We start from the raw sequence: 72,089 nt of genomic DNA on the forward strand, positions 1-72,089 counted from the left end.
ATTGGGTGTTCGGAATGTCCACAATTAACCAAAATGGAGATGTCCTAAGGACACTATACCTGTCCGCAGTGTTTGAAAGCAAGATAGAACTGTTCTTAGAACACTATCGGTGTCCGGAATGTCCATAATTAACAAAAATGGAGGTGTCCTAAGAACACTATACCCGTCCGTACTGTTCGTAAGCAAGATGGAACTGTTCTTAGAACACACATGGTTTCCAGAATGTTTGCAATTGACCCAAATAGAGGTGTTCTAAGGACACTATACCTGTCCGTGATGTCTGTAGAACATCTACACATATGCGCACCACACCCATAAATCGGACGAACATCGCACCTGTCTGTAACTGTCTGTCTCATGTGTGTCGCACTTTTAATTGGTTTGAGGACCTGGACACTGTCTGTAGAACAGACAGCATGCGGACGACCGTTCTTGTGCATTTGGTGTCCTGTGGACACCGGTTCCCTCCGCGTAGGTGTTCGCAACGTCATCATGTGACCGCACCCACGCTGAGCGTGTGTCCTGAATTGCGGACACTGTTCGGGACCGCAAACATTTTAAAAGTACTTTTTTGGACAATCCAAAGTATTTTACAGGAAATATTCACCATTGCACATGTCCCAGACAATGACCCTGCCTTTCTACATACTTTTGGAGCCTTTTGGGGTGTTCGGTCTGTCTGCGGACAGCGCGGCTGTCTGTGGAGCGCGCACCACACCCCTATAAAAGGCCACACCCCAGAGCTGATCTTCATTGTGCTTCTGGCTATTGCAGATTGAATTTTGCTGCCTTTGCTGCTCTTACTGAGATTTACTCATCAACCCTGATGGCATCCATAGCTGCTGTTGCAACATTTGCCTCAGCACTACCCCCACCCCTCCACCACCACCACCACCTCCCAAAGGCCCTGAAGAGGGGGAACAGGTGTGAGGATGTAGAGAAGGATGAAGAGGATGAAGAGGATGAGGTAGTGGAAGTCCCTACTACCAGCACTCGCCGTGAGTCTAGGGTGTGGTGGTTGTTTACCATTCATGGTGACGTACCAAAAGCATGTGCGAACAAGGTCACCTGCAATCAGTGCAAAATGGTACTGAGTCGTGGGAGGCCTGGTTCGTACAGCTTTGGTACAACGTCTATGAAGCGACACCTAAGGTCGTTCCACGGTGGGGCAATTCGCAAGGTTGTACAGGACACTCCTCTGGGAAAGTGCATCCCTCCAGCTGCCTCATAGGCCATTCACGATTCTGTTGACCCTTACCTTTCGAGGGTCACAATATTGTTTATGTACTGCGATGCAGTACTCTGCAGGGGGGAGAGTCTTCAGAGTGCTTTCGAGACTACGGTCAAGGAGCATGAGAAGGTCTGCCCACTACCTAAATAAGGCCCATCCTACATCTTCCTCTCTCCACATGCCCTTTGTTATCCCCGTGGTTGGTGTCCCTTCCTTGCCCTACTTTCCCCTCATCTCCTATTGTGTCATGTGTAAAAAAAACACAAAGAATATAAAACAATAAAAATAAAAAAGGCTCTTTTCAGAGCCGCCTTTCACAGTCTAAAAATAGAAGTGGTAAATAAATGGAGCAGGGCCCTGTGCATTTTGTAGAAGTCCGCGAACAGTTTGCGACATCTAAAATTTTGGGGTGATACCCTATCATAACCATTGCACTTTTCTCTGGGAAGAAGTGGTGGCTCTGAAATGAGCCTTTTGGTGGTGTTTTATTGTGTTTGAAAACTTGAAATGGTCAACCCCTAATGCAAAATGGATGGCTGTAATTCCAGAAAAGATTGTAATGCATTTTGTACATTTCTCAGAAAAATCTGATTACCAGCATAAGTAAGATGGACTATGTGCTACGAAACATAATATTTTCATTGTGAAAAGAGGACATGCCAGCATCTCTTATAAAGGCACAAACAGCCTTATTGACATTGTGCCTCGCTTTCTCCATTTGTGGACCAAATGAAAAAGAACGCAGCCACATTTGTCTCTGTGCAATACGAGAAAAATTTACTTGGGAATTTGGAAACATATCCACAACCTTCCCAACCTCAACATCTGATTGGGTGATCCCTACAGTCCCCTTTCCATGCTGGATTTGCAGGAAAACCCTGTATGTGGCATGCCCTGTCCGCAGACAGCCACGGTGTCCGCGGACCGCGTAACTATTACACAGCCCTTCTACCCTTTGCACTTCACTTTCTCTGCCATTCCCTCATTGGATACAGCTGGATCAGTCACACAGCCATCCACCAATCACATCCAAGGCCTCTACATCTAACTCCATCATCAGAGTTCAGCACTTCAAATGTACTGTTGATCACTCTGAGTACAAGTCTCATATCATTGGAAAGCGCCTACTACAAAAACTACTGTACAAGTCTCCAAGATTTCTACTTGCAGCTACATGCATATCCACATGCAAGAATACAAACTACAGGTATGCATATTTTCTGCACAGTGCATGAACAACTCTTATGAATGCATAGAAACAGAGTAACTGCCACTTAACCTGTATAACCTATAAAAAAACTTACTGTCATTTTTCCCATCTGCTATAATCAACTGTCACTTCCAAACCTGTCTGCTATCCATTTTTTTAAAAACTTTTTTACACAGACAGCTATCTAATAAATTATAATATTAAAAGATGGGAGAAATAACAGTACAATTGTAGAAAAACACTTAGTAGTGTATTATAAAATTACACACAGCCAGGATAAGATTATGCATCTTCATACACTCACACAGACATACAATAACATTGAAAAGCTCCCAGCTGAAATAACACCACTGCCTACAAATCACATTCTTCTGCTTTATTACCCATACTTTCACAAATGCATACATTCCATGCGTTTCTATATCGTTCCTGCCATTTACCTTATAAAAATTGCAAAATAAGTATATCATGTCTTCTATCTCCTAACATTCAATAACAGAGCCTTAAGAAACCATGTGAGTTTCATACACTTAGTATTCTACTCATTTGCAAAGCATGTTGGACTAACATATTGTAAGTAAAATATAAAGCCTGCACATAGTCAAAGGAAACTGCATTCACACACTATTTTCACTTATCAAACAAGAATACTACTACAATAACATAAAGAAAAATGTCTAAATTGACATCAGTACTATAAACGCACAAAATTACTAACTTCTTTCTTTTACAATTGTAGCAAAGACCACTCTCCTGAAAAGCACCAGCATCTGAAGTACAAACAACAACTCAGAAGAAACCTGCTCATTCCAAACATAAAAAGTAAGTACAATACTACCATAATATTCTTACTGTTACTCAAACTCACTGTGCAGTTGATTCATGGAATTTGTGGGCCAAAAAACAGAGATTTGTGCACCATTCTGCCCACAAATCCCCATTTGTTAAACAGGGATTAGCAGGCAGAATGGCACACAAATCCCCGTTTTCGACACACAAATGACATAACTCAGCCCATAGAATGTTAGTATCACAGAACAAAGAACTGTTTTAATTCTATACCATTAGATTTAGTATTAGTGCTTCTCCTCACTACTAGCTTACTTTGTACGGTCATCTGAACCCAAGTATAGTAACACAAAAATACAAGAATAGTTTTCCCAACTACTGGTAGGTCCCAATGCACAATCACACACCACCACATACATCCTTACCATCATACTCAGACACTCATGCACACAGCACACATACATTGCAGAACAGCCCAACCCATACCTTCTTTTTTTTCAACATACCGCAAAGAATACCTACCAAGAACCAAGTCCGTAGAAAGCAACGCAGAAGTACAGCAAATGAAAATAAAGTGTCCAAAATAAGCATCATCTCTAGTAGAATTTGTACAAAAAGTTCAAACAAAAGATCTAATAGAGTCATTAAGTGAAACGAAACAAGCTTCCAGTAGAAAAACTGTCCCTCCTCTTTCAAAATGTAAAACGAAACAGAAAGTAATTAACAAGAATTCAGCTACCACTACTGCTAACACTGCTCCTATAAATCTTGATGTAGTGGCAGGTAACCATACCAAAAAAGTATTTTAAAAAAAAAAATCACCACAGAGCCCTTCAAAATCTTATAAAAACAGGAGAGAAATCATGCACAACCCTTAAAACCTACCGTAGAAAATTAATTTTAGAAACTTTAATAGACATTGCAATCCTTCTCAAAAGGAAGTAATTTATTTTAGTGTTAAACAGAATTAAACCACTAAAAAAACGAACTACTAAATTACAAAAAGACTTCTCAATAAACGGAATGTCAACAAAAATAACTTCTTAAATATCTGTGGAGGTGAATGGAGTCACACGACAAGCACAGAACCATATTTCAATGAAGAAGCATACAAACAAAAGGAAACAAACATAATTGCCATACATAGCAGTGGAAGAGGCTATGAAAAACTTAATTATACCACTATGGAACAAGAAATGCTGCTAACAAAAATATCCCCAGAATATTCAGTAATATTCAGTATCACCTCTCCATTCAACTGAACCAGAACGTCCAGTATACAAATGGCCGTGCATGTCAATGTGTAACATTGACAAAAAATCTTTGAAATCTTTACGCCAGTTCCTCAATCAGTATGTGAAAGGCAAAGACAAAATCAAAATGAAACTACTACAAAATATGGATACCTGTCCAGTGCACAAATACACAGGTCTACAAGGAGATTCATTGGCCTGCATTTCAGGACATATTTGCAAAAGCACCTTCCATCATATCAAAATGATATCAACACATCATTCAACTAAAAGAAATCTAGTTTATAAACTGTACTATGCTAAAAGTCCTGCCTTAACACTAGCCAATTTAAATTTTCTACATGGTACAGCGAAAGACCTACTTGAAGAAATAGAGCATATCCAGAGTAAAATTTTTGGAAGTGAAAGACACTTACAAAATACAATACCTTTACAACAGACTAGCAACAATTGTACAGATGGCAACCTTCTACTACACACATACAAAAAAGAAATACTAAAATCTAAAAGTACATCCGTTGAAGAACCAAATCATGTGTGTGTGTGTTGCCACAGATATTTTTTATAAAAGTAATACAAAAACTGTAAACGAATTAGCTCTGTAACTTATAGCAGAAAACAAATATGAAATAACTGACCCCTTAATACTTTTCACTTACTGCACTACAAAACTTGACAACAACCAAACTTCTTCACGTGCTATCACAAATAACTTGGAATTGTTCCCACTACCAAAACCCTTGCAACAACTCAATTTATATGAGAGCATCATAATTCAAACAGTGCACCCATTTCAAGCAATAATACACCTTCAACCAAAAACAACAAAATTACCTCCCTCTGAATTAGTGAAAGACATTTGTGGCAAAGTAGTTTATTGGGAGTGCAACGTCCAATAGAGCAATCTTTCATTGTCTTAGTAAATGGCGTACCTACAAAAGACAAAATAAATTGGCAACAGCTCGTAGACTTACATAAAGTTAGACAAGCCTTGCAATATCTAAAATACAATAATGAATACTACAAAGAAATGAATATTGAAGAAAACTTGAAGGAAACCACTAAAATAATTAAAGAGCACCAGAAACTGGTCAATTTGAACTTCTAGATCCTGCTACACTATCCAATATTTTAGACCATTATTCAATTCATCCATTACACTCTAATGACACCACAGATGATACACTAGAAACGTACCAAATGCGGCAAACCAAAGGATCACCAATCATACGTATGGGAAAAAAGTATAGAAGCACATGCTTTTCCTCTACTCTTTCCTACTGGAAAAGGAGGAAGGTACGATGATAGACCCATTCAGATAACAGCATCAGAATACCACTCGTTACAAATGGATTCTGAAGATTCCAGATTTAGACAAAATGTGGAATACATATTCCACCTACTCTTTGAAAGTGAACTAGCAACTCTATGCTACGTAGTTGCACACACATTGAAATCAGGTACCCAATTTCAAAATATGTCAGCTATGCAATTACTACAAAAAGTGCAAGAAAAAGATGAGGTTCTACAATCAAGCATTACAAATCTGTTAGCAAACATGCCTGGTACTAAAGAGTATTGGTTCAGATGTCACGGAGATGTACATTGTATGATAAGAAACCTTGGCCGCCCACTTGGTTTTTTACATTAAGTTGTGCAGAATATGAATGGGAAGATTCACATGATTTCCTACGCATAGTAAACAAAAACAAAACAAACATAGATATACTAACACTTGGAGAACTTTGCTCTCTAGATCCTATTAATGTTTCAAGATATTTCCATCATGGCTTCATTGCTATGCTACACTTTATTTGTAATAAAACTGTTCCTCCCCTCGGAGAAGTGCAACACTTCTTTTGGAGAAAAGAATACCAAGCCAGAGAATCACCACTTATCCACATGCTTTTATGGATTAAAGATGCCCCTAAATTTTGGCAAGACGGTGACTCCACCGTTTTACAGTTTATCAAAAAAATGTCACTTGTGAAATTCCATCAGAAACAACAAATAGTGATCTTCATGCACAAATTGTACAATTTCAAAGACACAAATGTGGGAAATATCGTTGTTGCAAATACAAAAACAAAGGGAAATACTACACCAAATGCCGCTTTGGTTTCCCTCGACCAGTTACAAAAACAGGTGAAGTGAACAACTTAGTGTTAAAGGTAAATCACCTAAGAACACATATTACATAAAAAGAACAGAAGAATCCAAATATATCAATTATTACAATGCAATCATTGCCCTCTTATGGAATGCAAACATAGATGTGCAGTACATTGCAGACAATTCCACTTCAGTTGCATGGTATGTTACAGCCCACTCAACCAAAGCTGAAAAAACAGAGCTGCAAGACCTCTGGAAGGACCTATCATCGGACAAAACACTGTCTCAGAAAATGTACAGTTTAGGCATAAAAATGCTCTCCCACAGAGAATGTGGCTGCTATGAAGCTGCAGATCGTTTAACCGTTACTGCTTTATATGGAAAATCTGAAAATATAGCATGGCTAAGTCTTTGTCCTGCTAAATCTAGAAAAAGAGTTCTCAAATCATACAGTGACATAGAAACAATAGCCAAAAATGATCCCAACAGCCAAGACATTTTGATAAACAATTTACTAGACACATACTACCCAAACAGAAGTACCACTTTGGAAACCCAGTGTCTATACCACATAGCCCAAAACTTCAATTTCAAAAATAATATAAAACCTGATGAAAATAAAGGTAGATACAGAGTGACAAATTGTGAAGGCAGCTTAGGAAAACTTACCAAAAGAAGCTTAATTAATCACATGAAATTGTCATTAAAAACTCCTCAACATAAAGAACTATATTACATGTCCCTGCTACAACTTTTTAAACCATGGAGAAAAGAAGATAAGATACTAGGTATCTATGACTCTTATGAAGATGATTTCAAAGCAAATGAAAGCAGTATAACCAATGTAAACTTTACACAGTACAAAACCATGTTGCACAATGAACAGCAACACAAAGAAGAACTCCAGGCAAAAGTAGATAAGGACACTCCCGACAGTAGTCAACCTTCTGTAACAGGAAGCCAAGAACCACTGGGACAGCCACTGATAGCAAATGAGGCAGAATTAGCTATGACAGAAGTAGAAAACACCATGTGTCACTATGAAGAAGATACAGAAGACTTAACTGTACTGCAATCAAAACTAAACAAAGAGCAGCATACCATTTTTCAAGAATTAACCGAAGAAATTGCACATGGTGCACAACATGAAAATAAAGAATGTACCTGCCAAAATTACAAACCTATACTACTATATGTCAGTGTTGAAGCTGGTTCAGGCAAACAATTCGTAATCAAAATCATCAGCAAGTTCCTTCAACAATTGACAAACAACAAACTATCAGCTGTTGTAAATGCCCCCACTGGTTTAGCTGCCAAAACAAAAACAAATGAAAATGCAGCTAATAGATGAGGTGAGCATGGTCTCCAATCTAATGTTGGCTTTGATTCACCTCAGATCACAAGAAGTACTCAAAACAAATTACAAAGAGCTCTTTGGAGGAAAACACATTATTTTTTTCGGAGATCTTCTGCAATTGACACCAGTGAAAGGTGAACCTATTTTTAAAACCTTAGGACACAAACTCTGCCGTAAAACTGTTGGCAGCATAGGAAATGTTAACCTTTGGCAATATTTCCAATACAGAGAATTAACAGAAAAAATGTGCCAGTCTACAGACCTCACCTACGCCAACATTTTTAAAAGTATTCGAGTTGGTGTACTATTTCAGGAAGCACAAGCAATATTAAAAACCTGGCACATCCATGCACTTTATGGCCATAACTCATGTGCTACTGATGTCATGGAACAATTCGCACACAAAAATGTCACTTGTATGTCCTTGATGCCAACTCTTGCAGGTTGTTCCAAGTTCAATGAAACAATGTTGAAAAAAGAAATGCAACAAATAATTTAAATTTGCTCCACAGACAAACTGGATGCACATGGTACGATACTACCCATGTGTCAACAAGCCACACAAGACTAATTACCTTAGAAAACTATCTCCAACACAGCTGGTTTGGAGAAAATATTAAAATTACCTTTAAACTGTAGAGTAATGCTTAAACCTAACCTTGATGTGGAGCATGGACTAGTTAATGGAGCACTTGGTACAGTTGTTGGCTTTCAAACATACCCATGTGACAACAACATTCAGTTTGTCAATATTCTCTTTGACAAACTATCAGAAGTAAAAAGAATAGGACGCTCAACAGCTCGATTCCTTCTTTTCAAAGACATGTATGTACGCAGAGAGCAATTTTCTCTAACTCTAGCATACGCAGTCACCATTCACAAATTCAAATCACAAATCACAAGGTCTTACCCTAGATAAAGCATTGATAGATATTGGGAACACAGTCTTTAAAGAAGGCATGAGCTACGTAGCACTATCACTCTTACGTACACTTGACAGTCTATTTCTAATCAACTTTGATGCAAGTAAAGTAAATGCTGATATTCTTTGCATTTTAAGAATACAAAAGACTACATTCACTGTACACCCCCCATCTAAAAACCTATCTTGTTCCACAAAAAGAAAAACGTTGTAAAAGAAAATTACTTCAAACAGAAATGCAACATGACCTCACTACAAATCCTCCAAAAAGAATAAAAGAAGCTAATCCTTCATCAATTACTACAACCAAAGAGGAATCTAACTCAGGTACTTTTTCAAAGAAGCAACACACACTTAGAAGAAATGACTTGCACACAGAACTATTTGGTCCATTAAAAATTTCAAATGTATCTGGTGTAAATTGCTATGCAAATGTAGCAATAAATATTCTATTTCAATTGCCACCAATTATTGACAACATTTACTTACACAATACAGACCAATTGTGTTTGCAAATGTTAGTCCTTCATAGAAATGCAACCAACAATCCTGACAACACATATAGTGTTCATGGAATAAGACAGAAATTGGACTACTGTACTGGAATGTTGAAATTCACTATAAATTCACAAGAAGATCCACAGGAATTTATAATGTACTTACTACAAGTACTGGAAGACAAAAATATACCTATAAATGAAATCTTCCAGAATTCATGCATATGGACACACACATGCACTCTGTGCAACAATATGGCACAGGAACAAATCCCTAATGAACGTTTTGTGTATTTATCCATAACTACCTGTAAATCTGTTCCATTTCAGCAAGTTGTACAAAATGCAATCCATGGGAGATTATGTACTACCTGCAATTCAGATAATCGCTCTACCTTACAAATACAAACACATATTAATTGCAGATGGTACCAAAAACAACTGCAAGCTGACTGGATTCACACATGATCAAGTATCACTTGATAAGGAAACCTTCACAACAATAGGTATAATCTACCATGCAGGAGCCACAACCAATACAGGTCACTACAGTGCATGTATAAAAAAGAATTGTGGATGGTTTGAATGTAATGATAATACCATTACTCTAAAGCAAAGATTACCAGCAAATCTTCTAAATGCTTATTTAATATTCTTAAAACCAAAATTTAATAACAAATCTGTGCATAGACATCAATAGAACTTCAATTACACAACTATAAACAGTTAAAATACGCCAACAGGTATCTAACTGCCCCAGAATTCTGCAACAACCAAACAGATACATCAACACCACTGAATTATAAGAAGAAATAAACAGTTAGAATACGCCAACAGGTATCTAACTGCCCCAAGATTTTGCAACAAACAAACAGATAAATCAACACCACTAAATTATAAGAAGAAATAAACAGTTAGAATACACCAACCCCAAGAATATGCAACAACCCAACAGGTAAATTAGCAAGTTAATAATATAAATAAAAAACTATAATCAGTTACAATTTGACAACAGGTATCTAACAATCTGCAACAACCAAAAAGAGAACATTAGCCAGAAACAACAAGTAAACACTAAAAACAAAGAAAGAAATGCACTGTACCATAAAAAAGTTTTTTTTAATCCAACATGGATTTTTTTTTCCCACAGACCCAATGATTTAAGCAACAAACACAGAAACTGAGCAAATTGCACAGTACAATGGTTTGTAAAGTACTAAATATGAGGGTCTAAATAAAGCAGAAATGTCTATTATTCTATATAATAAGTCTTTATAAACTACATACACTAACATGATCTTCTCTTTTATCACAGAAATTGAAAAAGAATATCTGCTCCAGTTACCCTCGTCATGAAAAAAAATATATCCAATCACAAAAAATCAAACAATAAGTATATTATAATAAATACAACTCACAAATACTGCTCCATAATATAATACAACCATTGAAGCAAACATCTAACCATACACCACAATACAAAATGTTTACTTCCATGGATATGTTATACTTCAGTAGTTGTTACCAAACACTACAATCTTAATGACACGACGTAGCCAAAACTTCACATACAAACTATACAAACCAAATACAACACAAATATTTGATAGATGTTTGATTCTATGGGTGTGATATGCTGTGGTGGTTGTGGATCAGGGCCTAGATCCTTGGGTGTATGGCTTACGGCCTACAGCCTTAGGCCATGCACCCAAGACTCTAGGCCCTGTTCACAACCACCGCAGCAAATCACACCCATAGATCACACCCATAGAATGAAACATTTTAACTGTGCTATATGGTCTACTTATATAGAATTAAAGATGTTAACTGCTATATGGGCTACTTATACAGGATATTAATTACAATCAATGCTGTACTAACAACCCAAAACCAATATCATACTAAAGTAAAATATCCAGACGCACATTTTTCAATGTCCGCGGACAGCCGCGGTGACCGCGGACATGACAAACACATCAGGGGTGCCTGCCACCCAAACAAATACAGCATTTCACACATCTCTTACTCCCCGACCCTCCCCAAGAACTCTTACACACCAACTCACTTGCCAAAGTTGTATTTCTCCCCCGTTCACCGTCGCGCTGTCCACGGATGTCCACGGATCCAAGATGGCGAGCGCATCGAAACAATACGATGCACCTCACGCTTCATTCCAGCCAATCAGCAAACACGTTGTATGTCTGCAGACATGACGCAAGCCGATTAACCAATCAGTGCCCTGTCCACGGAGCAAACATGGAAATGTGTCCGCGGAGTGGACATGGATGTCACTATTTTTTTGTGACCTACTTTTTGGTCTTTTTAAAAAAAACTATTGGGCAGATTTTCACCAAATTTACAAAAGCATGCTTTCAAGACCAACCCGCTTCTCCTGTAGCAGATTTGGTGAAAATCCATCCAGCGGTTTGGGCTGTAGGTGTGAGCAAAGTTTTTTCCCCATTCAGTCTATGGGAAAAAATACATTTTGGGACCCGCCTATAACTTTGCCCCCCCCGACCAAACCTCACCAAACGTTGCAAATAAATTCAGGGTGGGTCATATACTTATTCTGCAAAGTCTGGTGTGGATTCGTCCAGGGGGAGCGAAGTTATAAGCTGCCCAAAAAGTGCTCTTCCTATGGGTTTAGCAACTCAACCATAACTAAACAGCCACTACCGTGGCAGTGTAATAACACCAGACAAAGCCTGTGTAGGGTAAAATGCATCGTGTTTTTCTGCTACCCTCTCTGTCCATATGAAAATGAAAATAAAGCACTATTTGTGAACTGCATCTACTAGATTGAATTTTGTTCATTTTTCATATAAAATCTTATCTGCCTGAGTGCAGCTATGCTTGACTGCTTTCAGTTTACTCTCTTCTCTTTTCAATATATATATTTATATATATATATATATATATATATATATATATATATATATATATATATATATATATATATATATATATATATATATATATATATATATATATATATATATTACCTGGCCACAGTAGTGGCCATGTACTTATGGTTAAGTTGCTGTTTCCATAGGAAGAGCACTTTTTGGGTGGCTTATAACTCGGTTCCCCCTGGAAGAATCCTTACCAATGTTTGCAAAGAAAGTATATGGGCCACTCTGAATTTCTTTCCAAATTTTGGTAAGGATTCGTCCAGGGGGCGCAAAGTTATAGGGGGGTCCCAAAACATCTTTTTTTTCCAATAGACTGAATGGGGAAAAAACTTTGCGCATGGCTACAGGCCAAACCACTGAACGGATTGTCATCAATTTTGCGGCAGGGGCTTGTTCCCCAAAGCTTGCTTTTGTAAATTTTGTACGTCAAGATGTTCCGCTTTCACCGATTGGTTCTGCCGCAGTGTCAAGTGCGTAGGATTCTTTTGATACGCCCGCCATGGTCATTTAGTTTTTGTGTTGTACGCCAAAAACCCTGCAAACAAACCCTTACGGAACACTGTGTCGAAAGGTAAGCATTACTTATATGTGACAGTAGAAAGTGAAACAGTGCTTTATTCTTGTTACCACTATCGTACAGTACAGTTAAACTTGGTAGGCAATGTACGACAAGTCCTTACTGCGTATGTGTAAGAAGCCACTACCAAAAGTACTGTGGTTAGACTAGCGTCCTATATTTTGGAATCTGAGGCAGCCACCTGCACGGTTTCGTAAACACAGCACGTCTGCACGTGGTCGGGAGTAACGGTTCTCATGATTGACTGCTGATATGTTGTTGCAAAATGAGAATGTATTTGCGTTCGGAGTGAAGGTCAGTTCATTTCATTTCATTTTTTCAGTAGGCGCTCAGTATGGTCACACATGTACCAAACCTCATAAGGGTCAATTGTTTTTCGACCTTGACGTACAGGGAAGAGAGACAGAAAGAATGTAGGGAGTCACAGTTTGTGAAACATTCCCTTTGATAAGTTATGCTTCAAAAAGGTTTGTGAAGCACATGAAATATCAGTTCCCAAGGACATCTTCTTGCAAACAACTACTGTGTGAATGCAAAGGCCGAAATGGAGGCGGTGCATATCATGTAAGCTTATTTTTCAGGCCTGTACACCAAACTGCCATTATTTACTTATTCTGCAACAAAAAAAAAATATATTACTAGTAATGAATTTGGAAGTTTGTGTGCCGTTGAAATTTCAGATTGCACATTACCGCCGTCTGTTCGATGTCACTACAATTTCCACTTTTACCTATGTAATTTATGTGGCATTGATATTTTTTACCTATTATGCAGATTGTACATTGTCACCGTTTGTAGGGAGTCAGTACATTTCCCCATATAACATCAATTGTTTATAGAAATGTTATGTGTTACACCTTACATTTCCGCAAAGGCTTCGTATTGATAGATCTTTTTTGTCATTTTCCCCTCAGCTACTTCCTTCCGTATTGCGAATGTCATGGATTGCAGCGTCCGAGTGACAGTTTCTTTAACCGTCAAGTGCAGCTATTCGTCACCGGTTGTATGTGCGTCATCATTGAATGGGATGACCGCATCGGACCTCTATGTCCGTACGCAGTTGTAGCAGTAAGAAGCAACATACCATCCTTTCTGGTGTCATAGTTCCCAGCCATTCATGTCACCTTGTAAATCACTGTGACAGGAATACGCCTACTGTGCCAACAACGCATAATTTCTGTGTGGTTAAACAACAATGTCACCATTGCCACTAACATTAGAAGTAACATACCATACTTTCTGATGGACTACATCACAGAGATTGACGTCATCTTGGCAATGAATGTGAGAGGAAACCGACTACTGTGTCGCCACTGCATACTGTGTGTGTGATAAAAACTGTGGCGCCAACGCATGGTGACTGTGTGGGAAAACATCAAAGTGACCGTCAAAATTAACATTTTCATTGTGCAGCAGAGACACAAACTTCCAATTTCTTTGCAACTGAGAAAAGGGCGATGATTTAGCGCTATGCATTGTGATATAAAAGTACCTTACTACTTTTTACATGTTAGTGTGTTTTTTAACCATTTCATGTTCCCCTTCACAGCAAGTTGTAGTATGTTCTTTAATAGGTGCTGTATCACGGTACGTAAGTCTTTATGGAATCATTTGTTTACGCTGCCAAGGTACGTTATCCAGAATGCTATTGCACACCACTTGCTTTGGCAACGTAAGGCTCAGGCCCATCTATTATGCTTTCGTGACGTTAGGGTACTTTCTGTTACCCAGATGCCCCAATTACCAAGATTAGTTCTGCATGAAGATGCTATGTTATCAGATTTGGTATCTTTCTAAAAGTGGAAAAATGAGATCAGGTGCAGTGAAAGTGTTTGCTGTACAGAAACATTTCAAAAGCAATGCTTCCTTATACCTTCTCACTACACATTTCTTCACCCTTTTCACCTTGTGGCACTTACACAAAAATGTGTGCACAGGTCATTGGTAATGGTGTTGCTTGCAATATTTCTGCCATAAGTGCACTTCACTTCACAGGGTTTGTTGTGATTTTGTCCACACATTAGAAGACTACTTCTTTGCCTTCTGCACGCACATTTTTGCCAAACATTTTCCCTGTATGTTCCACACATTTATGTAAAGGTCATTGCACACGAACAAACAACTTTGTGTTTTACATGTGGTAGTGTTTTCATACTTCACAAGTGTTGTCATGTACATAAGAAATCAACGGTACGCCTTTCGTCTCTGAAGGGTACGCTGTAGGTATGCTTACTGACCACAATGTCGGGGAGTTAAATACTGCCATTTACTGGTTGGGACAAAACATTGCATTGCAGTCGCCATGTCCACCAGGCACTGGCTTTCTGTTAAAGGTGTTGCTGATAACCAGACATTTTAGAACGAATACAAATCTTCTTCGCCCACTATGGTCACACGTTTTCCTTTTTTACTTTCTGGCAGCTGTAATGGAAAGCGGAAAAAGACTTTCTATGCAACGGCCGCCTTCTCTTTCCATGGTGGCCATCTCGGAAAAGGATTTGTTTTCTTCAAACAGGAACGCCGGAGGCGTTCTGATTGAAGATCAAACATCCTTTTTTTTTTGCAATGGGTTAGTGACGTAAAATCTTTATTGGTAATCTTTATTGGTTTTTTTAGGGTGGAATGGGGTTTACTGATTCAAAAACCTCTTGCTTCTATTGTGGTGCAAACTTGCCCTGTTGAGTTGTGAACGGGAAGTGTTGCAGTTACAACTTCGTACAAGTTCGTACAACATACAATGTCCTTCCGCACTATCAATGACTCACCCATATTATTGTGAAGTGTGTATGAGTTCTGCACCATGTGGCCATGCTGTGCAACAGCATATGCTACTGTGCAATTCGTAGAAAGATGGGCAGTGAAGTCAAATGTTGCTTTACAGTATTCTTATGTGTTACTATTGGAATCCTTTTAAATGCTCAATAAAAATTTTGGTCAACTTATGTTATGAATCACTTACAGTACTGCCAACCTATGCACATCATTCAAAAAATGTTTCTCAAAGGGACATTATGGTTACATTGCTCTACTAAAAATGTCCAAAATTCACTACAAAAAAAACATTGTTAAAGGGACGTTATGGTTAAGTTGCCCTATTAAAAACCTATGCCATTCTGTACAAAAACTTTGTAAAAAGGATGTTATGATTACAAGTAAAATCTAAAAACCCCTGAAATTCGGGTATTATGGTAGGCTAATCACCCATTTTTCCCATCAGCACTCTCCGCTGCTACCACTACCACCCCGAACATAAAAGATGCCACCACACATGTCATTGATGCCATCACTGACGCCATCACATCTTTAGCCCCTTTCTTTTATGTCAGCTAAGCAACCATAACTCGCACCGCTTTCACAAGATGAAAAAACTTATGCCACAAACGTGATGAATATATTTAGGGGGTAATTCATAGAAATAAGCGCACAAGTGGCACATGCGGCAGGTGCACAGTGTGCGCGTGCGGCAGTCTGTGCCTGCCGCGTGCGCCAAAACCCATTTCAGCGCACAGCGTATTCATGGATTTCAACATCCATAACCAGCCGTGGCGCAGAGTGACGCTGCGACCCTGCAGCAGCACCAGTTATGCCCCCAACCCCGCCCTGTGCGCCATGAACAGCGCACAAATCCAGTACATGGCGCAAAGGCCAGTGGACAAGCATACAGCCCCCCAACCACAAAAACGCGTGTAAAACTCCCTGCGCACGCCCCAGAATACACGTACCCCGCTTGCGCCAGCAAAAACACGTGTAAATCTCCCCGCGCACCCCTCGGAATACACGTACCCCGCTCGCGCCAGTGAAAACACGTGTAAAACTCCCCATGCATGCCCCAGAATACACGTACCCCGCTCGTACCAGGTAAATTGCATAGAAATAGCACCCCCCTGTGGTGTGAGCTGACTGTGGGGCATGCCCAGGGTGGATGGGGTGCCAGTGTGTATTTGTGGGGTGCGCGGGAAGTTACACACGCGATAGGCCTTGTGGGAGCGGGGTACGTGTATTTGGGGGTGCGTGTGAAGTTTCACATGCGATAGGCCATGTGTGAGTGGGGTACGTGTATTTGGGGGGTACGCTGGGAGTTTCACATGTGATAGGCCCTGTGTGAGCGGGGTACGTGTATTTGGGTGGTAAGTGGGGATTTTCACATGTGATAGGCCCTGTGCAAGCGGGGTACGTGTATTTGGGGGTGCACGTGAAGTTTCACACGCGATAGGCCCTGTGCGAGTGGGGTATGTGTATTTGGGGGTTACGCAGGGAGTTTCACATGTGATAGGCCCTGTGCGAGTGGGGTACGTGTATTTGGGTGGTAAGCGGGAAGTTTCACACGCAATAGGCCTTGTGGGACAGTGTACGTGTATTTGGGTGGTAAGCGGGGAGTTTCACACGTGATAGGCCCTGTGCGATTGGGGGGTGTATTTGGGGGGTGCGCAGGAAGTTTCACACACGATAGGTCTTGTGGGAGCGGGGTACGTGTATTTGGTGGGTACGTGGGGATTTTCACACGCGATAGGCTCTGTGCGAGCGGGGTACATGTATTTGTGGGGTGTGCAGGAAGTTTGACACGCGATAGGCACTGTGTGAGCGGGGTACGTGTATTTGGGGGGTACGTGTGGAGTTTCACCCCCAATAGGCCCTGTGCAAGCGGGGTACATGTATTTGTGGGGTACATGGGGAGTTTCACACGTGATTTGGCATTGTGGGCCCTCCCGGTGTGAGGTTTCCCCCCTCCCTATGCCCTGCAAGCAGGCCCACACCACAGGGGACTACCCTACAACCCTCCCCATGTCCTGCAGGCAGCCCACACCACAGGGGACTACCCTACAATCCTCCCCATGCCCTGCAGGCAGCCCACACAACAGGGGACTACCCTACAACCCTCACCATGCCCTGCAGGCAGCCCACATGGTACCATGCACTTGTGAGAACACTTGTGAGCCCCGAATCATGTCCCCCTGCACCCCCACCCAACCAGCACTGACAGGCACCTGCCAGCAGGCCCCGACTCATGTCCCCACCCCAACATGTCATCAGGATCCACACTCATGGCCCTTATGGCCACCCAAATCCCACCCCACGCCACCCCAGTCCAAACACCCAACCGAGTATTCCATCCACCCCACATTGAAATCCCCATGTCATGATAGATCCCAAATGGCAAGTATGCACATCCATACATGTCCATCACACACACACACAATGGGTGCAAGTGAATGAGAAAACTCACATCGTGACATGCATGAAACCAATGAGAGAATACCACACAAATGAAGTATGAAACCAAAATGTATTAAATACAAAAGCAAGGGAATGAAAGAAAATCACACAATAACAGAAATATTAAACAAAAGGCTGCATGTCCAAAATGAATGAAAAACATGTGAATGCAGAATCCAAATAAATCCAAAAGAAAAAGGCTCCAAAGCATTCATCCATCAGACCAAATCCAAAGGTAAACAAAAAAGAAAACCATAGCTCCATGGGTAAAAAAAAATCAATCAAGTCAAATCCAGTCCAGAACTATGTACAATGTAAAAATCCAGGGTCCATGAGCCCAACATTACAAAGGAAACCTACAAAATACCCTACCTAACTAATAACTATATATAAAAAGGTGGAGCATAGTCCATGCACCCCAAATGAAAGAAAAATAGAAAGGAAACCGAACACTAATTAACTATATACAATGGTGGTGAGCAAGTCCTACGGCTCACTTGTTGATTTCCCGGGCCAGGGCATCATCGAACTCCTGTTCTAAGTCCTGGAGGCGGGCCTGTTCCCTGGCCCCGAGGTCTTGCAGGGATAATGCCATGTCCAGCTCCAACTCCCTGCAAATTCCCTCGAGGCACTCAGCCCGCCTCAGCGCCCTGCGCATGGAGTTCTCCGCCCTGACCATAGCGAGCCCTGCCTCTTCCGCCCGCCGCCGCTCCGCATCTATTTGCTGGCCCAATCGCTGCCACACAGAAGACACTCCCAATCCAGGGTCCTCCTGCCCTCCGGCCGATGCCTGCCCCTCTGATGTTGATGGCCCGAGTCATCATTGCTCCCACCTTGAGCCTGCTGCTGCCGTGCAAGTGCCCTGCCTGTTGATGCCTGCATGTCCTCCTTCTGCCGGGGTCCAGTTGTTGGGGTGGCCACCCCTGCTGGACCTCTGACTCCCGATTGTGGCAGGGATGTGTCCTCCACCAGCCTGGCCGCTGGGTCAGAGGCAGCTCCACAGGATACCCAGGTGATACTTGGGCCGGAAGATGGCACAGAGGATGACTGGCGCATATGGGGTTCCGTTGAGGAGGGGGTCGGCAGAAGGTCCAGCACATGGAGGAACCCAGCAGCGGTGATCCCTCCTAGATAGTCGACACGGTCAACGAGGCATCTGAAATAACATGCAGCGTCCTCACGAGAACCCTGCATGTTATCCCGGATTCCAAGTTGACACAACGCCACCCAAGCCAGGACAGGCTCAACACGCTCCCGGATTGGGACGTCCGCAGGGAGACAAATGCCAGTTGTTGTTAGCAGATCCCCTCCCTGAAAAGGGGTCTGGACGAAGGCATCCCTGCTGGTGCGGGATGATGCAGTCACAGGATCGGGGACTGGATTACACACAGGCACCTCCGCGGCCGCCTGTGCTGCCTCCTGTCCCTGCCCCTGGACTGCACCACTGGCACCAGTGGAATCCCCCCTGCAGACCCCGTGTGTGTCCCTTCCACGGCCTCCTCCTCAACCAAACCCTCCACCAACCTGGATGACTCTGTGCCATCTTCCTCCACAGGCCCCTGTGGGGTCTCAGCTGCCCCTTCTGCTGCCGAGGAGTCCACCTCCGACCTTCACTTGTTGGACCTACCCTTGGCAGCTGTGGCCGCGGACGCGGAACCAGACCCCTCACTCCCTGACGAGATGACAACATGGGATGGGGGCTGGGCCTTGCGTCTCCGGCTGGCGGTGGGATCCCTACCGCTGTGCTCCACAGCACAGTCTCCACCCTCTTCATCAGTTGACGCTGCAGACAGGGAGAGACAGAACATAGGCATCAGGGCACTGTACAATGGTCTGATACACACATGACAGTTGCGCATGAGTGGCAGTCTCAAACTTCACACATGGCATCACACTCCCAACACACATATCATTTGAACCCACACACATGAGCAAATCAACAGGAATGTTGCAGCAGGGGGGGGCGTGGCTACGAGAGCCATGTAGGAGGACGCGTTCTGGAGGAGCTCCCGAGATCCTGCAACGATCCGGGAAAATATGTGCGGTACGACGGATCGCTGACCACCGACGATACACATGATGGTGTGTGAAGGTATTGGCCACGCATTGTGAACTCCTGGAGAGAATGGGATCAACGGCGACGGAGATCGGCGGCTACGAGTTAAAAGACCCCGTGAACAAAGGGCGACTCAAAATGGCCGACCAGGGCCCGGGACTCGAATAGGAGCGAGTTGAACGATGGCATGGCTGTGAAGGTGCACTGTACACAAACTTGCTATTTTAGCAACCGATCGATTTCCTGAGTCATGTCGAACAGGTCGGTGCGGCCGAAGGTGAAACAGCCTACCTTAGACGATTTCACTAAAACTCCCCCGAACCAGGACACTACCAAAAGTAAGGATGCGCTGGCTGGGAGCGGCACGACGTCCTCGTGCACCAACCAAGAAATCCTGGCGGCGATTGTGGAACTGAGGGCGGCCTGGGAATCAAAGGTGGAACTGGCCGTTACTGAATTAAAGAATGCACTGGACCGCAAGGTTGGGGAGGTCCAGGAGGACGTTAATCTGCTACGACAAGATGTCAGGGCCCTGGCGGAGCGCACAGAGTCCCTTGAAAAAGAAGTTGGCCCGAATACAGCAGATTGCGCCGCTCATAAGGCCGATTTGCATGCCCTGACACAAAGGATTGGCAACTTGGAGAGCAGAGCGGAGGAGGCTGAGGGACGAGCCCGTCGCAACAACATCCGCATCGTGGGCCTACCGGCCCATCAAATCCATGTTCTTACAGGAGATACCTGGAGGGGCCCTATCTCAAGGATTTGCAGTAGAAAGAGCACATAGAGCCCTAACTAGGAGGCCACCTCCGGGGAACCCGCCTAGGCCTGTGATCGCTAAAATCCTTAACTACCGCGACCGGGAGAGGATACTGGAATACTTCCGTAAAGGAGGGACGATCACGAGAGGAGCGGCAAACATCACGGCTTATCCAGATTATACTCTGACTGTACAACGCAGTCGCATGAACTTCGGGTCTGTAAAGCGAAGGCTGAGAGAAGCGGGCCACAAATATATGTTACTCTATCCAGCAAAATTGAAAGTCCTCCATGCACATAAAACTTTGTTTTTTGAAACCCCGGAGGATGCTATGGGGTGGCTCGATGCGCAAGGATGCCCCCAGGAATCGGAAGTTCGGCCCAGAAAGGGCTCTGAAGAGATACGGGAATCGTAAAATGGCGTCGCAAGATGGCGTGGCTCGAGGGACTTGAATATAGTCGGTGTGACACCTTCGGTAAAGAAGGTCAGATGATTGCACTATTTTGTCAAGACACTGTGAATGTTTATCTGATCGGGAGCCCTACGGGGCGATACTCTCTACCCCACGATAGTTTTAGTTGGGTGGCCGTTAGGGTGACCTCACCCTACTGGGCTCCGTTCGCCGACTGGTGCTTGCGGAGCTAGATGTGGGGGTGCCTGAGCTCTGATGATGGAGCTGGGCAGCAGTTGGGCTGTGTGATGTTGGGGAAGGCACGGTTGTTGGGGGGAGGGGAGGGAAGTTGGGGTTTAGTTGTGTATATAGTTGAAGGGAGTTTGAGCTTATATGAGGAGTTACTGGACCGAAACTCTATCTGTGTCAGGTGGGCGGTTGGGGGTTGCTACATGGGAGGCAGGGAGGTACGCACTTGCCATGGGAGACCTTAAGATTGTCACCTGGAATGTCAGGGGACTTAATAGTTATTTAAAAAGGAATAAAGTTATGTTGTACCTCAAAAGGCAGAGGATTGACATTGCACTATTGCAAGAAACACACCTGAACCGGCACAAGTTAGAACTGGTTGAGAAAAAGTGGAGTGGCATGGTGGTGGGCTCCCCATACTCTGCCTATGCCAGGGGAGTGCTAATCTGGGTAGCACCGCACGTTCCGTTCAGAGTCACGTGGCAGGAGGTGGACACGGAGGGCAGGCTGGTTATGCTCAGAGCCCAGGTTGAGGATAGAGAGGTTTGTATTATTAACACATACGCCCCCAATCAAAATGCTGCTGCATACTTCAGGACCCTATGCACCCGTCTGGGCACATGCGTGGGGGGAGCAATCATTTGGGGAGGGGACTTTAACTGTGTTCTCGACCCAAGGGCAGATAGATCCGATGATAGGATTGATCGGCCCACCCCGGCGGCCAGAGTATTACAGACGCTGCTGGGCGACTTTGGGCTGGCGGATGTTTGGCGACTGAAATACCCCGATACCTCGCAGTAGTCTCACTACTCTGCTCCACAGTGCCTACACACGAGATTGGATTACTTCTTTGCCACGTCAGAAGTGGTGATGGCGACCACTCAAATTGAATATAAAGCGAGGGTCCTGTCAGACCACTCGCCCTTAGTGTTGACCTGGCAGTATGGCCGCCCTCGTGCACGGATACCTACATGGCGCCTCCGTGCGGAGGCGCTTAGGGACACGGTTTTTAGGGAGGATATTAGGAAGGCGATCCAGCGGTACTTTGAGGTTAACACGGGCAGTGTAGATTCGGCTGGTACACTTTGGGAGGCATTCAAGGTTGTGTTACGAGGGGACGCTATTTCTAAGTCGAAGGGCCTGCAGGGTGGGGTTCTGATGGAGCTAGAGAAGGCGGAGAGACAATTGGAGCGCGAATGTAGCGAAGCAGGAGGGGACGCAGACCTAGTACTTGCGCTGCAGCAGCGATGTTCGGAGCTTTGGGAAAGGCTCTGTAACCTTAACTATAGGAAATATGTTGAGAGGCAGCATGCGGGTGGAGACAAAACTGGCCGCCTACTAGCATGGCTATATAAGAGAGAAACCCCTAGGCCCCCGATCAGAATGATAGTTGTAGAGGACGGAGAGGAGGTAGACACCCAGGAAGGAGTTAATGCAGCCTTCCTTGATTATTATAGAGCACCGTATGAGGACAAAGGGGGAGAATATCAGGCAGAGATCAGAACTACATTGGAAGACATAGAGCTGCCCAAGATTAGTGATGAAGAAAGAGAGGAGCTGGACGCACCTATCACACTAGAGGAACTGGAGGAGGTAGTGAAGGGATTGCCCACTTGTAAGACTCCGGGCACAGACGGACTCCCGAGTGAGTTTTATAAAGTGTATGGGGCAGAGATACTCCCCCCGATGCTAGAAATGTTCAATGAATCTTTCGAGAAGGGTCGGTTACCGGAAACACTCAGAGAAGCGCTGATAGTGCCGCTCCCCAAGCCTAATAAACCCTGACAAAGCTGTGGATCGTATAGGCCGCTGTCGATGTTGAACCAGGACATCAAGATCCTGACGGCGGTCCTGGCCAACAGGCTACGAAGGGTCATCAGTAAACTGATACACCCGGATCAGACGGGCTATGTCCCCAACAGAAACATAACTCACAATCACAGGCGACTTCACCGGGTGATTGAAGAGGGGAACAGAAGTGATGAAGAGATGGTGGTGGTGTCCCTAGATGCAGTTAAGGCATTTGATTCAGTGAGGTGGCCGTGGTTGCTGGCGGCCTTGGAGAGGTACGGGTTTGGGCCTGGCTACGTGAGGTGGGCGAAACTACTGTACAGCGAGCCACTGGCCAGGGTGCGCACGGGATCCGTGATATCCGAAAGGTGGCGACTTAGCAGAGGCACCAGACAGGGATGCCCTTGGTCCCCGATGCTGAACATATTAGCCCTGGAGCCCCTGGCGGTGTACCTGAGACAACAATATGACTTGGTTGGCATCGTGGTGGGAGGAGAGAACCATTTGATATCCCTATATGCTGACGACCTGTTGTTGTACCTGAGGTATCCGGAGGAAAACCTCCAGTACATTTTAGAGGTCATGGAAAAGTATGCGGAGCTGTCCGGCATAGCGGTTAATCCCAGTAAATCGAGCATGTTCCTGTTGGGGAGCTTCATTGGGGTCCCTCTGGAACGGTTGCCGGTGTTGCCCGTGCCCTGGGCAACTGAGTCTTTCCGTTACCTCGGAATTGATGTATATCATGCTGTGAAGGAAGAACACTTGCACAATACCGAGGCGGCGGTAAAGAAAATCCGCGATAGTATGCGGTTTTGGGAGAAGCTGCCGCTGGCAATGGTGGGCCGGGGGGCGATGCTCAAAATGGTGGTCCTGCCCAGGCTTTTGCACTTTTTCAGCAATATACCATACTTGATACCCAGGAAGTTCTTTGTCAAACTTGATAGTGTATGTAGGGACTTCCTGTGGCACGGCATCCTTAACAGGGTGGCCTTGTGGAAACTGCAAAATTTCTACGATAGGGGAGGCATCAAGCTGCCGAACTTTGAGGCCTATTATGTGGCCAGCCAGCTGCAATACGTGACCAAATGGCTCTCTGATGAGGAAACTCCTGAGTCTAGGCTGGTTGGGAGGGACTGCGCCCCGTTTTATCTAAAGGAGGTCGTCTGGGTCCCTAGGTCGGACTTGCAAGGACGCCCATGTATGTTGCTGTTGGGGTGGAGAATTTGGCGCAGAATGTGTCAGTTGATTGAGAACCCGTGCCCGTGTTCCCCGCATGTGCCACTGGCCGCCCTAACTACGGGGGACAGCCAGCTCAGGAAAATTATCAGGACATATTGGGAAACGGTTGGGCTGGCCACATTGGGAGACATATGGCAGGATGGGGCCATTAGAGAATTTGTAGACCTGGGCGAAGAAACAGGGCTGCACGGGGGCCAATATGTTACATATCTAAGGCTGGTACAGATCATCCGCAAGACTTGGCCGGAGACGGTGCTAGTGGAAGATCCGGACGCATTGATCGGAACAATATATGATATATCAGAGGGCGGGCATGAGATCTCCAGATTATATGAGGTGGTGATGACCAGGGTGGGGAAGGACTTGATGGATTTGAGGCTCAATTGGGAAGCGGAAGTGGGGGCACAGATGACTGATGGGATGTGGGAACGGGCCATGGGATATCATAAGAAAGTGTCTAGGAATGCTAGATTGCAGCAAATACAGCTGTACATCACGCACAGAGCATATATGACCCCGAAGAAAATCGCCAAGTTTGCGAGCGCAGGTAGACAAGCATGCCCGAAATGCGATGAAGAAGACGCAGGTATGACACATATGTTCTGGTCCTGCCCAGTGATTGAAGGCTTCTGGGGGGAAGTGGCACAGAAATTAGCAGATAAGGGGGTTCTGCTAAGCATTGACACGGCCTGGGCCTGCCTCCTGGGAGGGTTCCCTAGACCACGGAACACCAAACATCTCGGGAAACTGAGAGACCTGGCGTATGTACTTGCTAAGAGAAGGATAGCTATGAGCTGGAAGCAACGCCATGGGCCAAGAATAGAGATATGGTGGCGGGACCTGCAGAAGTGGGCGGAGGCTGAAACGGTGGTATGGCAGGAAGCGTGTGGTAATTGTGGGGAGGAAGAAGTGGGCAACCTGGCGGCTTGGAGAATGTTAATTACGGGACTGTTTGGCACGGAGATGGACCCTGCTGCTTCCGAGAGGGGCGACGCCCGGCCCCACCAAGCGTACACAGAACTGTAAGGTTGATAAGCTCTTGCGGGGAGGGGGGAGGGTTTGCAGTGCAGTAACATGGCATTAATTGATGTTTACAGTGTGTAATGTATAATGCTGCAAGTTTGGTTTGTAATGTTTTATTTTGAAAATAAAAAATATTTTTAAAAAAAAAAAAAATGTTGCAGCAGGCAGCACCATCTATATACATACAACAGCATGAGCATCCGAAGGTTAGCCTGACGTCGCATGCAACACGGGGAGTGCCGAACACATGCACACACGTCACCAGACATACATGCATCTGTACATCTCCACCACCTGTCGCAGTGAAATTATCGGCATCCATGTCTCATCTGCCAATCAACCTCCTACATCTCGGTGTCACATGCATCCATGGTGTATCACAGTGGCACACCTGTCAAATACACACACACGCACATGTACACCGTGCACATACATGAAGGTGGAACAAGCATCCATGTGTCACACCACAACCATGCCACAGTACATATACATATATTTACACATGTGTGCACCGACACATGCATTTGGGCACCATGCATTTGAACACATACACCATTGATGTGCCTCACACACAACTGGTTACTTACCGTTCGACTCCAGATGGGTGTGCCTCTGAAGGATCTGGCAGTGGAGCGCTGGGTTTATGCTTTCCAGGACCCTCATCTGGATGTTGCTAAGGTGGACCCGGCACCCCTCTGCATGCTTTCCCTTCAAGAGGCGCCGGGCCTTGCTGAGGGTCCTGGACCTGAAGTCCTCCCAGCGCTTCCGGACATATTGCATGTCGTGGGATGCCACCCCCTCCTCGTTGATGACAGCCACAATGTCCATCCAGATCCCCTTCCGTCCTTCATTGTCGGCGCGTGAACTTCTAAAGAGGGCATCATAATGCCCCAGGACTTGCTCCACCAGGATACCAACTTCTGCAGCACTGAAGCTGGTAGCCCTCTGCCTCCCTGGCTGGGGGTTGCCAGTGGTCTCCGATGGTGTTTCCCCTGACATGGCAACCCCCGAGGCAGGTGTGGGTGGGCAACTGGGTCCTGGGGCTGGGCTGTGGAGTGATGGAATACCAGTCGGGAGTCTTCTGTTCCAGCAGGGGTGGTCACAGCAACTGGACCCCTGTAGATGGCTGACGTGCAGGAACCAAATAGCAGGGCACATGGCCAGCAGGCAGGCAGGCAGGTGGGAGCGTGCGCAGGGCTCTGGGGGGCAGGAAAATGCTCTTCAGGGCTGGAGCGTGGTCTTCCGTGTGTTGTCACATGGCCAGCTTGATACGGCACGTGAAAAAACTGCACGTCAGCGTGCAATTCGAGGAAAGGCCCTTAGCGCGTAAGCGCATCTGTGACGTTACGCCCGCGTTTTCCTTGTGACGGGTGCATAGTGATTCAGCACGTTAAAAAACAGCACGTCCGTATGTTAATGCATGTAATCCGAGGAAAGGGCCTAAGCGCATAAGTGATGTGACATGCGCAGGCATTTCCCTCAGCACAGTTTAAAAGTGAGTGGGTCCCAGCTGTTTGCTGTACGTGCCTTTCGTGGAGACCGACCGACGTGTGTGTTGCTACGCATGTTTTTCATTATCACGCTAGTCTGACGGTGAGTCGCGCATGCTATTTTTCCCACTGCGGGTGCCCCTGTGTATTACGTACCCATTTTCGAGGTCATAGTAGCCTGTGTGTTCCACACCTATGTGTTTTTCGTGTCCCTGGGTGCCACTGCATACTGCGGGAGGTTAATTCCACACATGTGGGCTACCGGGGGTCGCGTGCACGGTTTTACTGCAGTTTTGGGGTGCCTGAGCGTTGCGTGACCCATCACTTTATCACCGGGGTCACACACATCCTTGCAAATGCAGGGGTGCTGTTAACATCTTGTATCCCATCCCCTTCACCCCAATTGCCCAGGACAATTGCCGTGTACACCTCCCATTGGCACTACTCCATCAGTGCCGGCACTACTCCATCTGTGCCATGGCTGGGATGCCACGAAAGTTGAGGGGCGCCTCAGCTGGGCGTACTCCACGTGGTGGGCGTGGTCAGGTACGTGGCCGGGGTGGCCAGGGAGTAGGGGGACTCCAGGGTGTCCAGGGTGGCAGCAGAGGGGGAAGAGGCAGGGGTGTGCCAGCTCGGCATGATGTTGTGCCACGTGTTGGTGCAGTTATGCCACCACCACCTGCGGCTCCGTGAGATGCAGCTCTTGCATCTGGCACTGGCGCCCATGTGACCCGGCAGTCCATTTCATCGACTGCCATGGGCCCAAGGGAAGTGGTAGCTGCAGGTGCAGCTGTGGACACCACCACCCAGTCTCAGGGTCTGCCAGCGCAGACTGCGTTGCCACTTGAAGAGTCCATGGAAGATTTGCTGGAGGTCAGGAGGCAAACCTAGATGCACGCAGGGCGGCCCTGACTGATGCACGTGTCCCTGGGGCAGTAATGTCATCTGCTGCTCCGACCAGCTGGGTGTTGGCAAGTGCATGGGCAGATGCAGCTGACACCACCCCGGTTGTAAGTCTACCAACCAGGACAGTCCCGGTCAATGACCCTGACACAGCGGATGTTGCTGCGCAGGGTCCATTACAGGGCACCCAGCAGCCACTGACGCAAGTCAAGGCTACACTCCATGTTCCACCTGCCACTCCCTCAGCTCATTCCACCAGCACCACTGCCCATACTGATCGGGGCAGCATTTGCCAGGGTCAGGACCAGCACCCAAGACGAGGAAGGTTGCACCTGCAGTACAGGCTGGGACCCCAGATACGGCTAAGGCCTCCGGCACGTCGAGGAAGAAGCCTTTCTGCGTGCCGGAACTGGACTTCCTTGTGGCCTATGTGCGGGAACACAACCGTGACATGCTAGTGGGGCAGAATATTCAAACTACGGCTGCCCATCGTAATACCCACAGGAAGCAAGTTGCAGATCATATGAGTGCATTCGGCCATGAGGTGCGCACAGCTCAAGAGTGCACAAAGCTTTGGGATGACCTGAAACCCAGCACTAAGGCGAAGCATGCCTCTAATTACAATATGACTCTGGTGACTGGCAGTGGGCCACCACCTGAGGAGGAAGACCTCACTCCGCACGAGTCAGTCGTTGCGGAGTTCATACCGACAGGAATGGTGGAAGGAGTGGGAGAGATGCTGGACTTTGATGCCCCGTCCAGTGAGTGTAGTCGCGTGTGTGTCGAGGACATGTGTGTTTTGCTTGTGTGATGTGTTGTGCTTGACTGCCACTACATGTCATGTGTACATGGTTCTCATGTGCAAGTCATGCAATGCTTCACTGATGAGTGCCTGCTGTGCAGGATAGTGGACATGTGGAGCAGACTGGGACTGTCCTCATCACCACACTTGCACCCTACTCACAAGCTAGTCACCCGGCTGCCCCCCCCCCGGTCCATGTTCCAGCTCACTGGCCCTTCTGCATGTAGCCTGGGGTGTCTTTCCTCTCAGCACTGGGACTATGTCATTGCATGACTGACATGCATGTGTCCTCTACCTGCATGCGGGTACTCCACGTAAGCATGCTCCCTTGCCCCTCCACCCCACCTGCACCCCAATTTCACCATTTCACTGGAGTGCATCATGTTGGCATACTGCAATGGCCTGTTCAAGACTCCTATGTACATGCACGCTTCCACCAGTCAACCTGCCAGCCACATGCAGTGGGGTACATCATCTGTCCTTCATGCAGGGTGTTCCACTTGGACTGTGCAGATGGCAGATGCCCCGCAGGGACATACGTGCCCATTCATGCTCCATGTGCATTACATGCATGCCCCTATGTGTCCTTGATTGGATGATCACTGTAGTAAGTGTCCAGGAAGACCTACATTTCATGGCATTTTATCATCCATTCCATGCCCACTCTGGCTCAGTCCTGCATCACACACATGTTTAGGGTGTCACAGTCTGTGTGGGGCACAGGCCTCCCCCTGTTTCAGGCCAACTGACTCTGTTAAACTGGTGTAGTGGCTTCTGCACACATTGGTGTACTACTGAGGATTCATCATGTGTCCTGCTTACTCTCCCATCATCATCTGCTGTGTTGTCAGTTGACTCAGATGATGCAATTGATGCTAGTCAACACTCTCTGCCAATACACAGGTCTCTGGTCACCCTTTCGCTGCCATGCAATGCATCCCTGCATTTTCACTTCAGAGGGGTGGTTTGCGTGTAGCCATTCAACCCATTGCATGCACATTGTATGTGATGCCTGAACTTGCCCTTGCACTGCCTTCACGTTTATTGATACACATCATGATGTACTTGTTCATGTAGATAGTGGGTAACGTACACATATTCTGCACTGCATCAACCCACTTCTGAGCCATGTTATACCATTCTACATGCCTGCTCACTGATGCTATGTCAAAGTTACCTGGCATGCATGCCAGGTTCTCATGTGTGTGTGACATGTCGGCTTCATGTGTTGGCTGTCTGTGTGATGTCTATGTGTGTGTGTGTTATGTGCTTCTGACATGTGTACTAATGTCATTTTTTCTCCACTTTTCAGATGATGACGCAATGGAGCCAGAGGATGGTGTTGTCATGCCAGACACAGGTTTGCTATCACACCAGCAAGCCGGCACAAGTGGGGGTCGTGGGGTGGTAGACCACAAGAACCCACATGTGTTACAGACCATCTTGTCTATGGCTGGCAATGAGTCTAGCCTGGATGATCATTCTGACGACAATGTCGAGTTGGATGTGCATCGGGTCCATTCGGCAGGGGTGAGTGATTATGATGTAGATGCTCCTCTGTCCGTGACACCTGCACTGAGGGGCCAGACGCCGTGGGCGGTGCCAACGCAACAAGGATGGCGGGTCCTTGGGCCCCACAGGTGTCGAACCCAGCAACGTGGTGGCCAAGCGCCACTGGGGTATACTGAGTGGGAGCAAGCCATGGTTGCCAATTCAGAACACCAGGGGGCAGCAATTGATAACATCGCTGAGAGCATGGAGCGTGTGCCCAATCCGTGCTACCCCCTGCTAGGCAGGTGGAACTCCAGCAGCGGCTGGCACAGTCTACGGCCCGCTTGCTCAGGCTGGGCATGGCGGTCTCAGACAGGGCACGCCGGGCTGAAATGGTGTCTTTGCATCAAGCAATTGCTGCTCACGCACAGGCACACATGGATGCCATGAGGGTTGAGCATGATTCCCTCAGATCTACTCTGGGTGTGCTCTTGATGTCCCAGAGGAAGCGGTCAGAGGAGAGGATGGAGCAGCTAGAGATTACCATCTCAGCTGAACTACGTGCTTGCCGGGAGGCATACCAGTTCTCCAGCCAGGCCATGCAGGAAGAACTCCGTGTTACACATGCTACCTTGCAAGAGGAAGCACGCGTATCACGCAATGTTCTACATGCTGACCTATGTGTCATCGCCGTACAGAACCAGGGTCACCCGTCCCGCAGACTTGATGCCGACGAGGGGCTAGCTGCGCCTAGGCGTGGTCAGGGTACTGTGCCACGTCAACCTTTTCAGTCAGAGGGTGATTCGGACGACAAGATATCTCCCACACAGGTCGAGCTGTGCAGGCGTTGAGCCCATGGAGGATCTTTTTTTATCTCAACATCATTGCATGTGGGTGCCCCCCCTGGGTCGTATGTGGCCATTTTTGATTTTTCTTATTAGTTTAGTTAGTTAATATGGTTTTTGATAGTTAGTTTAATTAGGTAATGTAGGTTTTTTATAGTTAGTTTAATTAGTTAATATAGTTTAAAATTGCTTGTCTATTGTGCATTCATGTGACGTGTGGTGCTTTGTGGCTTTCGGCAGCATCCACTGTCTGTTCCAGCTGGGCCCGTCAAGCTTGTCTTGTGTATTTGTTTGCAGCTTGGGGTCCTGACTCACATAGGCCAATCCTGCTTCCCTTATCCATGGGCTCGCAAGGATGTTTCGGTGTAACAAACATTTATACAAGGGCTTTGGACTGTCATATCTGTGGCCTGTCTGCTGCTGTACTACTTGTTTTAACATCCCTATTGGGGATTGTAGGGGTTTTATCCACGCCATCTCTGTGATCAATTTGGGTGGGTTCATGATTGATGTGTCCATTAATTGATCTAGATTGTGATGTATGTTATTTTCTTTCCAGTATATGTGCTTGATACACTTCATGCTGTAGACAGTAGCCTGCACTCTTTGCCTGTCAAAGTCACACTGATGGTGGTCTCTAACATGGCCCAGTGATAACCAGCATGAAGACACACACACAGGGAACTTTCAAGCTTTATGTATATGTTTTATGCCCTTTCTGCAGGACAATGAGCCTCCAGACACCTTTGCCAGCAGACACAGGGCAAAGTACTACAGAAACATGGCTACGTTTGGTGGTGCAGACATGCGCATGTGTGCGCAAGCAGTAGCACAGGGCTTGTGCTCAGACATCCAACAGAAGCAGACGTGTTTCCAAGAACTCCAAACAAGGTGAGCAGCACAAGGGGGCCACACCGCAGCCAACCTTCCACCATGCCACTTGCACAAGTTGTCATGAACTGTCGTCTACGTCCTTTCTGGTCCTCCTGGTCCCTGACTCACAGAGGATTGCATGCAGTATTCCTTCCAACATGGCCGCTCGGAACAGAACGCTCTGGATCAGTCTATGCGTTCCACGCCGCTCATCCTACAAGAGAGACACGCCCCCACGGCTCTGCGCGTCTCAACGCTACCGCTACCTGTAGTCGGACGTGCTTTGCCGGAGTTCCATCGGGGCTCTCGCTTGATTCCTTGTTCCCAGCTCCTTGATTCCCCGTCCTATTCCTACCCTCTCCAAACTCCTGGAAAACCTTCTGCGCTCAAGTCACGGTCCTCCGTGCCTCCGAGTGTAACTTGTTTGCTTCCTGGTGTTACCCTGGACTTTCTGAACGCTCCTGGAAACTGAACCGCAATCCTCACGCTTGACGCCGAAGATCAGCGTTCGGGTCTATACAAATCCGGGACCGTAAAAAAGAAGAAATCCCAGAAGGTTGCAAGTACTCAACAAAAACAGGTGAGACGGGGAGAGATTTGTGACACATGTATGCTAAGTAGCGCCACTGATGGGGAGCTTGGCCAGATACTGTTGTAGAAGCGCACAGTACAGCTAAGATGCATTGAGGGACAAATGCCAAGTAGCTTTACAAGTTGTCAGGGGCACACGCAGGGGCCGTCGCACATATCCTCCAGTCCCCCCTGCTCCAGAGAAGCTGAGTTATTAGCGCAGTAGCGTTACGATCCAGAAACTTATACAGCGCACAGGGACACCCAGCGAGGAACAGGATTGTGTGCAGTGCATATCATTTGCATGTGCAAATTGCCACTTGCACTACCTATTGTGATCCACGGCTGCCAGAACATGACTTGTACTGTAGTCTCACCTCGCTATACGCATCTAGCAGGTCACCCAGGGACCATTCTATCATGTGCGATTCTTGGCGCATTGGTCTTCCATTTACCACGCACCCACGTGCGCCTGCCTTACTGCATTGACAGTGTATGAGCCATCACAGGGGCAAGCTAACATATACGTACATAGCAGCAGACAAGGGTGTATTTTTATGGAGAAGTCACTTACTTTGGGGCAGGAATGTTGTTGTGTGTGTGTTGAAAACACACACAGATTAGTAACTCACGCTCTTTTTGCAGCATTGAACTGATCCTGTTACCTGACCTGATAGTGCGCAGGCAGGAGGCCAGCACTCACCCCAAAGATAAGTCTCTCTTTGTCTTGCATTTCACTCATTTTGTACTAAGTGCATGTAGAATATGGTTTCTCTGATTGAGTATGTGTTATTGTCAATAGATATATTTTGTATTTTGCCTACTTTCCCTTGCAAATCGAACTCCCCTCTCCTGCCCCTCTTTCCAGTTATCCTGAATACCAATGCCTTTCCAACCAACAGATCCCTGACCCTCTTTCCCCGCTGTGGTCTCAGAGGCCTGTGTAAGTTTTAGCTTGCAGGTGGCCAGACCACGGAGGGGGTGGTTGGTTCGTGCCTGTCCTGCACCTGGATACCGGAGCTGTAACACTACCCATCAGTTGTTGCATCCTCATTGTATGTTGTTTCCGGAAAAAGGTACCCTTCCTGTTGAACCATTGTTGAACTGTGCTACCTTGGTAGTTCGATCAGTCTGCTTGTACATGTGCCAGGACTTTTCTTTTCCACTTCGAGTAATCTACTGGAGACTCTTCCAGGATTTTTTTGTGCCGAGAGGCTTTTTACCTGGTTTGGGGGTTTGGCTCCTTGGAGTTCTCTGCGATTTGGTATTTTTACCAGTCAAGGAGGCCTCTGAGGGGGCTGGACCTTATTTACATGCAAGGTGGAACATAAAGACCAAGGGGTAGGGGGATCCTGTAGCCAGGTAGACTAAAAGGGAGAAGGGTACATACCCCAGACACAGTTGTTCAGAAGGTCATGGTGATGTGTAAATGAGGGAGGGCCTTTTGTTGTTGGACAGTAAGCCTGGGCTACAGTTTTTGGGCACTCTCTGACAATGTTATTGTGGGGTACTATGTACATGATGTGTTCTGCTGGTCAATGGCTGTTCCTGTGCTGTATTTACTTTTGAGGTGTCAGAGGATTTTTGTGGTTTGACATGCTGGGGTGTACACATGGGCAATGTTCACATGTGATGTGTATAGGACACTGAGGGTCACTTGATTTGACATGCATATATAGAGTGCATGACCCTACTGACACACACCGTTGCACAATGCTCCACCACACGTACAAGCATCCTTTCATGCCCACAGGTGCACGCATATTGCCTTCTCGGGCACACTATGTCCCTGCAGCACATGATCAATTACCATTTGGGGATCCTGGACATGTGTCATTGGGAACATTTGTACATTTGTCCTTTTGATGTGATGCTCAAGGTTTATCCCCAACACAATGGCTGCTCACTGTGCTCTATGCTGAGCACTGTGTAGCAGGAGACACACACTGCACACGGGTTTGGAAGTGGCAATTTTGCCTTGCCCAATGTGCATGTGAATAGGAATTCAGTGCTGTGTTGAAGCTACCACTGGTTTACAGCATTTGTGTATGACTTGGTATGTGTGGGAGGTTGTTGTCAGTCATTTCATCTGATTCCATGTCAGGCATCATTGTCTCGGGCCACTTTCCATTCATCACATGTCACTTCGTATATTATTGGTCATGTGTTGGCCTTTTGCTGTTGTATGCCATGTCATGGTGTGGCAGACAAGGATGAAGTGGTTTGGGAGGGTTTGGGTGACATAGCAGGGATTGTCATGGCCTGTTGTGCGGGGGGGGGTGATACACACCTTGCATGTGTTCCTTTTGGTCACACAGGATTGGTTATGTTTAAGTAGCTAGGGATGAACACAATGTAGCACTCCCATGGCAACATCCTCAGGGTGGTAAGGTTGTGACAGTTGACTGTCTCTTTGTCATCATCGATTGTCACCTGGTATGTGCCAGGCTTGTGTGCACTCCGCAGGGGTGGGAGTTTAGGTGAAAAATGTGGCCACAAGCAGGGTCTGGGCTGCCTCGCCACTTGCCTTTTCCCCTCCCATGGGCAGCGCCTGTGGTTGGGGATGTGGGGGCACCACCATGTCCACCGGTACACCCTTCCGTGTTGAAACATTGTGCAGGACACATGCTGCCACAATGATCCTGCGTACTACTGGGGGTGCATATAGTAGCTGGCCACCAGAGAGGTCAAGGGAGTGGAAGCATGATTTGAGCACTCTGAATGTGCGCTCCACTATGGCCCTGGTTGCAATATGGGCAGCGTTGTATCTTACCTGGGGTGGTGTGGTGGGGTTAGGATTGGCGTCATCATGTGATTGCTCAGAGGGTAGGTACTGTCCCCTGAAGAGATTGTAATGGTTGTGATTAGTTGTTTGTGTGTGACATGCATGCATGTGCACAGGCATTTGTACTCTCCTAGGAGCCGTGTGTCGCCATGCTTCCCAGCTTCCAGGGCCCAGCTCAGGGCTGATATTCTGTATATGAAACCGTCATCGGTAGAGCTAGGGTAGTTTGCATAGACAGTGGTGATGATTCCCTTTGCATTGCATACGACCTGCACGTTGATGGAATCCCAGTGCTTGCGGTTTCGATGTGCTCAGTGGCCAGAGGTGGACATAGGGCAACATGGGTGCAATCTATGGCACGGAGCACTTTGGGGAAGTGTGCCACCCTGTGGAAGTCCTGGTCCACGGCCTGCCTTTCTGCGGGTGTTCTGGGCATGTATATGTGCCTGCGGACTGAGGAGCGCGCAGTCATAATTGCCAACACCAGGAGTAGGCAGCGTGACTGCGTGGCCTGTGAGACCCCCCCACTATGGCAGTTGTCTGCTGAAATGACCCAGTGGCCAAAAAATGCAGGTCATTGAGCACCTTCTCCAAGGCGCTCAATGCTTGGGAGCACATTGTGGGGGATGTACGTTCATCTTCCCACTCCCTGACCAGGTCTAGGATGATATGAGGTGGAAACCTATATCTGCCATAGACCTGGTCATCAGGCATCCCAAAGAGGCTGGTCTGTGGCAAAAAAATGCAGGGCCTGGCTATTCTCCTCCTCCTGTGGTGTCCCACGATCAGTGCTGCGACAAATGGGGCATTCATCGTAGCTGTATATACGTGTTTGTTGTTGCGTGCACTTTTATACTGTGCGTGGGGACACTTCTGCCTGCCTTCATGTGGCGGATGTGTTGACGCCTGTGCGCGTCTTTTAGTGTGCGCGGGTTTCCCGTATTCGATTCCATGAATACTTGTTGTTTGCGTGCGTGTGGGCGTTCCGTGTATTTCCCTGCAGTACTTCCCCAGTTATGCCTTCTTTTTCACGCGTTGTTCCCCATTCCACGTGTTATGCCCCGTGTCCTGCCCCCTTTTTGGTGAGTGCGCCGACGTTGTGCGGTATCGCTGTGGGCATCGTGCACGGCGTTCGGGATGTTGGAATGACGTGTGCGCCCGTGTGCACCACACAAGGATTTGGCTCACATCCCGCAGTAAACACGCGCAGGCACTTCCATGAATCACACGCATGCATGTGCGCTTGATTTTTCACGCTTGCACATTTGTTCCATGAATCGGCCCCAAGTTAGTTTAAACGTGTACAAATGCAATAGAATGCAAGCAGCAAAGTAATCATGAAGCTAGCCACATGCTTAAATATATTAGACAGCGGCAAGCGCCAACATATCACTACCTCATAGATACATATGGATTACGTGAAGAATAAATGTTTTCAGTACGTATAAAGCAGTACTGAACAAACACGAGAAAGGCCTAATTTCAGTGTCGCAGTTACAAAAAGCAATTGAATTGAGTTAGGCCCCAAGTTAGTTTAAACGTGTACAAATGCAATAGAATGCAAGCAGCAAAGTAATCATGAAGCTAGCCACATGCTTAAATATATTAGACAGCGGCAAGCGCCAACATATCACTACCTCATAGATACATATGGATTACGTGAAGAATAAATGTTTCCACTACGTATAAAGCAGTACTGAACAAACACGAGAAAGGCCTAATTTCAGTGTCGCAGTTACAAAAAGCAATTGAATTAAATAGAATCCATTTCAGCTAAGGGAGTTCACTGAGTCAAGAAAGCGGAAGTCTTATCAAACAAGAAGTTGGCTGAAATTGGATCGAATTAACGTGAAAGAACAGAAGCTCCTGTTCAGAAAGGTGAAGCAAAAACAAAAGAAGTCAGAGGACTATTGAAGAATAAAATCAAATACACAAAAAGGCTCAATTCATGGTGTCCAGTCACATGATGGAAGAAAGTTGGACGGATGAGATGGTCACATCTACGCATGAAAGCAGGATAGTGCCTATACGCATTAAAAATTCTCATAGAGCAGTACAAACTCAAGGCCAACTTCAAAGTAGTAATTGACACTGGACCATTGAAGTGATGATGGATCCTATTTTAATTGATGGGAAGCTGGTGCAAATACAAGCTTATCCACACCTGGTATTTCAGTCTGCGTGCTACTCACGTAGGTGAAAATTACTGATGGGGGTCAGAAGCCAACGAATTGTAGGAGATCATGCAGTTAGGGGTTCTATAGTTGTGCAGCAAATGGGACGTTGTACATTTAGTGATATCCATAGTGGCCATTTTGAAGGGAGGGCTTAGTTGCCCCACCTGATGTAAGCTATCCTATTACCTTTCTCCATTACTCCATACAGATATAGCACCTATGGTTAGTTATTCACTTAGAACCAATCCCCCTTCCCGATAAGTTTAGTAGTTTGCCATGTAGGATGACGTTGGTATTGACGCAGGTCAGCACGTCAGTGATGACCACTTTTGGGTACAAAAGCCCATCTTTTTTTATGAAGTAGTTAGAGTCAGAGTAGCGAGCAATTGATGATGTTCATTGTACTCCCTGTTTTAAGACTTGCATTAAAACAGACAAACTTTGCCAAACCATTTGTGTCGTCTTGATTATTGATGAATGAGTAGAATTTTCATCCCCACCCATCTTCAGGCTTTTGCTACTCATCTTAAAGGGCTGGAATCCTCCAGTTCACTTGGTAGCAGAGATTGATGGTTAGATAAGATACTATCGGCCGTCGACATAAGTCATTTTAGATTCTCAGCAATATCGCACAACCTTTGCCATTCAGCTGACAAGATGTGAAGCTCCCCATAGAAGTGGTTAGTACAGGAAAAATCACTGCAGGAAATGGTTTGACGAGACCCCTATTTTGAAATAGAAACTCCTCTCACATCTACGAGAAGCGGATCGTAAAGCGTCTCGAAGGAGTGGTAACGAAGGCAGTGATACCGAGGGTCCAAAGACAAAAATCATGCGAACGGTGAGTGAATAGACCAAAGAGTGTGGCAAAGGGATTCATGCATAGTAAATAACTGAGAGTAACATAGGGAATCAGGATACAATCTATGCAAGCGTAAGAGTGTAATATACATGTCTATGGGAAATTAGATATTTATTGACTTGAGTATGATCAAGTAATATATGAGGAAAAATAGTTGTGAGGTGTAGCCATGCTATGAGGATACACCCTGTTCTTAGACTTTAAAGAGTGCTAGCAGAAGCTTTAATTCAGAGCCCCTTTACATCTGACATATAGGAGACGAGATTAGTTTAAAGACTTTCTTAAAGGAATAAGCTTGAGTTCCAATCGGAGCAGAATATAGAGGGTAAGACGAGTCTTAAGAGAGGATTGTAAGATGCACGTACATTTGGCCGGTCAAGTCTGTGTGTTTTGTTTTATGTGGTTATTAAGTGTGATGACATTTGAGTTGAAAAAAGAAATGTTTTAAGTGATTGAAAACATAAAGTAGAGACACGAAAAGTGATTGTTTTAAGATTAAACTTTGATGGTTGTTTTTTTAGCAAGATTAAAGAAAAAAAAGAAATTGCATTGTGCGGGATTGCAGCTTGCGATGGTTGGTGCTTGCTCATAAGTGTATGTTGATTGAAACGTAAAAATGAAAAATATTAACTAAAGCATAAGCAAGTGATAGCCAAGAGAAAAGTAAAGGTTAAGAAATGGAAGAAGTTACGCCATTAGTGCATCTTTGCATACAGCTACCAAAGCACCTGCTTAAACTTAAGCAGTACAGTTCAGAATGGGTTAAAGGGACCGCAGACAAAATGTTTATGCCATGGCCACAAGGCGGGTCATTATCGAGAGCAGTTCTGCAGCATATGACGACATATTTGAATACTGCGTACACAGGAAAAAAGTTAGCAAAGCGCCTATCAAGTCTAGAGCTATGGAAAATGTATGAACATGAAAAGGAGGAGGAGCCTCATTTAGATTGGATACTAAATATATGCAAAGAGGCAGGTGAAGAGCCTTCTGCTCTGCCTGCCCCGTCTGAAATAAAAGACCAGATTAAGAAAAACAAAGGGTTATACCCATTAAGAGAACTTAAAGCAGCAAAGTGATGTAGCAATCCGTCATATGAAGTAGTGACGAGGGCCCAGAAAAGACACAGAGAAAGATATAACCTCCAAAGTCCCGAGGGACAAGGAGAGATGTGATAAGGAGGGAAGTGATCGAGCAAGTACATCTCTAGACATAAGGAGAGAAATAAAGAGATGGAAAGGAGACAAGGATAAAACTGATGAGATAGCGCTCGTACAGAAATAATGGTTGGGAGGTCAGGTTTTAATGATGGTAAAATCATCGAAGAGGTAAGATAAAGGGGAGATCAAGATGAACAAGACAGAAAAGACAAAGAGAGGGAGGCACAATTGAAAAATGAAGGAGCGAAAAGAACAGATAGACAAGAACAGTTATATCAAGATGAGCAAGCTAAAAAACAAGAGAGAGCAGAAGAGCAAAGAAAAAGCGATAATAAAAGGAGAACAGCCAGTGAACAGGAAAGGTTAGAAGAAAAAAGAATAGAAGATGAAGACAGGAAAGGATGAGCAAAGAATACAAAGAAAAACGGATGAGGAAATACGAAGGGCATATGAATGAAGGGATATGAAAAAGAAAGAGGAAAATAGAGTAAGAGAAAAATTGAGGAAGCGCAGAGAAGTCGATGACGTCATGGAATGTAAAAGAAGACAGAGTGCACAAGATCTCGAGTATTTGAAAAAGGAAGTAAGAAATGCAAATGCAAATCCATGAGTAGCATGGGAAGACATAGAGGAATTCTTCCGTGAGTCCGAGTCATTACCAGGCACTTCTAGGGCAAATCTAGAAGACGAGTTTGACTGAAGAAGCATTGGGGACAAGATTGATATGGTGTACCATGAAATGCAATCCCAGTAAGAATCACAAGGGAAGGGAAAAAAATATTGTCTTGAGAGCACTCAGTTGTATGACACGGAGGAAGCCTCCTGTAGTGCGAGACATAAGGAAATGTCTTTAGACAGACTAACGTTAAATAGAGATGATGAGGAAAGAAGTTGCACGAGTTGGGCACAAGAAGTATCAGGCAAAGAAAGGGAAATCTTCCTGAGGGAAAAGAGAAGTGACATGTGTGCTCCAGAGGGATGTTCACCTATGGATAAGGGAGTAAGATGGTCAGATTCAGAAATTCCTATGTCTAAGGTACCAGAGCCACTGACACAGTCAGATTGACATAAGGGGCAACCCCATGGTCAGAGGGGAGAGTCACCACCTTATGTAAGCAGGCTAAGATCATTGCCAGGTAGACGGTGATGTGGAAATATTACTCCCGCAGTAGATAGACAAATGATGAGAGATGAGAATGAGTTTAGAGCGTCACAGTTCCCCTTGTTGGAAAAGGGAGGGGCCAGGCCGCAATATATACCATGGTCCCAGAAGGACAGAGAAAATTTAAAATGTAAACTCCCAAATTCAATGTCCGGTGCTGGAAAATGGATACATGAATTAGAAAAAATGACGGGAGGAAACACATTAGCTATAGGGGATATTAAAGGTCTTCTAATTGCCATACTAGTGGAGAGAGCTGATGACGTATGGACACAGGAAGGTTACCCTGGTGTGACTACTGTCAACACCACGCACAATGGAGTGCCGTTTAATAACTGTAGAGCAGCAATTTGGAAAGCGCTTCGAGTGCTATATCCTGACACGTCTGATATGTGAGCTATAATGACAAGAAAAATGAAGGAAGGAGAGGACCTGTTGCTTTACATTGAAAGTTTTCAAGACGCATGGGCGCTTGAAACACGAGAGGCTTGGGGGAAGTACATACGTGTATTTTATCATATACTATGCCAAGGGCTGCCAGATCAGGTACAGAATAAGCTCAATAAATTAGTGGGGATTGAAGCTAAACCATAGTCAGAAATCCAGTTAACCATTGCACATTATTGCAGACTCCTGCAGATAAAGAATCACAAAAAGGATGATGCACGAAAAGGTGAAGAAGCAAAATGAGTTCAGAAAAAAGCTATCTAAGTATGCCATTGAAGGGCAATGTTAACTAGTGTAGTTGGATCATATTCGCAGCAGGCAGTGCACATGCCACAAGTAAATAACCAAAGACAGTTTGAGAAGACAAATTATGGATATACGCCACGAGGAAGGGGACATTAATGGTGAGGTTGGCAAGGTAATCAAGGGTATTGGCAGAATAGTCAGGGAGGTTTTCAGAATAGACAACAAGGGTTCCAGAATATGCAAAATGGTAATCCGAACATGCAATATGGGCAGGTGGGAAGACAGCTGCTTGTATGTTGGACATGTGGAATGACAGGACACATGAATACTCAGGGCTTGTGTTCCTTTTACAAAATAATTACCAGTCTCTATTGGAGAATGCGATATATGAAGGTGCCACTGCTTTTTTCAAGGCAAACACCTGTCAACATATTAGGACGAGATATGATGATGAAAATGAATATAACCATTTCGTTCACAGACGATGGCATTGTATACTCAACAACAGTAATGCATTATGTAAACGTATGCAAAATGATCAGGGCATATGCAGGGCAAGTAGTGCCTAGAGCGATACCATTAGAACCAGAAGTGTTCCATTACGGGATATGTGTTTTGTTAACATGGCTGCCAGGTCTAGTGGGCAGAACGATGAGAATACCATATGAGTTTCTATTTAGACCTCAGATACCCATGGACGAAGAGGAAGGGCGAATTTTCCCCTTAGGCATAGAAGCAGCTGTAGTTTGAGGAAATATGGCTTTGCTTGATGCAACTGATGATAAAGGTAGAGGATTAAGCACAATAATTGCCATTGAGGAAGGTTGCAGTCTTCACTGATGAAGACTAATTTGGAGATGACAGAGCTGACAATTTTGTGATATTTAAAATGTACATTCTTTATTGGGTAAAGGCGATTAAGAGAGAAGTTCCGCAGAGAATGATGCTAGAAAAGTAGCGTCCTGATTATTTTGATGAAGATATGGCGGAAGTGTCAATTTCATTATGGACCACTGGCCCCTATTATGTAGGCTTACTGAAAAGAGTTGGGGAAGTAAAGGTTAAATTGAAACCAGGAGCGATTTTACCTCAAGCACAGCAGTATCCCATGCCTCCAGAAGCAGATGAAGGTATTTTCAAGACAATTTCCGCCATGATGGATCAGGGTATCTTAGTGACGTCAGAGTCATCATGTAATACGTCAGTTTATCAGATTAAAAAATCAAAGGGGGGGGTCTTAGAGACTAATTCAAGATTTACGCCCAATAAACAAGATTGTAAAGTCTGAGTTCCCTGTAGTCCCTAACCCATCTTCGATTTTGCGTAATATACCTGTTAATGCACGATATTACATGCTGATTGATTTGAAAAATGTGTTTTTCTCAAACCCATTGCACAAAGACTCACAAGATTTGACATTGTTTACTTTTAGACAAGTGTGATTAAAAAGCACTAGGCTGCCTCAGGGGTAGTGTGAGTCCCCATCGTTTTTTAACAGAGTCCTCCAGATGGACTTGAGCTATAATGCTTTATAAAGCGTTGTGTTGCAATACGTAGATGACATTCTAGTTTGCAGCACCACAGTGGAAGGGTGCAGACGCGATTCTGTTCAGCTGATGATTAAACTTGCTGACAAAGGATATAAGGTTGACAAGTTCCAATATTGTCAACAAGAAGTGTGTATAGGCCAATTGATTTCACATGAGGGAAAGAATGTTACTCCTAAAAGAGCTGAGGCCATTTTCAAAACAGCCAAACCACACACGATAACACAAATGTAGAGTTTTCTAGGACTATGTAATTATGTCAGAGCATGGGTATTTCACTACAGCTCATGTACAAGGCCCCTTTTACAGGCCTCGAAAAAAGCACAGGCAACGAAAGAAAAAATCATGTGGGCTGAAGCGATGAAAGAAGGGTTTGATGAATTGATAAAATCAATCTGCACAGCTCCAGTTCTAGGGATTCCCAATTATGCAGAGGAATTATTTTTATTCTTGCATATATATGGTACTTTTATGACAGCTGTACTCAGACAGAGAACCACGTTAGGGTACAATCCCCTTGCATATTACAGTGTAATTTTGGACCCACTAACGAGAGGTCACTTTCCATGCGAACAAAGTTTGGCAGCTGCCGCATTCGCCATAGAAAAACCTACAAGCATAGTGATGGGATGCTCCATGACGTTATTTGTTGACCACACATTATTTGCCATTTTTGAAAAATCGAAAGGCACGTTGACTTCTCAAAGGGCTTCTGTCTATGAGGTTATCATATCTACTCCAGTGATTAAAATAGTTTGATGTAAAATAGTGAATCCTGCCATGTTTATATCTGGGCCAATTACCGAAGGAGAGCCTACACACGATTGTGCAGACTATGAAGAATTCTGTGATGAGATCCCTAGAGTAAAAGAGAATGCACTCACAGGGGGAGAGTCTTCATTGACAGGTCTTCGAGGATCGATCAAAATGATGGGCAAAGATATATAGGTGTCGCGATAGTGAAACACTTGGTAAATGGAGAATTTCGAGTGCTTTTGAGTACTTGATTGCCATCTCATTATTCAGCGCAAGCTGCAGAATTATTTGCGTTGATACTCGCAATTGAGAATCACGCAGACCAGGAAGTGACAGTGTACCGCGACTCCGCCTATGTGACGTCAACAATGCATGCAGGATTAGAGTACTGGAAAAGGAGGGGCTACCTACGAGCAGACGGCATGCCAGTGCAGCACATAGCCTTATTGGATAGGCTCATTAAGGCACTACAACTCCCGGTGGTCAAAGCAGTCATTAAATGCGCAGCTCACACGAAAGGGACAGATTTTATGTTACGCGGAAATCAAGTAGCAGACACTGAAGCCAAGCGTATAGCAAATACAGATACAATGATGATGAATACCAAAACCATTTACATGAATGAAAGGATGACTGTAATAATAAGTGTGGATGAGGGATATAATCATATGTCTAAACACAGATAGTGGAACTTCAATGAGAAGCACTGCAAGAGTAATACAAAATTGGAAGCCAAGGGGGTGTTCTTTCAATCCCTCAGAAGCATTGTGGCGACAAGACAGCACTGGTAAACCAGTGATGACTATAGCCTTACTAAGGGTGGCGCTTGAATAGCTACACTACCCAGCACATACAACTAGGGAGCATCTTGCTGTAAGCATTGCTGAGGATTGGTTTGTACCGAACCTAATGGAGCATGTTACATTTTTTATGGTAAATTGTATTGTTTACCAACAATTTACGGCTGGGCATAAACTGTGCATAGTGAGGGGAGTCATCCCAAGACCTAATGGCCCTTTTCAGCACTACCATATCACCTATGTCGACATGATAGAAGTTTGTAATGGATATAGATAACTATTAGTTGTAATATGTCCTTTCTCTCAAAGGATAGAGGCAGTGTGAAACAGAAAATCTATAGTGCCTCCTTTGTGATTTATATTGGCCTAAGCCTAGTGCTCTACGAGGAAAACCGTGTTGCAAAGTCCCAATTTCGGATTGACTTCGCCGCCATTTTAAGATTCATCCGACATTTTGATTTCTGTTTGTATGATTCTCTGTTCTAAAATGGTGGACTGTGTTTTCAACTTGCAACTAAGCCTTCCGACCTTTGAGTTCTGTTAATGTTTAGGCTGTCCGAGAGCCGACTGTTTAGACTATGAAGTGGGAGAATGGAAGACCAGGCTCCCGTCCTTCACCTCTCGCGCTTGGCCTAGAGGGTCACGGCCCAGACACCCGCCGCGGGAAGAGTTTGTCCATTTACCAGACGACCAGGTACCCTGGTACAGGAACATACGGATGTGTCCACCTGCCTGCCCAGCAGCCCGCACTGGCCATGCCGACACCTGCGGCTCGGATCAGCTAGACTAAAAACCACACGTCGTTAGAGATGCCATGACGACCTAGACAACGGGAAGCACATCTGTACAAGTATACACACTTAACATTTCCACACCAATTTACACGAAGAACATACTCAGTGCTCTGACGTAGGCGACAGGCATATTCACGGACGTGCATCTTTATTATTTTTACATAGGCTTTCAGAATGCAGAAACGCAAGATGCATCATGAACTCATCTATAACGCTTGCTCACGCTTCCCTTGAAACCCGTTACCACCATGAGAGGTATAATGGAAACACGATACTGGTCATGGAAATGTATGCTACTATAATCTAAAGCACCTATGCACCAAACAGACTACTTAAGCACCAGGCCCGAGTAGGCCTCAAACAAGAGCTCCCGTGGACATTAACAAAGCAAGAGTCAGGTTGCTGATCCTGCAGAAAGAACCCGATGGAGCAACCAGCCAAGGTCGCAATGTTGCAAGCCCACATCCAAGAACAAATCATCAAAGGCACGATGTTGCAACCTCGCACTCCGCGTACCAACGTTAAAGTCATATCTACAAATTAAACCAGACACACAGTGGAAAAGCAATATTAATTGTGCAGAATTCTGCCTCAAACACGGTCCCGCCTCACGTGACCAAGCCGAATCTGACGAGATGCCAAAACCCAGGAGAGAAAAGGCGTATGGGTCCCTCACTACGAGACACAGGCCGAGACACTTGAAAGGCTCAATGGACACCTGCTACAGTGGGAGCGGTCAGCCTTCCACCTATGAATAAATCCTCACATTGTCTGCACGTACCCATATTGAAACATTGTTGCAAACACAGGTACACCGAGAGCTGGGAACAACGGTGGTCCCAGGCTGGGGAGCTCACGGATGCACCAATCAGAACATGGGGCTCTTATCTCAGACGTCAGTAACATTAGCCAATCCTCAGGAGCCTTCATGTAACAATTCTTATGTATCCAATTATAGGGACAACCCAGATATACCACCTGACTACACCTTGTCCACTAATATCATTCTCTATATGTGTACTATACTAACCCTACCACTCGAGCAACCAATTAAGAGTGGCGATAGGTTTTTTGTTAACTTTCTGAAGTGACGCAAGTAGCGCGTCATAATGCAGTAAAAAGGGCCTGCGAGCCCCACGATTATGTGTGTGTCAGGACGGACGCGTACGCTCCTTGACCCATCCCTGCCGTTTTGTATAAATAAACAGCAGAGTCGCCTTGCTCCTTGTGTGCATCTCATACTCTATCTCATCTGGGATATACGGGAGGAGTTGGGGCCTCCCTGCCCGGAGGTCTGCGGACGGCCCGGCCGACCCCGGCACAATTTCCCCCCGACAAGTTGGAGGCACTGCTGAGATCTGTTTAAGATCAACTTTTATTTTTAGTTTTTCCAGGCACTCCCGTTGCGAGGAGGCCCGGCGGCGCGGCCCCCTCTGCCGTTGCCCCCTTCTGAGGACTACAGGACCATCGCGGAGCCGCGAGAAGACCGGACAGCGCAATCCGGATATTGGCCCTCGGGAGCCGGTTGAGAAGTATCCCGCCCGCGGTCGGCGAGTGTCCAGACGTGGTCCAGACGAGGGGAGGTGGCGAGCCGCTTGGAGGGTGCACGCAGTCGAGCGGCCCTGCATCGAGAGAACTTGGTGAGCATGACACGCACAACAAGCAATGCGAAATTGTGAGGGAGGGGGAGGAAGTAAATAAGGGAGGGGGGAGGTATTGTAGAGATGTGCGGCGAAGGTTTAACTGAGTGTTGCTAATGGAATGAATGATAGGAAAACGAGTGCGAGAACAGTCAGCTAACGTTACGCGAAAGAGGGGGGCGGGGCACGAAAACATCACGTGCAGCCGCTCGTAACAGTCAGCTAACGTTACGCGAAAGAGGGGGGCGGGGCACGAAAACATCACGTGCAGCCGCTCGTAAGACCCTGATGGTCTAAATTGCGACTAAGTGTGAGGGTGGGTGTGTGTGGTTTCCTACGACTTGACATTTATTGATCAATGAGTAGATGAGGTTCCCTATTGTTCGAGCAAGAAACTCGATAGGTAGATGACGTTTCCCTGTGGGCGGTAGCTAGTTACATAGTTGCCCAAAACGGAAGATAATTGTCTGGTTAAGCCCTCCTGTTAAGGGGCGTATCACACGCGAGGCGACGCAGCGTGCGCAGTCCGGTTATATTATTGATGAGATTACCTTGTTCCAGGAGAGACAGGAAGACAGCTGTAGGGTTAGCGGGGTAGATTGCAAGTGTATTTTGAACTTAAAAAACATAACAAGAATATACCAGTAGCTCGAAGAAATCGGTGACGTCACCAGTAGGGATTTAATAGGATATCGCGAGCACAAGGAATTTTGGGTTTGAGAGTGGTGGGGAAGAGAAGCATGATAAAGGAGCTGGTACAGAGATAAACTATAAACCAGTGGATCGAAAACAAGGGGAAAGGGGCGTGGCTGCGCACGGAGAACGCCGGCCACGGCAAGTGTAAACGGGGGAGGAGAACGGAGAAACAGGACGACTGTATAAGATCATCGTAAGGGGTACGCAGCCGCAGGGGGCTGCGTGCGCTTCGGCCGCAGGGGGCCGTAGGGGAAGGAATATAATATAACATCATATTTATCATCATTGCATAATTTGTCAAAAGGATTGTCGAAAGTCCCCACACTTGCGGGGCGAGGTAAGCAATACAAGGTTGTATATCGTAAACTGCTAGTAAGGGGAAGGGTAACAAGGGGAGTGAATTTATGTCATACGGGAGAGGGTCGGGAGGGTGGGGGAACACCCTCACTACCCCACTACAGCACATATGCACCACACTGCCACCACATAGGGAGACAAATAAAGGGGAGAAAAAGTTGGGATGGACTATGGAAATGAGGGACGAATTAAAAGACGCGATATCAACTGCTCCGGTACTTGCATCCCCAGACTATGAGCGGCGCTTCTTTATATTTTCACATTGCGACTCAGCAGTGATGAAAGCAGTATTGGCCCAAAAAACTAGCATGGGCTATAAACCAGTAGCATTTTACAGCGGTCACTTAGACCCTATAATGTTAGGCCACTTCTCTTGTGAACAAGGTCTTGCTGCAGCTGCTTTTGCAGTAGAAAAAGCATCAGCAATAACTATGGGGTGTCCAACTACACTATTTGTGGAACATGCACTATTTGCGATATTGAATAAACCTAAGTCCACGTTAACGACACAGAGGGCATCAGGTTATGAGATTATTTTGTCTAAAGCTGAACTGGCAATTGTTAGATGTAGCACGGTTAACCCTGCAAGGTTCCTAGCAGAAGTAATTGAAGAGGGAGATTACGCCCACGACTGCACCCAAGTAACTGAAATATACTCATGTACTAGGAAAGTTGAAGAAAACGCACTAGAGGGAGGTGAGCTTTTGTTTATTGATGGGTCATCAACTATTGATCAAGGAGATGGGATACGGAGGACTGGGGCAGCAGTAGTAAAAATGATGGAGGCGCCGGTGTGTGTGGCTATGAAGTGTGTACAATTACCACAGCACTACTCTGCTCAAGCGGCGGAACTCGTTGCACTAATATTGGCATTAAAGGAAAGTTTTAATAAAAGAGTAACTATATATTCCGACAGTGCATATGTTACATCCACTGTCCACTCAGGGCTATCAAAATGGAGAAGGAGAGGGTTTAGGAGAGCTGATGGCACTCCAGTACAACATGCCCTCTTGTTGGCTGAACTAATTGAAGTAATAAACGACCCCCAAGAACTAGCCCTAGTAAAATGCACCGCACACACCAATGGAGAAGACTACGTTTCAAAAGGAAATGCAGCAGCAGACGCACATGCGAAATATGCTGCATATTTTGGTGAGATATGGAACCCCACAGACTCACAGAGAGGGAGAGGGAGGGGAATAGCGAGGGAAATGTTAATAAGAGAAGGGTACGCCCATCTCCCAGCAACACAGATTATGGAGCTACAAGCGGCTGCACCAATGGCCGAAAAAGAAGTATGGGTGAAAAGAGGATGCACAATGTCACCAACCGACGCACTATGGCGCCAGGGTGGCACTGGGAAAGTTGTAATACCGTTGGCACTGTTAAATACCGCCTTGAGCCAATTACATCACCCTGCCCATACAGGCAAGGAAATAATTGCAGCACGAATTAGAGAAGATTGGTTTTGTCCCGAGTTAACCTCCCATGTGTCAAATTTTATCAGCAATTGCCTCACATGTCAACAGTTTACGGCCGGTCATACTCTAAAAGTGATAAGAGGTACAATACCCCGGCCAGAAGGACCTTTTCGGCACCTTCACATTGACTATGTTGATATGATCAACATCTGTCAAGGCAATAGGTATATGATTGTAGTAGTATGTCCATTTTCTAGGTGGATTGAAGCAGGGCCCTGTTCACACCCTGATGCGTTTAGAGCAGCCAAATTCATAGTAAGGGAGGTCTTCCCCAGGTGGGGAGTGTGCGAGGTGTTAAGATCAGACAACGGCCCCCATTTCGCAAATGAAATGTTCCAGCATATTACATCCCTGCTGAACATTAAACACAAATTTGCATGTGCATACCACCCACAGGCTAATGGTGTATGTGAACGCCTGAATGGCCTGTTGAAGGAGGCAATTGCTAAAATACAACAAACAACAAAGAAAAGTTGGTTGTATTGCCTTCCGTTAGCATTGTTTGAACTTAGAAACAGGCCAGGGTCCGACCACCACCTCACCCCTCACGAAGTGGTTACTGGACGTCAAATGCGCCTTCCCCTAACACCAACGTCAAGGGCATTCACCGATAACGAAAGTTCAGCAAATGTGTTAGGAGATGAAATGTATCAATATGTGTCTTCTTTGATTACTAGTGTCGTGTTTGTGTCTCAACAGCTCGAGCGCACACGGGGCGGGTCTACCAGCAATCAAGAAAAAGACGAAAGTACGGAATTGGGAAAGGAGAACTCGTGCAAACTTGCCAAAGGTGACCACGTACTACTTCGCAATTTCAATAGAAGGTGGCACGAGAAGAGGTTCACTGGCCCCCATCTGGTAGAGGACGTATCAACAAGAGCAGTAAAACTAAAGGATAAGCGTGCCTGGAACCACCTACATGACGTAAAGATCTACAAACTGCAGACCCGCCCCAGCGCCAACGACAGGTCCGTTGGACGAACAGCAACAACATCGCCGACAGCGGAAGAAAGTTCCACCACAGACAACGACCCAATTGTTCCCTCGGAGACGATAACTGACGAAGAAAGGGGTGATCCCCATACTGCCCACCCCATGGTCACGCGCTCAAAGAGTAAAAATACTTCCGCCATCTGAGCGCAAACCCCCCCCCATTGACTCCTAAGTACAGTTGTAACTAAAACTAAAGGACATTGCTTGCACCAATACACATGTAAACACGTGAATGTTCTCTTTTTCTCTCGCACATACAGGAACTGCGTAATATTGTATTGTTAAGAAAAGCTAATTAACAAGTTCAGTGTACAGGCGTAGATGGTGCTGCCAGACGATAACTACCCAGAAGAATTGTCACACCAATTTGTATACGAAATAAAGAGGCCAACATACCTAAAAAGGAGAAGGGTACGTGTCTACTACACAGCCTTCCTCCTGGCCATAGAATATTACATGCCCCACCTCCGCCCATACTTGCCGGTCCTAAGAGACCCATCACTTAGAGTAGCGTGGGAGCAGCTCTTCGCCTGGGCACTGAATGACCACTTGATAGGGAGAGCTTAAAGGAAACAAAACTAACATTTAATAACGAGCACTTTTGAGAATTTTTAGGCGGGCAACTGTAACGTCGCAAGAATAAGCTGCCAGGACCGCAGCAAGGTAAGAGCAAAATGCCGGTGAAACTAGCATATGTAATAAAAAATAATAGGGATTTTTATGATCACCGGATTCTTGGCTGCCTCTGTCTGGCAGTACAGCTATGCTATTGATTTTATTGCTGCACCCAAACTTAATATACCCCCGTCCCCTGCTGCAACAGGTGTTACGTCAGGTGGTAATCGTAATTTTGCACCCAAGCAAAATAGAGTTAAACGCAGCACGTACTCAGACAATAAAGGTATTGATAATTATGTACAAGATTCAGCACACGTCACAAACAACATATGGTACCAACACATGACCCGCATTGGTAAGCAGACAACTGAGGATAGCTGTTACGTTTGCTCATTAATACCATACGCCATGAGCGCTTCACGAACATTTGTTGCCACAGAAATAGATGAAAAAACAGCACAGTGCATAATATATTTGGCCCTGTTCCAAACGAAAGGAAGATTTCAAGGAACAGTAGTGCACATGACATGGAAAACACGAGACTCATACCCATATGAAAACAACTTCCTCAAGACCTATCTGAGTTATCACAAGACCAGTTTACATGCTGAAGCATTCAGGTACATAACAAGTGGCCCTGCAAAAGGAGAAACAAAGAAGGTAACACTGCAGTATCTACCATGTGATTGGTACGCAACTGAAGTTCCGGGTAAACAAGGATGCTGGGAGAGGCCGCTACTGACGATAACAGGAAAGGTGTTCCTGGGCAACAGCTGGGAGATAGGAGTAATTGGCAGCAACATGGTAACAAAAGAAACTATCTCAACTATCGAGACACACAATCATCGATGTTGGACGACGTGGATCAAGTATGTACCAATGCTCACGTGGGTAGAAGAAGATGAAGACCCGATAACTATACTACCATTGACTGCGCCTAAAGTATGCTACCAGCATAAAGGAGAGGTGGACGTATGATATAACACCAATTGTGCAAGCGTGATGGAGTTGCCTGAGGGGGGAGCGGGAACAGCAGTAATAATGGACCATTATTGGGCCTGTGGGGAAAAGGCATATCATACACTGCCTCCCCTGTGGAATGGTGTGTGCACAATGGTACACGTCAATGTACCATCACTAGTGGTACCTAAGAAGCATGTCGATGTGGCGAAATTTCCTAAAATGGATGAAGGGGATAAGAGAAGAAAGAGATCTGCACCACTTCAGAAGGAGCAAGGAAACCGGACCAACAGCAATGATACTGTCCTAAACAGGAGAAAAAGACAAGGAGAGCCATTGACAGGAAATTACCTGTGGGGAAGGTCGGAAACGGAACTAACATCAATACCGCCAGAACACAGACTATTCAGCAGAGCAGCAATGTTCTTCTCCTCAATAATACATCCGGGACTGCAGGCATACGCAAACGCAAAATGGCTCCAAATAACAAGGTGGGAACTAATGATGACCATCAATTCAACAGTAAATGGGTTCAACGCAATTAAAGAGGAGCTGCGAGCTGTAAGGATGGTAGCACTCCAGAACAGATATGTATTGGACCTTCTCACAGCAATGGAAGGAGGAGTTTGTGCAAAAATAGGACAATCTTGCTGCACGTTCATACCTGCCAACGATGCTGACAATGGTACACTGACAGAAGCAGTTTCACAATTGGCCCAGATGCACTCCAAAATGATGGACGAAAGTAAGGGTGTAAACAAGGATAAGAGCTGGTTTTCACTATTATGGTCATGGATGCCATCTTGGCTGTCAGATGGACTGAAAATAATAGTGGGATGTGCTATTTTGGCTGGAGCTACCCTGATCATAATTAGATTTTGGAAGGCCCGGAAAGCACGCACGACTGACCAGTTGCTGGAAATGGTGGGAATGCACCCCTTAATGCCAGCAGATGACGGCCAGCATACAGGTGTGATAATACAAGAAAGGGAGAAGTTGCGCACCCAAATCATCACCAATCATCTAGACCCACCATCAGTGAAGATTGAGAACCCAAGGAACCCCAGGAGCTACATAGGAAGATGGGTATACTGTACTCCTGGAGGAACATGTGAATACATGTATTGGTCATTTGAAGATCATGTAAACCATTATGGACATCTCGGAGGGATAACTAAGATATGGAGGGTAAGAGGAGATAACGAGAAGGATATGTTTGTGGTCGACAAGTCGACCAGAGGGGGGACTGAAGTGGGAGAATGGAAGACCAGGCTCCCGTCCTTCACCTCTCGCGCTTGGCCTAGAGGGTCACGGCCCAGACACCCGCCGCGGGAAGAGTTTGTCCATTTACCAGACGACCAGGTACCCTGGTACAGGAACATACGGATGTGTCCACCTGCCTGCCCAGCAGCCCGCACTGGCCATGCCGACACCTGCGGCTCGGATCAGCTAGACTAAAAACCACACGTCGTTAGAGATGCCATGACGACCTAGACAACGGGAAGCACATCTGTACAAGTATACACACTTAACATTTCCACACCAATTTACACGAAGAACATACTCAGTGCTCTGACGTAGGCGACAGGCATATTCACGGACGTGCATCTTTATTATTTTTACATAGGCTTTCAGAATGCAGAAACGCAAGATGCATCATGAACTCATCTATAACGCTTCCTCACGCTTCCCTTGAAACCCGTTACCACTATGAGAGGTATAATAGACGATACTGGTCATGGAAATGTATGCTACTATAATCTAAAGCACCTATGCACCAAACAGACTACTTAAGCACCAGGCCCGAGTAGGCCTCAAACAAGAGCTCCCGTGGACATTAACAAAGCAAGAGTCAGGTTGCTGATCCTGCAGAAAGAACCCGATGGAGCAACCAGCCAAGGTCGCAATGTTGCAAGCCCACATCCAAGAACAAATCATCAAAGGCACGATGTTGAAACCTCGCACTCCGCGTACCAACGTTAAAGTCATATCTACAAATTAAACCAGACACACAGTGGAAAAGCAATATTAATTGTGCAGAATTCTGCCTCAAACACGGTCCCGCCTCACGTGACCAAGCCGAATCTGACGAGATGCCAAAACCCAGGAGAGAAAAGGCGTCTGGGTCCCTCACTACGAGACACAGGCCGAGACACTTGAAAGGCTCAATGGACACCTGCTACAGTGGGAGCGGTCAGCCTTCCACCTATGAATAAATCCTCACATTGTCTGCACGTACCCATATTGAAACATTGTTGCAAACACAGGTACACCGAGAGCTGGGAACAACGGTGGTCCCAGGCTGGGGAGCTCACGGATGCACCAATCAGAACATGGGGCTCTTATCTCAGACGTCAGTAACATTAGCCAATCCTCAGGAGCCTTCATGTAACAATTCTTATGTATCCAATTATAGGGACAACCCAGATATACCACCTGACTACACCTTGTCCACTAATATCATTCTCTATATGTGTACTATACTAACCCTACCACTCGAGCAACCAATTAAGAGTGGCGATAGGTTTTTTGTTAACTTTCTGAAGTGACGCAAGTAGCGCGTCATAATGCAGTAAAAAGGGCCTGCGAGCCCCACGATTATGTGTGTGTCAGGACGGACGCGTACGCTCCTTGACCCATCCCTGCCGTTTTGTATAAATAAACAGCAGAGTCGCCTTGCTCCTTGTGTGCGTCTCATACTCTATCTCATCTGGGATATACGGGAGGAGTTGGGGCCTCCCTGCCCGGAGGTCTGCGGACGGCCCGGCCGACCCCGGCAGAATTTCCCCCCGACAACTAGGTAAAGAGACCTTGCACTCCATATGACTGTCATCTGAGTATTGTCTGCGCACATAAGACTCATCCTTGTATAAACGTTCGGACAATATAGAACAAACCTCAAGTGTATACTTAGGCGGAACTGCATTGTGTAGGAATATAGATTAAGGCTTACCGCGCGATCCGAGAACATACACCACCATTTTATCTCTTTGGAAATGCAAACCTGTGTAATCCTTTTGCATATTATTGTATAAGCTGTATGTGAACTAGGCACAAACTCTAGACCACAAATTATTAACATAAAGAGAGGCTGGACAATATTATTCGAAATTGTATAAAAGCATGAATGTTCTGACGTCCAGCCCTCTCTCACCTCTCTTTGTCAGGCTGGTATACGTTGCGGGGTGTTTCTTTGTAAACTTTGCTTCTTTGTAAACTGTGCAGAATAATAAAAGATCTGTGAATCTTTTCAGCCTTGATATTTCTTTGCTCTTACAGCAGGTCCATGCACGCACCCAAACTCTACTTTTGCAGCCAAGTTCTTAGTGCATAAAGTATTTCCCAGGTGGGGAGTGTGCGAAGTAATGAGATCAGATAATGGACCTCACTTTGCTAAAACAGTTTTCGTGCAGATCAGCTTGCTGCTTGGTATAAATCACAGGGGGCCTCATTATAACACAGGCGGTCTGGAAATAAAGGTGGCGGTAAACCCGCCACCACCGTTGTTTCCGGACCGCCTGATGCCGACTCCTGAAGGCGGGAGGTGATGTTCCCTCCAGGTCTGACCTGGCGGTTTTAACACCGCCCATCTGCAGGCGGACGAGGAAACACCGGCAGCATTACGAGATGCTGCCGGTGTTTCCATGATCCCCATTCCCATCGAGTCCCATAGAACTCAATGGGAATGGGTATTAACACCATTCTGCCTCCGTGATTCCTGGAAAACTGGGGTTGTAATGCCCCGGTAATTCCGGGAATCATGGAGGCGGAATGGTAAGACAAGTCCGGCGGCAACCAGGCGGTTTTACCGCCGCGGTTATCGCCGGACTCGCAATGAGGCCTAAGTTTTCTTTGGCTTATCATCCGCAAGGAAATGGTATCTGTGAAAAGCTCAATGGCTTGCTAAAAGAAAGAATAGCTAAATTGAAGCTTATGTTAAAAAAAGGGTGGTTGCACTGCCTACCACTGGCATTGTATGCATTGAGGAACCAACCAGGTTCTGACCACCATTTTACGCTGCACGAGATCGTGACAAGCAGGCAAATGAGAACGCCTTTAATGCCTCTATCCTGAGTAAGAAGTGATGCTCAACCAACGTCAGAAATTTTAGGACTTGAAATGCAAAACCATCTGAACTGTTTAACATCTAGTTTTTCTGTGATTTCAGGACACTTGCAGAGACAAGGGTGCAAGGCAGTACAGAATACAGAAAGAGATGCTTCAACAACCCAAACTCCTAAATGTCTACATCCAAGAATCTACCCAGGAGATAAAGTCCTAATTCATAACCATACAAGGAAAAAGTGAGACGAGCCCCGTTTCATCTGACCTTTTTTCGTTGAGGATGTAACGCCATCTGCTGTCAAAGTGCACGGTAGGCGAGCTTGGATTTTCCTTGGAGACACAAAGATCTACTCTGGAAAGACCCCTCTGCTTGCACCCCACCGCGAAGAAGCTACAAACTTTGGGGAAGAACCACAGCACGTGCAGACGAGATCCATGACGAAGAAGAAGGACGCATAACCCGACAAGTGGAAAGAAGGAACCTTCTAGTGAACTGTGGCTTAAATTCGGACCCTCACTTTTCAGCTACATATAAAAGGGTAAAAGGACACATCCGAACATTCTGTGCATCTTAGTTACAGTGTAAAAGAAGATCTGCATTCTTGAAAGCCACAGTAGTTTATTGACTTTGGACTAAAGCATGCTTAAGCCTTGATAAGAATAAGGATCTGACAAATTTTGATCGTGGACGCAGCAATTGGAAGAGGGTACAGTACCCTGATTCCTTTTACACCGGATTCTTGTTTGGCCTTACTCATGGTGTTACACAGTGATGACCTTTCTAAATTCGCACTTTCGTATTTTGAGTTGGTGTTACATTCTCATGCGTCACTGGTGGGGAGAACTTGCTGCATTCCAGCTTGCATTGGTAATTCTGACAATGAAAAGATCAATAGAAGATTACCCATAATCATCAATGAAGAGTTTTTGAATTTACTTGAGTTCAGTGAGGAAACCACAAATACCCTATCACCCAACACAGCACATGGACTGGTCAGTGTGGTGTTCTTCCATCTAATTGAAGACACACAATTGTAGTGACATTCTTAAGAGACCCAAGAAATACTGCGAACTTGAATGTGATCCAGAAATCAAAGAGCTGTGTAGAAACTTTCCTATGAGGAACAGATCGAGGAATTGAATAAGGGACAAAACTCTTTGTTCATGCTGACATGGAATCAACATGTCATCTGGACTGGAGCAGCTCGAGGCATTGATTGGGAACTACTAAATGAAGCATATTTCATAGAGGCTCCCTGAGGACAATTTTCTTCACGATAAAGAAACATTTTCAATCCTGATTGGGAAAATACTGGTTCCAGAGACAAGGATAACGTTATTTCGTAAAAACATCGAGAAAGCAGACAATTGATGAAGGACGAATGCTGAATGAAGACAACAGCTTCCAGAAACAATCTAAAAATGCAGAGTCATTAAAACAAATTTTTCCTTCCTTAGCATCAAATGATAGAGATAGGGAACCTACGCGGCAACATTGTGTTTCCCCATGAGGACAGACGCACAAATTGTCCCAGAAGCAGATCCTATCACTGTATTATTTACACATGCATTATATTCATACTCATAGTGCTTTCACTGACAGTGAGAACTGCTTTCTATATAGGAGCACATGATGAAAAGCTTCCTGTGTATGTTTCTGAGCAGAAGGAAACAGTGAGTGTGGCAACTACAAAGCAGCCTAGACCCTACATAGTTATTGCTATCCCAAGAAATAATGGGAAGATATCTGAGCTTGAGATGGATGTTGTCAGTAATAAATCACACACAGCACTTGTTTCAGACACTGCCTTAAAACGCCAGAGACAGGGTCGACGGAATAGGCAAATTAAGGGGTTGAAAAAGGTTGGGCCTATACAAATGATGCATACAGACACACCTGGTCCACCAACTAAAGGCCCAACACAAGTCCCACGAAGAAATCACGTGCAGAGATGATAGCAGAATCTCCATGGCCTTTTTTTAGCTATTGCCAGAAAATAACAAAGGGATGAAGAAAGACTTGCTGAACTTTCTTCTATGTAGAGAACCCGGATGGATGATCCTGCAAAACGACCAGTCAGAATAAGCTATACTGATGCATTCAAAGATGTAGTTATAAGTAACGATATTGCATGGTAATGGTGCATATATTGTGATTTGTATACTATCAGAAATACTCCTTTTTAAAAAAGATTAAAAAATTGGAACTGTGAAGAAGAAAAGATAAAAGAGAAAAGTTTTTTAATGTTTAAATATGGAAAATAAAAAACTATTTTTTGATACAATGTGGTGTAGTATGAGAATTTAATGGCTATTAACCTCATACAGTAAGGTTCAACCAAATATGGACTTGGGGAAGCAAGGGACCGAGTGAACATTGTGTATTGTTTAAGAGTTATAAGTAACTACATGAAGAATTTAAGGACCAAAAGAAGCACTGGACGTCCGATGAAGAGTGCTTTGTATGGGCAATCCTGCCATGCCGCATAGTGAAATCAAAGATATTCATAGGTATTGAAATAGATGTCCTAACTGCACACTGCATAGTGCACCTATCTTTCTGTAGTACCAGAGGCCAATTTATGGGTCGAACAGCCTCTCTCAAATGGGCAACTGAAGTAACAGATCCAAATGAAGATGACTTTCTTCAAGACATAAACAAGAAGCAATGCCAAAATAAAGAATATTGTGATCAGATATGACAAACCTGGAGTAAAAGGAACTGCAGTAAGAAGAGAACTAAATCAAAAACGGAAAGTTCCAGGATACTCTCCAGAAGACATCCGCAGATGGAAGAACAGAGGCCAGATGCAGATTTGGGAAACTGTCTTATCACCAGATGGATGGGAAGATGGAGTAGTGATATGCAGAGACTGGGTAATAATGGGTCACTACCAAACAACAATTGACATTGCACAAATGTTATGTAAGCCTCTATGGCCAAAACCTGCTGAACTACTGACATGGGTTGAAGACAGAGCAGGACCTTTGCAGATAGTACCATTGGACAGTTCTAAATTGTGCTTCAGGAACAAAGGTACAAGAAAACTGGGAGAATATCAGAACTGTGATCGAATCTTCGATGCACCAGGAATGAATATCGGGACAGCAGTAATCATGGATCATTATTGGGCGTGTGGATCTAAGGCCTACATCAGACTGCCTAAAGACTGGGGAGGAATATGCACATTGGTGAATGTCCATGTTCCTGCATTAGTGATTCCTAAAGGTGACCTGAACATTGATAGTTTCCCGAAAGCAGATGCTCATCTAAGAAAGATGAGATCTGTGGAACTAATAAATCGAATGAAGAGCGAGAACTACCTTTCAGGTAAATCAATAGCAGCCTTTGATGCTATTCCATATGAAAATAGACTGTTCATTGTTCAAATTGATCTTCATGCCAAGGGTCTAGGTTGAAGTAAATACAAAGTGGCTTCAGGTCACAAGATGGGAACTGCTACAGATGATTAATACTACCGTAAAGGGAGTCAATGCAATCACAGAATAGCTGAGAGCTGTAGGATTGATGAGCCTCCAGAACAGATATGTCCTGGATATGATCACAGCTATGGATGGAGGTGTTTGTGCCAAAATTGGAGAATCGTCTTACACATTTATACCTTCTCATGATGACGAGAATGGAACATTAACAGAGGCCATAGATATGCTAACGAAACTCCATGGCCAGATGATAGAAGAGGTTGAAGACATTGCTGATGACAGCTGGTTTGGATCACTCTTCTCATCGGTTCCACAATGGATGGCAAATGTATTCATATTTCTTCGAGCTTTGTTATTATTAGTAATGCTTGGATTCTGCGTGATCAAAATAATAATCTCGCAATGCAAGAAGACGGCAAAGAAAGCCATAGCGATGAAGATTATGATTGATGTTGAATCAGGATGGAAGCCTAAAAATCTGACTGATGAAGAATTCAGAGACTTTGTGAACGTCAGGATCCATGCACCTGAGGGAAAAAAGTTCCTGTATCCAAAGGACCCTAAGAAGTATGTGAGAAGATGCATCTATTGCAATCCAAGTGGGCAGTGCATGCTCATGACATGGAACAAGGATGAGCATGCAAAATCAGATGAATGCTTCAAAGGAGTCATAAAGATATGGATTGTTAAGAAGCATTTCTACAGACAAAGATGTCTAGATGAAGACGAAGATGTGAGAGTGGTCAATAAATCGCCCACAGGGGGGAGTGTAGAGGAAGAGCCAAGTACCCCCACTCCACCTGCCCCACCTACATTACCTGAAATGTATGAACCAAAATATGTGACATATACTGAACAGTTAAACCAACAACAAGAATAGAAAGGGCTCTGTGCAGTACCCATAAGAATACCTATACCTAAGAGAATATGGGAAGTAAAATACCCATTGAGTAAACCATACTTACATCCAAGACAATATGGTGGCCATTTGAATGAGATTCCTGATGAAACAAAGAAACTGAATGACCGGGATGAATGGTGAGATCATATAAAAAGAATCAACACCCTGATAGAAAGATAACCAGACCCGAGAGGCAGACAATTTATGAAGAACAAAGAAGTACCAAAGGTAAATGACATCTTGGGATCAAGATGAAGAAACTTATGCCACAAACGTGATGAAGATATTTAGTTAGTTTAAACGTGTACAGATGCAATAAAATGCAAGCAGAAAAGTAATCATGAAGCTAGCCACATGCTTAAACAAATTAGACAGCGGCAAGCATCAACATATAACGATATACCTCATAGATAAATATGGATTATGTGAAGAATAAATGTTTCCACTACATATAAAGCAGTACTGAACAAACACGAGAAAGGCCTTATTTCAGTGTCGCAGTTACAAAAAGCAAGTGAATTAAATAGAATCCATTTCAACTAAAGGAGTTCACTGAACCAAGAAAGCCAAAGTCTTATCAAACTAGGAGTTGGCTGACATTGGATATAATTAGCATGAACAAACAGAAGCTCCTATTCAAAAAGGTCAAGCAAAAACAAAAGATGTCAGAGGACTATTGAAGAATAAAATTAAATACACAAAAAGGCTCAATTCATGGTGTCCAGTCACATGATGGAAGAAGGATAGTGCCCATACCCCTTAAAAATTCTCATAGAGCAGTACAAACTCAAGGCCTACTTCAAAGTACTAATTGAAACTGGACCAATGAAGTGATGATGGATCCTATTTTAATTGGTGGGAAGCTGGTGCAAAGACGAGCTTATCCGCACCTGGTTGTTCAGTCTGCGTGCTCCTTACGTAGGTGGAAATTACTGACGGGGGTTAGAAGCCAACCAATTGTAGGGGACCATGCAGTTAGGGGTCCTATAGTTTGAGTAGCCAATTGGACGTTGTACATTTAGTGACGTTCATAGGGGCCATTTTGAAGGGAGGGCTTAGTTGCCCCACCTAATGTAAGCTATCCTATTGCATTTCTCCATTACTCCATACAAATAAAGTACATATGCTTAGTTATTCACTTAGAACCAGTCCTGCTTCCCGATAGGTTTAGTAGTTTGACACATAGGATGACGTTGGTATTGACACAGGTCAGCTCGTCCATTTTTGGGTACAAAAGCCCATTTTTATTTATGAAGTAGTTAGAGTCGAGCGATTGCTGATGTTCATTGTACTCCCTGTTTTAAGACTTGTATTAAAACAGACAAACTTTGCCAAACTATTGTCGTCTTGATTATTGATGTATGAGTAGAATCTGCACCCCCACCCATCTCCAGGGTATTGCTACTCATCTTAAAGGGCTGGAAGCCTCCAGTTCAGTGAAGTATGATTTGTTGTGTGTGGTAAGCTCCTAGTGCCTTGGATGCATGGTGGCAGGCCTTGTTTTCATGGCTGCAGGCCTTGCACCAAAAAGTATGTCCATTGGTTGCAAGTACATTTCACATTGTTGCCTTGGGTGTGTGGTTTATAAGCACTGTACACATTGTTGGTTGCATGGGTGTGATGATTGTTAGCACAATCTCTAGTTTTTGGTACATGGCTGGAGATGGTGCAGTGAACAGTCCTGCGGTGTATCCACTGGGCAAAGTGTTGAAGTACTGTGTGTTTAGAAGTGGATAGGGTTCCAGTGGATGGTGTATGTGGTTGGGTTGTCGCCATTGTGCATATTACTCAGTACTGAACTGCATTATGCTGTAGTGGTTCTTTGTAGTCAATAAAGTGTTGGGCCAGGGGCAATGTTGTGAAGATTTTGTGGTTTGGTTGGAAGTCGGTAGGGGTGCCAGAGGCTGTGTTATGTTTGTGGGTTCTGGTACCTGGTTACATGTTTGCATGCATGGCTGCATTATGTTGTGTGGGTTCAGTAGGACTGCCGGTGTCTATGTTATGTTTCTGGGTTGTGGTACCTGGTCACATGCTGGCATGCGCTGTTGTGGGTATGGCCAAGGCCTAGGCTCTTGGGTGCGTGGCCGAAGGCCGTAGGCTGTAGGCCATGCGCACAAGAGGGTAGCCCTTGGCCGCACCCACCATGACCTAATGTAGCCATGCATGCTAACAATGTTATACTGGTGTATGGATGCAACAAATATGTTTATGGAATCATTTTTTTGTTCACCTTTGCTCCTTTGGGTAACTTGTTACAACGATAGGTTGGTGCTTCGTACACAGTTACAAGTGTGCATCTCTCCGAGGGTGGTCACCTTTACAGAATGGTTGTGAAGGACAGTTTACACTTGCCGGAGCAGTAGAAATGAGCTGTTAAGCGTACACATCTATATGGTGTAGGTTACAGTACTTGTCCCACATTAGAGAGCAATATGCCACTACTTGCGTTTGCTGTGGTTAGTTCCTGAAGAGACCCTTAGTTTAGGCAGTGCAATACACTATTGTGTCATGAAAGGATTTGCTCGGTATGACACATTTAAAATATGCAAAATGTACACAGCCACCCACATATAGTTGCTGTTACGTAGAACTTACTTTCACCTACATGGAGAGAAGGTACTACCTTCCATATATCAATGTACATTTGCGGGCCCTATCTGCTACCTCTATGTGTAGAGTCTTATGATTGAACGGTGTTGGTTGGCTGACTGTGTGTGCGCTATGGCTGCACATACGTGGGTGGCATGGCCATTTTATGCACTGTAGTGCCTTTCGGCAAGGACAGTTCATGCCCTCTTGTTCACGAAAGGAAAAACATTACTTTACAACTCATTTACCTATTGTACTTGATTTCTAATGTCTGCTTTACAGTGAACTGAACTGATTGTGTTACCTGTGTGGTGGATTGTGTTACCTGTGTGGTGGATTATGGCCGTTGGTGAGAAGGTTTTGTTGGCAAGTGGTACCTGTCAGTGTGTGAAGGTTGTAAGCACGCAGTTATTTTTGTTTCCATCTGCATTACATGTTGAAAGCATTCTTATTACGTATTGCCTATATGATTGTATATGTAAGTTGGAACGAATACCGGAATTGCAAGGCCTACACAATATGGTATGGCTTGCTTTGTGTGCCACTTGCTAAAATGCCATGGAATCTCAGTTAGGCATATATATATAGAGAAAACGTTTGTTCAGGACTTTTTCTGGAATGACATGATTGCAGAGAGTGCATGTATGTTGCCACATGTAGGAAGTCTCAAAGATTTCATGTATGGGTATGTTTTTGTTTCCCTATATTTGTACTAACTACATGAGACATTTCTGTGAATTCCCTTCCCTTGAGAGCCGTTTACAGAACTGTTTTTAAAAAAATGCTGGCATGTGTAATACATAATTGATTGCTACATTTGCATAGTAATATACATCACTTGTATTGCGAAATTTGAATGGACCAGGTACTTGGAATCTCAGTTAGGCATAGTTATATAGAGGAAGCGTTCCTTCAGGACTTGTCCTGGAATAACATGATTGCAGAGACTGCATGTCTGTTGCCACATGTAGTTAGCCTCAAAAATATCATGTATGGGTGTGTTTTTGTTTCCCTATGTTTGCACTAACTACATGAGAACTTTCTGTGCATCCCCTTCTCTGTTTAATGTGGCCTTACCATTCTAGCACAGTAGTCCAATTACTGTCTTAATCCTGAGATTCTACAACTGTACCATTTGTAAACAGAAGTGGTGAGAGCCGTTCACAGAGCTGTTTTCAAAAATTGCTTGCATGTGTAATATCATTGATTGCTACATTTGCATAGTAATGTACACCACTCGTATTGCGAAATTTGAATGGACCAGTTACTTTTGAGTTTGAGTACTTTTTCCTTAGTAGACTTTACAATGGTGTGTTGCTTACAATTTCATATGGTGGAAGGTAATTTTGCAAGGTGGTTCGGAAATGCAGCTTACCAAGTATACTGGTACTCCTGTGTATGTCTGCCCTGGACAGGAGTTAAGAATTTGTAGTACATTAATCTGTCATTTGTCGTTGCCTTTCATATGGTGGTCGAGGAACTGCTGCAATTACTTGATAGACGTGTGCCGCCCGTTACACATTGATGTGTACTCTGGGTTGCATTTTCAAGGTGAAACGCCCCTGCCTTTCAGAACAGAGGTGGTTACGGCAGCTGTGAAAGAACATAGTATGAAAATATGTTTCTTAATGGCATATTGAGTGAATTTGCAGACTACAGTAAGTAAAAGGGTCGGAGGATGTGTTGGCAGGAAGACTTAGTGTATATGTGTAATGGGATGGCTTTGTATATGAATAGGAACTTGACGGCATTAGTACTGTTGGGGAGGGGGCAAAAGCTTCACTTGTGAGTGTGTTGTACGATGTGCAGGTTAGCTGGTGTGTGCATTGCTGTATGAGTATTAACTTTGCAAATGGGTTATTTGTACTTGTAGAAGGGTCAGAAAAGGTTTTGGAAAGATGTTCAGCTTGGTAAGGAAAATGTTTTTTTGTGTGAAATTTCAATACCTTTTCTGCGTGTATATGCTTTCTACATGAGTGGAGCAATTATTTCACTTGTTGGTTTCATTTACCCAGATTTACGATTCTAGTGTTGTGGATGCACAGATAATGTTTTCTGCTTTTATCCGTAATGTCATTCTCTGCAGTGCGCAAGGTAAGTGGCAGGCACCCTGTTCCGATGCATGCAATGTGTATAGTTGGTTTGGATCGGTAGTGTGCATCAGGTGCTCCTTTGCTGCAACCATTTTACGAATGTTATACAAGATATGCTAGTGGGGACAACAGTTGCACAATTGCCAGACGAAAAGAAGAGATTAACTATTTGGATATTGCAATGGTTGATATGGGTACATGAAACGTTTGAAAGCCCATACCATTGCAAGTGGTATTTGATGGTAGGTCATGGGAGAAATGAGCGTATGTTTCCTGAGAAGCTTAGAGGCACTTATACCAGATGTGCAAAAGTACTGTATACAATATATCGACACCTGTCCTTTCTGCTGGTGGATGGGGATGTGCATTAATCTGGATGCATACATTTTGCATACTTTTACAGAAGCTTCTACTGCAGATGCTTTACGATCACACTAGACTTGTACTGTGAGTGGTTTACGGTACATATGGTGTGTTGCGTAGAAATTATATTTTTAGATGCCGAGGTGTTGGATGTGATTGGTGGATGCGTGTGTAACTATTTAACAGTATCCTATGAGCAAGTGCTATAAAAGAGTAGTGGAAAAGGAAGAAACACTGACCCTGCTTGACTAGGGTGTGGTCCTCCCAGTAGTTGGAGAAGTGCACGTGCCACAGCCTGCACTTGTCAGCATGCTGGGCGTGCAAATGGGACTGTGGAGAGTATCCAATCAGATGGTGTGGGTGTGCCTCACTGGAAGGGGCAGTAACACTTTTTTCATTGCTCTCTGTTGTGAGGATGGCAGAGATCGCGAGAAACACTGTGTTGCTACTGGGTGATGCATTTGTGTAAGATCTGCACAGGTATGCCCTGGAATTAGGCATTGTTGAAAATTTCAATATGGAAGGAGTGAAGGCTTTGTGGTGGGGTGTGCGTGTGTGCAGCTTTGGTGCTGTGGTTGGACTTTTGCAGACATGTGGCCACTGTTGCTACTGTTCACATTGTCGTTGTGCACTATGGGGCCTTGCACTTGGGTTACATACCTTGTGCACGTTTGCTGCGTCAAGAAATTGCTCAAAGCAGTGAAATGGATTTTCCCCACTACCATGGTACTTCTTTCATGTATACCACCAAGAAGAGTATGGGATTATCCAAATGTAATTAGTCCACAGCCAGAGGTCAGAAGGTGTCTAATTAACAGAAGCATGTTTGAATTTTTAAGTGCAGCTGGGATGTTCTACTGTGACAATGGCATCCTTAATCCTAGAAATGTGTACTTTTTCCATGCTAATGGCATTTCTTTGACCACCATTGGAAATTAAATTTTCTCTTACAATCTACAGGAATCTTTGAAGAGGTTCCTGTAAGAATGTGGATGTAAGGAAGAGAAGAAAAGAAAAATCCCCAAACAAACAAAAAAAAGAAAGTGTTTCCTTGCAAGTAGAAATATTAAAAACAAACTATAAAAAAGGCTCTTTTCAGAGTCACCACTACAGATGAAATCTGCTACCCTGGATTAAATGTGTTCCTCCACGCTCTTATGCAGCACGATATGTCTGCGAATATCGATGTATTTGCAGGAACGCACATGCCTCATCCGGAGTTTTTCAAGCTGGTAGGCATGGCAATGGGACTGTGGAGGCTAACGGATTGGTCAGTCAGGTATTTGGGTGTGGTGGGAAGTGTTGCAAACTTGGTGATGTTTTCCCTGCATTTGGGGGAAATCACAGACCCCGTAGCGACTTTGCACTGTAAAAGCGGCTACCGACAAATGTAGATACTTTCTGCATTGGTTTGGAAACTTACAGTTTTTTTGATTCCTTTGCAATTCATTTTAAAAAGTAAATACTGTGCAAGTTGCATCACATTTTATTAAAAACTGGCACTTGCGTGATATTGAAAAAGTCTGGCACAAAAAAGGTGGAAGAGCCATTGCAACTGTGGGCCACTTTTTCATTGGTACCTGAGACCATTTTATGGCCCAGTTCAAATGTGACGCTTACCTAGCAGGATGTTCTGCAGATCAGAAGCAGCGAGGTGAGGTGCTTTGGCAGAGCAGTGCATTGTGTCAGTACTGGAACTGTCACATTTCTGGCACTTTGAAGTTCCATTATTGTTCACATCTGTACAGCTGTGTATGGCTGAACTACTTTCTGGGTTGAAAGTGGACAAGGGCCCGGCAGAGGAATTTTATATATTTTTATTGATTTCCTCCACATTACACGGCCTGTGGTAGCGGCCATGTAGTTATGGTTATCTTGCTAATCTCAGTTTGGAAGCTAGGTGATGTTTGTGGAGGGGGGCAAATGTTACAGTGGGGGGTCCCAATAATATTTTTTTTTCCAAACACTGAATGGAAAAAAAACTTTGCATAGGCCTACAGTCCAAACGGTTGGACAGATTTTCACCAAATTTGGGGAAGGAGTGGTGCCTTGGTCCAGAAAGTGTGCTCTTGTGAATTTGATGATAATTAGTCCTGTACTTCTTTTAAAAGCAGGTAAAATGTATATATCAAATAATTTGTGATAGCTGACTCTGCTTCGTGGTTCCATTTCCCTGTTTTCTCTGCCGTCAAAAGTCTGATTGGGCTGGAGTGTGGCGTGATATTGGCGGACATTGGACGTGCCCGGCGGTTGGCTGGAGGGAAGCGTAATGTGCATCATAAGTTTGGGTAACGCCACCATGCTGTAGCCGAGGATAATGCAGTGCCGAAAGGGGCTGGAAAACATGCGTTCCGGCATATGGTGGTGGGAAGATGGGACGGAAAGGGAGGGGAAGTGCATTCGTGTATACTGCACCAATTTGAAGGAACCTCCTCAGGTGACTAGCTTGTATGGTGATTGCAGGCAGCCTTCGTTACGGCACAATACGTCCTGAGGCAACCTGTTTGTGTGGCGAGTGCTTGCTGCCTCAATTGAAGATAAGGAGTGCATTGCATATGACATGAGCATTTTGGCATAGTGTCTACTAGGCTTGTGTGTGGTAATCACCTAGCATCTGCGAAGTATGGCTGGACATGTGATTGTGCATTTCCGATATTGTGGCCATTGTGCATATTACTGATTACTGCATTGTACTATGATGTATTGGTTCTGTGTAGTTAATAGACTGCTGGGAGCAGGGACAATGTTCTGAAGATTTTGTGGTTTGGTTGGCAGTAGGAAAATACTATGTGAGTGGAAGTGGGTAGCGGTGCTGGAGGCTGTGTTATATTTGTCGATTTTGCTAACTACCTACATGTTTCAATGCATGGCAGTATTATGGTTCTGGGGTTGGGTAGCAGCGCCGGTGGCTGTATTACGTTTGTGGGTTGTAGTACCTGGCCACATGTTTACATGCATGGGTGCATAATGTTGCCGTGGGTGTGGCCAAGGCGTAGGTGCATGGGTGCATGGCCAAAGGCCGTAGGCCATAGCAGTGCTGGTGGTTGTATAACATTTGTGGGTGCTGGTATCTGGCCACATGTTGACATGCATGGCTGCATAACATTGCGGTGGGTGTGGCCAAGGCCTAGGTTCTTGGGTGCATGGCCAAGAGCCTAGGCCTTGTCCACACCCACCACAATGTTATGCAGCCATGCTTGGCAACTGTCTGATACTGCTATATGGATTTTCTTTTCGAATTCACTAGAAGGTCTACATTTGGCACAAATCAAGCGTTCCACTGAAGCCTATTTTACAATGAGCTGTCCCCCTGTTGATAGAGAGGTATGGCAGAGTTGCATTTCCTACCACCATGCGGCTAGAAAAACAAATTCAGGTGGCAACGTGTTACCATGTCATTGTGCATTTCCGCTGCAAAGTACGTTGGTTACGTACACCTTCCTTGTGTACTAGTTGCAAGTAGGTTTCACATTGTTGCCTCATATGTGTGATGTGTCACCATTGTACATATTGTTGGTTGAATCGGTGTGGTGCTTTTTGTTCCATCCTACAGTTTTGCGTCCATGGCTAGGAATTATGGAGTCTACAGTCCTGTAATGTGTCCACTGGGTGTTGTGTTGGAATATTGTGTTTATAAAAGTGTGTAGGGTTCCAGTGCATGTTTTATGTGGTTAGGTTGTGGGTCTTGCACAGACTACAGAGTACTGCACGGTACTATGCTGTAATGGGTGTGTGTACTTAATAGACTGCAGTGCGCAGGGCCAATTCTCTGAAGATTTTGTGGTTTGGTTGGCAGTACAAAAATACTATGACAGTGGAAGTGGGTAGAGGTGCAAGAGGCTGTGTTATGTTTGTGGATATTCCTACCTACCTACATGTTTGTATGCATGGCTGTATTATGGTGTGGGGGTTGGGTAGGAGTGCCAGTGTCTTCATTATGTTTGTTGGTTCTGGTACCTGGCCACATGTTCACATGCATTGCTGCATAATGTTGCAGTGGTTGTGCCCAAGGCCTAGGCTCTTGGGTGCATGGGCAAAGGCCGTAGGTCATGCACCGAAGACGGTAGGCCTTGGCCACACCCACTGCAAAGGTATGCATCTATGAATGCCACCAATGTAATACCGGTATATCGATTTTGTTTTTGAATTGTATAGAGTCTGTACATTTGGCACAATTCATGCTTAGCACTGAAACCTATTTTACACTGAGCTTTTCCGCTGTTGATAGAGAGGTATGACATGTTTCCATTTCCGGCTAACGTGCAGCTATAAAGATAAAATGAAGGCAGCAACATGTTACTATTTGATTGTGCAAAGAACTCCACTCACGTACAACTTCTCTTTACGTACATGGAGACATGTGTGTACATTGTACATGGTGCACTGCATGTACAGCTGAAACAATATAATCATGTACATGTATGGCCCCTATCTATTATTTGTATGTGCAGTGAGTTTCAAATTAACAGTGTATGTTGGCAGACTCTGTGTGCAATGGGTGCACATACGTGGGTGTCAGGGCCATTTTATGGACTTTAGTGCCTTTGGGAAGGAGATTTTTGGGCCTTTGCTTCATGAAAGGAAACTAATTCCTTTAGAACTGTTTGAAAGATTGTACGTGCTTGCTAATGTACAAAGTGCAGTGCCCTGACCTGGTTTTGTCATCTGTGTGGTACATAACGGCTATTGGTGTGAACGTTTGTTGCCACACGACACCTGTTCATGTGTGAAGGAAGTCAGATTGCACTTTCTTTTTTTTCCATCCTCATTGTACGTGGAAAGCATTCATGTTATGTGTTCCCTATGGTATTATATATGTATGGTGGAATGATTATTGGAATTGGAAGGCCTATACAATGTGCTATGGTTTGAATTTGTACAACCTGTTGAAATGGAATGGAATCACAGTTAGGCAGAGATACAGAGAGAAAGCGTTCGTTAGGGACTTTTTCCGGAATGACATGCTTGCAGAGAGTGCATGTATTTTTCCACATGTAGGAAATCGGTCGGTGAGGAGCCCAGGGGACAGGAATGGTATTTTTTTTACTGGACATCTAATAGAGATGTGAATGAAAAAATACCAAGCTTTCCCCTGGACCTCCAACACCTTACATACACACATAATCACTTTGATTGTATGCGTGTGTTTGGCGCTGTGAGGCCCAGGAGGCAGGGATGATATCCTTTTACCAGATATCTATCATAGATGTCCAGTCAAACATACCATGCCTGCCCACTAGGCACCCCACTGCCAAATGCAAAGTGTTTGGCTGGTTACCCAAAGTTTTTTTAAAAGTATGCTCCAAAATGGATAATTTAAGCCCATTATTTAAAGGAAATTTCCCGGGGGAATAATCCCCCTCGAACCCGCTTTGATTGGCTCGGGCTCCCTCGCTGCTCTCGGTTTCTGTGGCATATCTGGGATAAATATTTATGCCCCTGCACTTAAAAAAATCACCAGCGCCACTGGCCGTGGGACTGTGCTGGAATCGGGGTGTGGCGAGCCCAGGGACTGTGGTGGGAGCCTGATGTGGGGGTCATGGCATAGTGGTGGGAGCAGAATAGTGAGAGCCCAGGGAAATTGGTGGGTAGGGACCAGCGTCTGTGGTGGGGTGGTTAGGAGTGCGATGAGGGAGTTGAGAGATGGTGATGAGAGCAGGTGGGGTTGCCCAGGCACTGGGAGTAGTGTGCGGTGATGCCGTGCTATAGTTCATAGCCATAGGTCTTAGAGGCATGCAAATATCCTGCAGGTTACCTTGACCGTTCCTCTTGTCTGCAACCTTTCCAGACTACCAAATAGTACAATACACCTCTGCTTCCCCGCGAGTGAAAAATCTTACTGGTGTCATAGTCTATGCGTCTTTTTACCTATATCGGTGGCAGTCGAGATGCTGCTGGCTGGAGTCCGGGATGTATAGATTTGTCGAGTGACTTATGAAAACACGGCATCTGACTTGAGATTACTTAGTAAAACTAGTCAGATGGCAGCTTATTCCACTTTGGTGAGGACGGTATAGGGACCAACTTGTTAGGTAAAAACTTGCATGGTACTTTCAGTCATAAGGTCTTTGGGTCTATCCAGTCTTTCTCTCCCAGTTTATAATCTGGAGCCTCTCAGCAATGTTTTCCGGTTTACAGTTTTGTAGTGAACAGAGGCTAGCACAGGACCAATGCGCTGGTCTTCGGGGACAAGACCACGCAGACCAACAGAGGGTCGAATCCCGGATCCACGCTTAGAAACCAAACTCAGATACGGTATTAGGCGTGTTATAAAAAAACAATAAATTAAATAAATAAAAATTGTCCTTGGTTTCAGCCAAATGTGCCTTACCTGCAAGTAATATCTCTTAAAGTTGGGTCAGATGATCCTGAGCTAAGATAATTTTATCCTTTCCTGGGCATTCAAAAGCGAGTAAGATGGGTTGATAAAATGTAAACAGTAGAATGGCAAACATTTCATTGAACAATAGATTGCGTTGTTGTAAGTAAACTCCCTTTCCCTCAATAAATCAAGTCAATATATCTTTTCTTGCATTACCAGACAAAGCAAGCATTGTTAAAATTCTTGATTGGTGCGCTCAGTTTGTCCTTCAGTTTGA

The sequence above is a fragment of the Ambystoma mexicanum genome, chromosome 5q (genome assembly GCF_040938575.1).
Source record: "Ambystoma mexicanum isolate Mex_15411 chromosome 5q, UKY_AmexF1_1, whole genome shotgun sequence".
NCBI lineage: Eukaryota > Metazoa > Chordata > Amphibia > Caudata > Ambystomatidae > Ambystoma > Ambystoma mexicanum.